This window comes from Magnolia sinica, chromosome 2 (genome assembly GCF_029962835.1).
Source record: "Magnolia sinica isolate HGM2019 chromosome 2, MsV1, whole genome shotgun sequence".
Lineage (NCBI taxonomy): Eukaryota > Viridiplantae > Streptophyta > Magnoliopsida > Magnoliales > Magnoliaceae > Magnolia > Magnolia sinica.
Genome location: NC_080574.1, coordinates 21,759,426 through 21,831,514, shown reverse-complemented (window position 1 = coordinate 21,831,514; position 72,089 = coordinate 21,759,426). Strand labels below are relative to the sequence as shown.

General features: G+C 41.6%; 2 protein-coding genes and 2 long non-coding RNA genes across 7 annotated transcripts; 3 read left to right on the top strand and 1 right to left on the bottom strand.

The window, feature by feature from the left end:
• The first annotated feature begins 13,919 nt into the window (after positions 1-13,919).
• LOC131236601 (uncharacterized) lies at positions 13,920-25,668 on the top strand. 4 transcript variants are annotated; one of them, XR_009166799.1, is made up of 5 exons: positions 13,920-14,552; positions 23,280-23,359; positions 24,381-24,488; positions 24,607-24,908; positions 25,027-25,668. It is a non-coding gene; the product is annotated as an uncharacterized LOC131236601 (long non-coding RNA). The 4 variants fall into 4 exon arrangements; XR_009166800.1 differs by lacking the exon at positions 13,920-14,552 and having other exon boundaries at positions 23,222-23,359; XR_009166801.1 differs by lacking the exons at positions 13,920-14,552; positions 23,280-23,359 and having other exon boundaries at positions 23,798-24,488; positions 24,607-24,935.
• A 1,673-nt stretch (positions 25,669-27,341) lies between these two features.
• LOC131236602 (uncharacterized) lies at positions 27,342-27,891 on the top strand. The gene is made up of 3 exons (XR_009166802.1): positions 27,342-27,488; positions 27,577-27,651; positions 27,782-27,891. It is a non-coding gene; the product is annotated as an uncharacterized LOC131236602 (long non-coding RNA).
• Positions 27,892-36,317: 8,426 nt separating this feature from the next.
• LOC131224278 (amino acid permease 2-like) lies at positions 36,318-38,327 on the bottom strand. Its single transcript, XM_058219806.1, has 6 exons — positions 38,255-38,327; positions 37,820-38,029; positions 37,639-37,732; positions 37,339-37,553; positions 37,076-37,215; positions 36,318-36,986 (listed from the first exon to the last, which is right to left on the bottom strand). The coding sequence occupies exons 1-6, from the start codon at positions 38,325-38,327 to the stop codon at positions 36,318-36,320; spliced, it is 1,401 nt and encodes a 466-aa protein (XP_058075789.1).
• A 103-nt stretch (positions 38,328-38,430) lies between these two features.
• Positions 38,431-51,112, top strand: LOC131224267 (uncharacterized). Its single transcript, XM_058219802.1, has 3 exons — positions 38,431-38,450; positions 49,489-49,644; positions 50,347-51,112. The coding sequence occupies exons 1-3, from the start codon at positions 38,431-38,433 to the stop codon at positions 51,110-51,112; spliced, it is 942 nt and encodes a 313-aa protein (XP_058075785.1).
• Positions 51,113-72,089: the final 20,977 nt, after the last annotated feature.

Below are 72,089 nucleotides of genomic sequence, written 5' to 3'. Positions count from 1 at the left end.
TTGTCTATTAATCCCAGACGTTTCTAGTCATTAGATCTGTAGATCTGACCGTTGGATCATCTTGGCCCGTCCGTTTTCGAACCGTTTTGGCTTTTAAGGTAGCTGTCCGTTTATAGAAACGGCTGGACGTTACGGATTTAAGATCCGACTGTTCTCAGTCACCTATAACACTTAGGCTCATTTCTAACTTTTCAGATCCACACCGCCCTAAGGCTCTGACCAGACCCATCGCACCGAGGTCGCACCGTCTCGCGCCGGTTTGCGTAAAGTCGCGAGAGAGCGACCACTCTGCGACACATGCGAAGTGCAAAGTGCACCATCTAGCGCCACTACAGCCACACTGCTTTACTGCCCACGCCCTCGCCCGTGCCCGTACCCGTGTCTCAGCTTGAGCCTGAGCCCGAGCGCGAGCTCGAGCGCGCGCGTGTGCGTGCGTGTGTTCCAGTGTGAAACCCGTGTTTCATCTCCTCCAAAAAGCTCCAAGTAAGAATACCCTTCTCAACATCTCATATAAATTACAAAACTATTCTTTGCATTTCTGATGTGGGACAAAGCACACACCACACTTTTTAATTCAAAAAATTCAAAAAGTATTTTAGCGGGAAAATTTCTAAATTTTGAAAAAATTTGAATTTTCATTTTTATTATTTTTAAAACTACTGATTTTCAACAATCCACCACTGGTTTTTAAAACAATGAAAACTCTGCTAGAATAATAACAGTTATTATACATAAAGAAAGATATCTTACGATTTGAATCTTTCCTTAGTGTAAGCATTTTAAAGTTATTTCGAAATTTCTGGTTGCCACAGCATTGAACCAGTTATTCCTTTATGATATAACTGAAAATACCACACACATAATAGCTCATGTGTTGGGTGTTCCTTTATAATCTCGCTTAGCACTTTTAATGGTTATGTGTTTATCTTGTTTCATGAATGATCCCAAGATAACTATAAGTCTCATGAGAAGCGACACCACTTCTACGTTCACATAGGTGAAATTCTTTCAGTATTTCTGTTAAAAACACTTGTCCTATTTGACTAGACTTCATTAAGAGTTTTAATACTCATCCCTCTTTTGTAACGGCCAGCATTATCATCTTGGATGAGGCTTTTTTATTTATTTAGTGCTGAAACTTTTCACTTATCAGTGAATTGTTGTTACCCATTAAACCCAATATTTAAAGATTTGCTAATTTAGGGTTGGGTTTCTTTCACTGGTAAAACTTTAAGTAAAGAGTTTTAACCTCATCCCTCTAGATGTTGTCCTTACTGCTTCTCTCGTTAGAGGTTTAGTAAAAGGATCAGCCAAGTTATTACTTGACTTTACATATGAGATCGCAATGATTCCATCTTGGATCAGTTGTCTTATACAGTCATGTTGCAAACTTATGTGTCTGGACTTCTCATTATAGGTACCGCTATAGGCTCTTGCTAGAGTGGCTTCACTATCACAATGAAGTGAAACAGCCGGTATAGGCTTCGTATAGAATGAGATTTCTAAAACAAGATCCCTTAAGCACTCAGTCTCTTTTCCTGTAGCAGCTAAAGCTATGAACTCAGATTCCATAGTTGAGTGCGTTATGCAAGTTTGTTTCTTGGATCCCTAAGATACAGTTGCACCTCCTAGGGTGAATATTCACCCTATAGTGGACATGTTGTCCCCTGCACTCGATATCCAACTTGCATCGGTATATCCTTCTAACATTGTTGAAAATTTTAAGTAAAATAGCCCTAGTTCTTTGCTTTTTTTAAGATAATCTAGAACTCTACTAATTGCTTTCCAGTGTTCAATACTTAGATTACTCGTAAACCTACTTAGTTTACTCACAGCGTATGCTATATCCGGTCTTATGCATTGCATTGCATACATAAGACTACCTATAGCACTAGCATACTCTAGTTGTGCAACTGCTCTTCCACTATTTTCTTTTAACTTGATACTTGGATCAAACGGAGTCTTTGCCTCTTTAATTTTCAAGTGATTAAACTTGTTTATTATTTTCTCAATATAATGAGACTGACATAATGCAAAACCCCCACTATGTTTTTTAACTTTGATACCTAATATGGTATCCACTTGTCCAAGATCCTTCATTTTGAAAACTGAAGAGAGAAACTTTTTGGTTTCAGTTACACCTTCCATTTTATTACTGATTATTAACATATCATCTACATACAAGCATATGATTATAACATAATCATTACATACTTTTGAATATATGCATTTATCAGCAATATTGTGTTCAAAACCATAAGACAGAACTTTAGAATCAAATTTATCATGCCACTGTTTTGGTGCTTGCTTTAATCCATACAAAGACTTAACAAGTCTACATACTTTTCTTTCATTTCCTGGTAGAACAAACCCTTCTGGTTGCTCCATGTAAACCTCCTCATCGAGATCACCATTCAGGAATGTTGTCTTCACGTCCATTTGATGGATATGAAGATGATGTATGGATGCAAGAGCGAATAAGATCCTAATCGATGTTATTCGAGCTACTGGTGAATAAGTGTCAAAATAATCAATTCCTTCTTTCTGTCGGAAACCCTTAGCAACTAATCTTGCCTTAAAGGTTTGAATTGTACCATCTGTGTGATATTTTTTCTTAAATACCCACTTACAACCTATTGGTTTAGAACCTGGAGGTAGATCTACTAATTCCCATGTTTGGTTAGACATTATGGAATCCATTTCATCATTAATGGCTTCTTTCCAAAAGGCGGAGTCTCTTGAAGACATAGCTTCACTAAAGGTTCTATGTTCATCTTCTATAGTCAAAACCATAGGTATTTTCTTAATCACCTTCTCTCTATCACCCTCAACTAGATGAAAAGAGAGTCGTTGAGAGTCTATTTGATCAGGATCAAGACTCTTTTCTACTCTTGCTCTTTGACTCCTACGAGGTTCACTAAGAGTTTTCTCTTCTATTTGTGCTTCTTTTATAGTTTCATTAGGAGATTGAATCTCAGCATTCTTTTTCTCCGTGAATACAGAATTCTCAAAGAACTCTACATCTCTAGACTCTATGATTACATTAGTATCTAAGTCTAGAAGTGTATAGGCCTTACTATATTGTGCATATCCTACAAGGACGCACTTGATAGCACTTGGTCCTAACTTAGTTCTTTTAGGTTCTGGAGTTCTGTAATATGTAAGACGCCTCCACACTTTAAGATAACATATGTTTGGTTTTCTTCCTTTCCATATTTCGTATGGAGAAGTCTTGATTTTCTTAGATGAAATTCAGTTTAAAACATGACATGCAGCTAACAGTGCTTCTCCCCATAGGTTTAATGGCAACTGTGCTTGTATTAGCATTGAGTTGACCATTTTTACTAACGTCCTATTTTTTCTCTTTGCTACACTATTTTGTTGTGGTGTATAAGGTGCTATGCACTGATGTATGATGCCATGTTCTTCACAATAGTTAGAAAATTCATTAGAGAAATATTCTCCTCCTCGGTCATTACGAAGGATTTTAATATTTTTATCTAATTGATTTTCTACTTCAACTTTATAGATCTTGAATGCATTAGATGCTTCTTTTTTCGAATTTAACAGATATATATATATATATATATATATATATATATATTTCGAACAATCATCTATAAACGTTATAAAGTACCTTTTACCTCCACGGGTAAGAACGCCATTTAGTTCACATATGTCAGTATGCACTAGGTCTAATATTTGAGATGATCTCTCAACGCTAGGGAATGATTTCTTGATTATTTTAAACCGTATGCATACTTCACATTTATCTTTGTCACTATCATTGTATGATATTAGGTCGTTCTTAGCCATGAGTTTTATGGTACTGTAGCCAATATGGGCTAGTCTACCATGCCATAGTGTTACAGACTCAATCATGTAAGCAGAAGAATTCTTTTCATTTAAAGAGAGTTTGATCATCCCATTACAAGCGTATCCCTTACCCACAAAGTTTCCATTCTTAGACAAGATCAACTTGCCTAATTCAAACACAACCCTAATCCCGGGCTTGCTTAAGAGATCTCTTGAGACAAGATTCCTTCTTATGTCTGGGGCATGCAGTACGTTGGTCAGGATTACCTTCTTTCCAGAGGTAAAAAGTAATTCCATGGTTTCTTTGCCTACAACTTTCGATCGTCCTTCATTTTCCATTTATACCTCCTGACCATTTGTCTCGTCTTCATAGGTTTTGAAGGCAGATCGATCATTGCATACATAGACTGTGGCACTTGTATCATACCACCAACTAGGGATTTTCTCTTGAACTAGGTTCACTTCTGTGATCATGGCTACGATTTCATCGTCTACTGCATTAGCCTCTTTCTTAGGCTTTTTTCGGTCCCTACAGACTCGGGCGAAATGCCCGGTCTTGCCGCAGACATAGCAAGCTCCCTTAGGTTTGCCGTTTTTCTTCTTTTAGGTTTTCCTGAATTTCCCTTGATCTTTGTTAAGTTTAAGGGAATCAACTTTCTCATAGGTATTATTTTGGGATGTCCTTTCTACTGCGTTCACTTTGGATGAGGATGCACCATTAGCGTCATCCTTTTTGTCTCGGTTACGAGATTCTTCTTCAATACGAAGATGCTTTTGGATTTGTTCAAGGGTGAACTCTTCGGATTTATGCAGTAGTTTCTTCCTGTAGTCTTTCCAGCTCGGAGGCAATTTTGCGATTATAGCTCCGACTTGAAAGGATTCAGGAAGATCAATTTTTATGGCTTTTATTTTATTTACAATAAGCTGTAATTCTTGGATTTGGGCAAGCAGCGGTAGATTGTCTACCATCGTGAAGTCGAAATACCTGGTAATCAGAAATTTTTGTGTACCTTCCTCTTCAGCCTTGTATTTGTATTCTAGTGCGCTTCAAATTTCTTTCGCTGATGTGGTCCCCATGTACAAATCGTACAACCGATCAGAGAGAGCATTGAGGATGTGGCCACGACACAACAATTCATCTTCTTGTCGCTTGATCCTAGCAGCAACCTGTTCTGGAGTGTCAGTGTCCTTTGCTTCAGGCAGAGGCTGGAGAGTCGGGTCCAGGATGTAGAAGATCTTCAGAGCGGTCAGTAGGAATTTCAGCTTGTCCTGCCATCTAGTGAAATTTGAACCATCGAATCGGTCCAATCGGATCAGATCCTGGTTCATCAGTTTGATTGATGCAACACTTTCGGTGTCCATGGAATCACGCTTTAAGCTTTTTAAGAAAAAATTTTATTGGATACACTGAAAATATAAAAAATAGAAAAATAAATTATCACTAGGCTGAATCACGTATAAAATACGCTGTCCTTAAAGCGTGATTCGCCCCCTTATCAACTGCTGATGGGTTACAGGCGAATTGCTCCCAGGATAAGACAAGCCTTATCTGGATCCAGCGTGCAGCAATCACGATAGGTCCACTATGGAACAGTTTTAACGCAATAGATTTCTTCTGGCAGACTTAGACGATGGAGATGATAACAGTATTCTAAAATGGAGCTATGGACTGTATCTGATTTGATGGGAGAGATGGTGTGTTGAGATGATGAAATCGGACTGGAATGGTCCAGTTTATATAGGCCTCAGGTTTAGACCCGTTGCTGTGTGGTATTCAATGGTCTAGAACGTTTGAAAAATATTTTTGGCCATTGTCTATTAATCCCAAACGTTTCTGGTCATTAGATCTATAGATCTGATCGTTGGATCATCTTAGTCTGTCCGTTTTTGGACCGTTGTGGCTTTTAAGGTAGCTATCCGTTTATAGAAACGGCTGGACGTCTCGGATTTAAGATCCGACCGTTCTTAGTCACCTATAAAACCCAGACTCATTTCCAACTTTTCAGATCCACACCACCCTAAGGCTCTGACTAGTCCCATCGCACCATCTCGCATCGGTTAGCGAGGGAGTGACCACTCTGCACACGATGCACACGTGCGAAGTGCGCCATCTAGCGCCACTACCGCCTCACTGCCCACGCCCACGCCCATGCTCACGCCTGTGCCCGAGCGCGCGTGCGTGTGTTCCAGTGCGAAACCCGTGTTTCATCTCCTTCAAAAAACTCCAAGTAAGAATACCCTTCTCAACATCTCATATAAACCACAAAACTATTCTTTGCATTTTCGATGTGGGACAAAGCACACACACCGCACTTTTTAATTCAAAAAATTCAAAAAGTATTTTGGCAGGAAAATCCCAAAATTTTGAAAAAATTTGAATTTTCATTTTTATTATTTTTAAAACCACTGATTTTCAACATATACAATATCTAAACCATTCATCAAATGGATCACAACGCAAATGGACATGGGCTAAATTATAAAATAGAACATGCAATTGGGCTGGATATTAAAAATACATCAAGGTGAGCCCCACGGCCAGGGATGCCACCTACTTTGGTGGTTCCGCTGATGCCCCGAAGCCGAGCCCAGCTGATTACCAGGAAACCGAAAACTGAAATCGGATTCCCTATTGAGTTACACGGTATGTTTCGATCGCACTGAGTAAACTTTATTTACCACACCGTGAATGTATTTGGTTTATCTAGTCCAGCCTTCGTATCATTTTAGTGGTTAAGCCTAAAATTGAAGCATATAAAAATCTCAAGTAGATCACATCATAGGAAACAATGGGAATAATGATTTCCACCGTTGAAACCTTCCTAAGGCCCAGTGGTGTTCATTTGCCATATAACTTATTCATAAGATCCACAGACACAGGTGAATGGGAAAAAAAATATATCAGATTGATCCAAAACTTCTGTGACTCCCGAGAAGTTTTCAATGGTGAAAGCTTAATTCACAATGTTTCCTGTGGTGTGGTCCACTTGAGCTTTGGTTATTCTTTAATTTTGGGCTCAAACCATAAAATTATCTAATAAAATAGATGGACGGAGGGGATAGAATACATAGATCACAATAAGACTCACAAAGTTTTCTTGGCATGTTAGGGCCTTTTTGATTTTTCAAAGCCAGGGTATTGAAATAGGTTATTATTACTTGAAAATTCATATGTGTTTATGCCATTGAAACTAGCTCAAAAGAGATAATTTTAATTTTTGAATTATACGGTGATATATATGATATATTCGTTCTGTCTATGTATTTTATTACAATATTTTGAAGCATGAGACAAAAAATGAAGTAGATACAACACTCAGGTGGCCCACACCAAAAGAAATAGTAGCCCCACAAAGTTTTTAGCAGTAAATATTCGATTCCTTTTTCATATGGTGTGGTCCACTTGAGTTTTGGATATACCTCATTTTTTTGCTCGTATTATAAATTCAAATGACATAATAGATGAATGGTGTGGATAAGTGAAATGCATCATAGTGGGACCCATATATATTTTGTAATGTTTTGGGTTTCTTATCAAAAAAAAGTAAAAGTGTAAGTAGTCAAATCAGGCATGGTGTAAATACACGAGAAATAATTATTACTCTTTTACCTGATATAAACCAAACAGGCTAGCGTAAAATCTGCTTATGAGGAATCCACGCATGGTCGGTTAAAAAGAGGGAAGCTGATTGCGAGGCAGGGCACTGGGGTTTTATCTAGCCGTTCATCTATTTTTCAATGTCATTTTAAGGTAAGATCTCCAAAATGAGGCCAAGGCTCAAGTGGTCAATACAACGGTGATTAAACGCTTACCTTTAAAACCTAGAAGTTTTTGGATGAAAATGGAATTTGTGTTTTCCATTTATCTAGGTTTGTGTGACCTTAGATGGGAAATAAAGGCCTCTGTTTCACCAATGGTCATTATTATCAGTCCGGCATCATGTGGTCCACTTGATTCTTGGATCCGCCTCATTTTTTAGCTCATGTTATAAAATAATCTGAAAATTTTGATGAACGGCATAGATAAAGTCCATACATCACGGTAGACCCGACGGAATCGCAGGACGCAATCCACTTCCTATGAAAAGCACTCACGACCGTCCCTTTTTACCGTCTAATAAGAGCGTAGGATAAATTGTTCCATGTTTCCCAAGACTTTGAAGTATGAACGTTCTTTCTCTTCATTAATTAATAAATAGATAATGCTCTCAAGCCATTGATTAGACTCAAGAGAATATACACGTGGCTAAACCAGCAACCGTTCGATGTCCACCACTTCCTTACCCTCCTTACCACGCATCCTTAGGTATTAATCTCTCAACACCTACTTGGTTTTCTCAGTTACAATATGCTTATCAATAATGAGTAAGTATTATTTACACATGTAAGTACAACCCAACCGCCTTCAAGTGACATGACAACTATGCCGGTTGAAAGCATCTGACGTTAAAATCCAGGGAAGAAGATACCATTTTGGTAAAATCTATTGGACCACCTTTATATATGTGTCTGATTCAAACCATTTCTCCGTTTTTATATACTCATTTTTACCGTGAGCTCAAAATTGAGGTACAAAGTATAAGGAGGATTGAATGTCTATCGTTGAAAACTTTTGGGGGACCAGAGAACTTTTGGATTAAGCTGATATTTGTATAATCCCTTCCTCCACGTTGCATGACCTTATAAGCAAGTTGGATGACGGATACACATCCCCATGGGCTCTAAGAAGGTTTTTGTTTTGAATAGTGGATGCCATTATCCCACACTTTCCCTATATTGTAGTCCACTTAAGCTTACAACCTGCCTTGTTTTTTTGGCTAAAAATTGAGATAGTAAAACTGATGGGCAGTGTGGATTGGACACAACACATATAACACGAAGGGACACAGAGATTTACGGATATGCAATCCCTGTCAGATTTAAAGGCACAATTAAGGTGATAAGTAATGATGTGTAGTCATTTACCAGCGATAAAATTGATGTAGAGAGGGTCGCGGATAGTTACATGCCCAAGATGGATTAGAAAAGACCTGGTCGACAACAGAAGTGATCTGGACCGTCGGACCTTAAATCAGGCGTATCTTGCAATCCAGAATGAGTTATCAGATGTAAAATATATGATTTTGGGGTAGAACGAGCTACTTTAGCCAACCAACCTTGCTATGACAGGTTACCCGAGCCGGATTTACAAAATACCGCCAGATCGACGGTTATTTCCCTATTTTAATTTCGTTTTTACTATAAATAGTAAGTTTTAGTTTGCTTATAACTCTTCATCCGTTGGGCTTTAGGAGTTGCGTCCAACGTGAAAAGAGCTTAGAAAAATTAGGAGAACAACTTGGTGAAGCCAAATAGGACACTTACTATTTTTGGCCGAAAACCTTGCGCACTAGTAGACATTACGACTGTCTATACATAGTAAGTTTACTATTTATAGTAAGTTGCGAATTCTAGGAGTTTTAGTTGTAGTTTAATTGTGATTTCTTTTCCATTGCTTGGTACCCCTATTTAAAGGGTTGTGAACTCGTTTTATTCATTCATCAATTAATTTCGAATTTTATAGAATTTATTTTTTATTTTGTTTGCTTTCTTTCTCGTGGATTTAAGAAGTCTTTGTGAAGAGTCCAGAGAAGTTCCGTGGATTCAGAAAAGTTATTCCCTTGAGGAAGACGGTGCTCGACCTCACGTCCTCCCCTGTGTCAGTTTGGTATCAAAGTGAGGTTTTTCTTCGGATCGATGACCTTTAACGATGGGTCAGGCAACAATCCCATGGACGGTGTTACATGGAATGATCTTTTAACAGCTTTCGAAGCAGCGCAGTGAGAGAATCGACAAGTTATGCAAGGGCTGAAGGCTTCCATCGATCACATGGCAGATCGCTTGGCAGATCGCATAGTGGAGGCCTTAGGGCAGCTTCGTATTTGTGATAGTAATCCTCCACCACCAATTGTTGAGACTCGTAATCGCCTTAATCGCAGGATAGTATCAGCAGTGCATCCAAGGGTCATTCTTGAGGAATGAGGATCCAGCGAGGAGGAGATCGACGACATAATCTTCCAACACCCCAGATAAGGCGACGATCGAGTAGAACGAACAGATTGAAAATTTAAGATGCGGGTTGATATTCCTAGCTTCAATGGCCAACTACACATTGAACATTTCCTCGATTGGCTTTCTGAAGTTGAGCGATTTTTCAATTATATGGACATTTAGAGCTGTACACGAGCAGCAAAAGCTTGGTAACTCACTCGACTTGGCTCGAAAAAGCTCGACTCGACTCGGAACTCTCTCGACTCGAGCCGAGTTCGAGTTGATTTTTGGAGCTTGAAACCAGTTCGAGCTTGCCCCTACTCGACTCGACTCGACTCGAATACTGCTCGAACTCGACTCAACTCGGTAACTCGGTACATGGTATGTGTACGCTTCTAAAATTAAAACCCTAGTCCTATTCCCAGCCCAGGCGCTCGTTCGGTCGTTTCCCTTCAAAAAAAAAAAACCCCCCTCTCTCTCTCAAAAAAAAAAAACCCTGTTTAATTGTTTGCTCAGAGAAGAAACCCACTTCTTTTTCACCATCACAACCTTCATCATCTCCACAGTTCGATCTTTTTAAGAATCTAATCTCCGGACATCTTGATTTTCTAAGGTATAACCTTCTCTAACCTCTACCTTTAATTTCAGTTCTTTCTCTCTGTTTCTCGATTTTGGTTTTCATCTTTTTCTCTGATGTGGGTTTCTACTATTATGGATGCTTCCCTAATAATCTCTACTTCGGATTTTTTTTTCACCATTGAAAACAAATCAATCTCGCAAGAAGGAAATAAAGAAAACCCACTTCTCTTCTACATTTGATTTTCTTTCTTTTGTGGGTATTTTTCCTATTCTTTTGAGAGTTTTATAACTATAAAGATCTCGAAATCGGCTCGAAATCTGCTTGAACTCAGCCGAGCCGAGCACGAGCTGGTGCTTCAAGCTCGAAGCCCGAGCCGAACCGAGCACGAGCCAAGTATGAGCCGGGACTCGAGCAAACCGAGTCGAGCACGAGTTGGGCAAAGCTCAGTTCGGCTCGACTTGTATACACTTCTATGGACATCCCTGAAGTAAAGAAGGTCAAGCTTGTGACATACAAGTTAAAGGGCGGAGCTTCAGGTTGTTGGGAACAACTGCAACTCGCATGAACTTGGCAGATGAAAGCACCAATCCACACATGGCACCGGATGAAGCAATTATTACGTGACCGATTCCTTCTTAGCGACTACGATCAGGTATTATTTCAACAATACCAAAATTGTCGATAGGGTAATCGGTCGGTGAAAGAATACGCAGAAGAATTTTACCTCCTAGTAGCGCGTAACAATTTGGTCGAGATTGAATCGCAGCAAGTCACCCGATTCGACGGTGGATTGCATATGGCGATCTAGGATCGGGTCCAGATGCAGTTCATCTGGATGATGAATGATATAATCAAGTTGGCCACCCGGAAGCGCAACTTGAACGTCCTAACACATGGATCTATCTTACCGCAAGGGTTGCTGCGGCAGGTCCACCCCAGGGAGCTTACAACCCAAGGGGAAGGAGCCTGTAAGAGCACGCACTCAACCTCCTACACCCATGAACTGGAATTAAGGAAGCGAGCAAATTAGGCTCCAAAGGGGCGTATCGACTGCCGCTGGCCCAAGCAAGATCCCGAAAACCAATGCTCGGCTAAGGGGAGACCATTGCTTTCGTTGTGGCTAACTGAATCACTTGTCAAATACTTGTCCCTAGCAACAAGTGGCAAATCTCGCCATAAATGATGGTAGTGTTGAAAACGCCGACGATGATCTAGGTATCAAGGAACCAGAGCACGCCACAGAAGACAAGGCGAATGAGTTAGGTTGGGTTCAACGGGATCATGGCGAATCACTTGTTATGAGGCAACTATTGTATGCGCCAAGGAAAGAAGTACACCCACAACAACATAAAATATTCCGAACTAGGTGTACGGTGAATCGAAAAGTCTGTGATGTGATCATTGACAGCGTAAGCAGTGAGAATATCGTCTCCAAGGTGATGGTAGAAAAATTTCAATTGAAAATGGAGCATCATCCCTCTCTATATACAATCAGTTGGATCAAGAAGGTCAGTGAAACAAAGGTAATTGAAGGTGCATCATATCCTTTTCAATTGACAAACATTATAAAAATGAAGTAGTATGCAATGTGTTTGACATAGAAGCATGTCACATATTACTTGGCTGACTCTAGCAATCTGACCGTGACACTACTCATAAAGGGCGAGAAAATTACAAAAAAGTAGGCCTTTAGCCTCGGTTGAAAAAATGGAGGCTAAATTTGTTTTTTTAGCCTCGATTATTAAGGAACTGAGGTTAAAATTTCATTTTTCACCTCAGTTGCTAAAGAACTGAGGCTAAAGTCTACTTTTTAACCTCAGTTGCATAGTAACCAAGGCGAATGGTTTACTTTTTAGCCTCAGTTGCATATGAATCGAGGTGAAAAGTCTACTTTTTAGCCTCAATTACATAGGAACCGAGGCCAAAAGTCTACTTTTTAGCCTCAGTTACATAGGAACCGAGGCAAAAAGTCTACATTTTAGCCTCAATTGCATAAGAACTGAGGCGAAAGGTCTACATTTTAACCTCAGTTGCATAAGAACCAAGGTGACAGGTCTACTTTTTAGCCTCTATTGCATAGGAACTAAGACGAAATGTCTACTTTTTAACCTCCGTTACACAGGAACCGAGGCCAAAAGTTTACATTTTAACCTCAGTTGCATAGGAACCGAGGCGAAAGGTCTACTTTTTAGCTACAGTTGCATAGAACCGAGGCGAAAGGTCTACCTTTTAGCCTTAGTTGCATAGGAACCGAGGCGAAAAGTTTATTTTTTAGCCTCAGTTACATAGGAACTGAGGCGAAAAGTTTACTTTTTAGCCTCAGTTGCATAGGAACTGAGGTGAAAAGTTTACATTTTATCCTCAGTTGCATAGGGCAAAAGGTCTACTTTTTAGCCTCAGTTGCCTAGGAACTGAGGCAAAAAGTCTACTTTTTAGGAAGAACTGAGGCTAAAAGTCTACATTTTAACCTCAGTTGTGTAGGAACCAAGGCGAAAGGTCTACTTTTAAGCCTCAGTTGCATGGGAACGGAGGCGAAAGGCCTACTTTTTAGCCCCTAGTGCATAGGAACCGAGGCTAGAAAGTCTCGGGAACCGAGGTTAAAAGTTTACTATTTATTCATTAATGTGGACTTTCTCTTTTGTTTTGCAAATGTCTTCTAAAGCATAACAAGATATGAAATATTAGTATTATTGTTGTAGGGCCCATTGCTTAGTGATCAACTGTGTTGATTTGATGAGACTTGATTTTTGGGCTAAATTGATTTTTGGGCCCCCCCTGATAGAACATCCTTAAGCTCGTTCAGATACATTGGTGCAATGCATGCCATGATTTTCTGGTTAAACATTTTTTAGAATCGAAATTACTACATTTGGGCTATTAAGTTTCTGGCCCACCATGAAGATGTCAGTCTTAGTTATGCCTATATTTTGAGTTGGACCAGCGGCCATTCATTCGTCTCGATGGTGTGGGCCACTAATGACTTTTACCGTCTACACTTTATCTTTGATTTTTTCTTTTTGAAGGGGCATCCCCAATCTAATTTTAATGGTCGATGTTCATTCAACACTTTTTCCTATAATGTGGTCCACTTGAGATTGAGATATACCTAATTTTTGGTCTCATGCCATAAAATGATCTATAAAAATAGATGGACGGCATGGATGAAACACATATATCATGGTGGGGCCCACAGAGAACTGACCACCAGAAATTGGCAGGTGGCAGGGGACACGGATTAGCTACGACAGGTTGAGTAGCAAGAGTTACTACAGAAGTGATGTCACCAAGTTCTGTGGGCCCCACCATAATGCTCTAAAATGATCTCTCGAAATGGATGGACGGTGTGGATATAATAAGTACATCACGGTGAGGCCCACAAAAGTTGGTGACGTCGCCACTCGACCTATCAGTAGCTAATCCGCGGCTACCCCACCCTATAAATTTGAAATCTCTAATATCATTTCTTAGCTTCGATCGAATTCAACAGCTCTCTCTCTCTCTCTCTCTCTCTCTCTCTCTCACTTCGTGAAACTCCATTTCTGCTAGCTTTTCTCACTCGACCTCAATTCATCCCCACCGAATCGTCTCTCTTCCTAAGATCTTTACCTTCCGTTCGGAACATCTCTCTCGATCGAGGTAAGTATCATTAAAATCGGTGATCCGACGCTCCGAATCGAGGATATGGAGAAATCGGAGGCCGAATTGCGGATCTGTGTTGAGAAGCTGCGGCAGAACGTTGAGGAGCGGGATGAGATGATCCGGTTCATGTCAGGAAGGTGGATGATGAGGAGGATGTGAAGGAAGCAGAGATCCGTGGGCACGAATCGAAGAGCAGGGCCACGGTTGGCAGGAATGTGGAAGAAGGCGGCGATTTAGGGGAGTATTGCATGGATTTTTCGAGGATTGGGAGAATTAGGGTTTCGCTGGGGTCTAAGCACACCTTCCTCGCCTTCTCTCCCAGTTCCTGAAAGGAATTTAGTAGATCCGTCCAGCGGGCTGTCTAAGCTGGATCAGCCAAAAAAGCTACTGGGATCACTATCTGGATCGGATCAACTGAAAAGGTCACCAGCATCATTGCCCGGGTTGGATCCACCAAAAAAGCCACCTGAATTGCCAAACACGGTAGGTGGGCAGAAGAGTCCGCTTCCTATTGGACGTAAGCCAGTGGGGCCCACTTGTGAGCAATCACTAGTGGGTACGTCCCATGTTTTCTCCGGTCTCTTCCTTTGAATTAAATTTCAAATTCAAATATGAATTTGATTTTTAATTGAAGATAGGGATTTGATCGGATTATTTGGCCTTATCCCAATCCTACCCAAACTCTCCTTCCTCTGTTATAAAAAGGAATGCGCTTCTCTCGTGTAAAGCATTGAATCATACGATAAATCGAGAGTATATAGAGAGATACAGTGTGCACTATAGTCTATTCATTTTAGCTTGTCTTTGGGATGATCTGATCCATAGATCGCAATCCAGGGCCACTTATACCTTAAGATCAGAGGTGTGAATAGATCCATCTGCTCCAGTAGTAGATAGGCGGGCCATTGGATCGTCAATCTTCTGCTTTGTAAAGGTTCCAAACATCGTGTAGACTGTCAAATCTTAAGGGCTCACCTTCCGCGCTTCCCTACAGTGGTATCAGAGCATTCAACAGTGGATCTCCGATTATTTTCATCTAAAAAGGTAAGTGGCCTAACCTTTTTTTTGGATTGGAATCCATGTTTTTCGAATGGTATCGAATCAGCATGTGTACGGTGGATTAATTTTTTGTATTCATGTATGCCATATGTATATAAGCCCGATTATGTTTCCATACACATTATACATACCATTTTGTTGGTTTATGGATTGGTCCACGTAATGTACCCCATGAGTATACATCATAGATATAGTTTTCGTACACGTGGAGGGTCATATTGGCTAGTGTACATCATGCCATATCTGATTCACATGGGGGGATCGGTTTGGCTGATGTTGTTGTATTAAAACTCATCTCACGTTATGAGAGTTGTTGTACATCCCACAAAATATCCACTGAAACTTGCATGATGCTCATCACACCAGTTATAATGACGTCAGCCACACGTGGGTTTGATATCATGGTATAAGTTGTATCCAAACCGTCCACTTTGTTGGCTAGGCATAGTGTGGCCCACTACATGAACTTTTTGGATTAAAGAACCGTGATATCTAAACCATCTTTTCAGAAAAGATGGTTTTGATATCCCAATGGACTACACGTATATATAGCTTCTGTACACCTGATGTGCATTATACCAACATTAGTTGTTGTATTAAAATACAACACTGCCAGCAATAGAGGCGGATGAGGTATGAACTAGAGTAGTTGTATTGAAATACCAACATTTTTGTGTTGTACAATGGCATAAGTTGTATCCAAACCGTCCATCATGACCAATGGATACAATGGTATAAGTAGTATCAAAACTGTCAAAAGGTACGCATGTTGGCTATACACGCAATGGCTACTGTACATATGTTATTCTATACACGTGTTGTTTTGTACACACGGTACACATGTTGGCTGTACATGCATGGCTAATCTATACACGTGTTGGCTAATCTGCAAGTACATGTGTTAGCTACTGTACACGTGTTGACTGATGTACACGTGTTGTACATATGTTGACTGATGTACACGTACAGTACACGTGTTGGCTGATATGCAACATACAAGCTTTTGGTGGGCCGAACAAACTATACATGAGGGATCCACCATCTAAACCATACAAGCTTCAATATTGTTGGCTATACACATGTTGTTCTGTGCAAAACATCAACCGCACATGTGGGCATAGATGACGTATTGTACTATAACACATGTGGGTATATACATCAGCTACACATGTGGATCTGATCCATGTATAACACAGATCTCATAACAAGATATGTGTTGAATCCGAACCGTCCATCCATCTGATGAGCTTGGATTTATGCACTTGGTCAATGTGCAAGTGTATACGTGTGTTCACATGTCGACTAATGTACACGTATATATCACATGTGTTAGTAGTGCCTCTCAAATTCAAATACCTAGTTGCTGTGTGAAACAGATGGGTTGATGTATATCACACGTGTTTAGCAAAAGTTACCATGGCTTCTGTACACATGGCTTTAGTACACATGTTGTTTTGAACTCATGTTTGGCTTCTGTACACATGGCTTTTGTACACATGTTAGCACGTATACACATATCAGCCAATCCGCAGCAACTATTTTTTAGTTTTTCTAATTCCTCATGTGTAGATCTCTTGAACGATGAGAGCACATATCTTAACCATTCATATGTTTTGGATCTGTTGCAAAACAAGTACACATATCTGTTGAATTCATGCTTAATCTACATAACAATGGTATGACCCACATTCAAATATGTTGCAACCTGAATGTGTTATCCATTTTTTTTTTTTGGATTTGCTCATATATATTTCTTATGAGATGATGGACACATATCAAGAATGTTGTTTCCTTTATAATATCTTCTTCACCGTTGATCTAAAGCTCATTAGTGATCGAAACGATCATCAACTATGATGATCAATGTTGATGAAAGGATCCATCATCAACAATGATCATTATAGGTAATGATCGGATCCATCACTAATGGTCATGATCACAGGTGAAGATAGAACTCTCTTGATATCTTAGCATTTTATTTTTCTTTCTGATGATGATGTTTATATATGGGATATAATTAGGCTTGATGTGCTTAGATCTAAGCCCCCTTATTTTTTATTGAAAAATATAGAAAAACTTAGTGCTTAGATACTCCCTATACACATAAAAATAGATTGTGCATAACCTGAGTGGGAGTTTATTCTCCTCCACCAAATGATGTATGTAACTAAGTAATGGTAGGTTACACATTATATAAATTTATTCTTATAAAAGCATTAAATCTCATCTTAAAAGGAGAACTTGATTGTTCTACACCGCCCATTCGGGTATGTGGACTTTCAGATCTCATTAAGATGTGTTTACTACTTTTATACTTTGAAAATTTGTATAACACATAGAAATGCTGATGATTAGTATCAATACCTTAGATCATAGCTAAGTAGTGATACCCATGCAATGTAGTGATGGCCACCAAAGCGTTAATCGCTGAACAACTGAAAAGACAATATTTCGACGGCAACAACTACGAAGACTGGTCCCGCACGGTGCGATGTCTTTTGGACGAGGACGACATATCTCACACACTTGATGTAGTTTAAGAGGAACCCATCCTGGCTGAAAACGAAAATTTACAAGAACATAGGGTTGCGATGACTCGCTATAATAAGTGGCGAAAACAAAATCGTTCAGCCCATAATGTCCTTCTTAGCACTATGCACAAAGAACTCATACCTGCGTATGAAGTGCATAAAACCGCTAAGGGAATCTGGGAAGCACTGACAGATGCCTACGCGCAGAAGTCAGATGCGAGAGTTGGGGCAATGGAATTGAAATTTCAGGAGTACAGGATGCCTATCGGCTGCCCCATCAAAGATCATATTCATAAGATGGAGCAAATGATAGGTGCCCTTAGGAATGTTGGGTTTAAATTGACTGAAAATCAGAAGATTATAGCCATGCACCGTTCCTTGCCTGGATCTTGAGCCCAAATCAAAAGAATTCTGAACCATACTGATTCTATCACTACGTTCAGAGACTTTTGTCGCCACTTGGTACGTGAGGTTGAAATGAATGCAATTCAGCCAGGTTCGGCCATGGCCTTTGTAGCAGAGAAACATTATAGAAGAGACCCATAAGCGGAAAGCTAATAATAAACGGTTCAAAGCTCGCAAGAAGGCGAAGAAGAATAATCAAGAACAGAAGACCACAACACTTCCTCCAAATCTCAAGAAGGGGAATGGAAAGAAGAAGCAGAAAAAGATAAATATAATCTGCTTTGTCTGTAGAAATTTAGGCCATTATGCTCGGCAGTGTGCCCACAAAAAGACGGTAATTTCTCAGTTACAAGATACTTTGTATGTAGGTGTTTGTTCTGAAATCCTTTCCGTTGATACTATAATTAACGAGTGAATTTTGGATTCAGGCGCAACAAAACACGTGACACAGAGTCGTCGAGGACTCGAGGAATTTCACTGTAGCCAAATGACTATACATGAGCAATAACGTGTTAAAGACGCGTCAGGATTGGGGTTCTCCATCTTTGTACGCGCATAGGGCAAACAATAATCCTTCGTGATACTCTTCTTGCACCGGAGACGCGTCGAAATTTAATTTCTGTTTCTAGGTTATTATTTGATGGTTTTGATATTCAATTTTTCGGGACAAGAGTTTCTTTGAGACTAAATAACCTCATCTTTGCATGGAGAAATTTAATTTCAAATTTATTTATTCTAGACGTAGATTGTGATAATGCCCCTCTTGCTTTATCTGCTATGTCGAATAAAAATGTAGTATCTGAATTTTAAAAATGGCACGCGAGATTAGGTCACATGGAAAAGGATCGTATGATAAGACTAGTATGTTCTGGTCTGTTAGACTTCTTATCCAAAGTTAATTTACCATTTTGTGAACATTGTGTGTCCAGGAAGACTTCGAAGAAACCATTTCCCAAAGTGGCTAGGTCCAAGGGTACATTAGAGATAATCCATTTAGATGTCCGTGGACCCTTTAATGTACATGCCAGAAACGGATGTCAATATTTTGTCACTTTCATTGACGATTACTCGCGCTATGGATATGTGTATCTCATCTCACACAAATTTGAGGCTTTTGATTATTTTCTTAAGTATAAAGCTGAAGTGGAAAATCAGCTTGAGAAAAGATTAAAATCCTTCGATCTGATAGAGGTGGCGAGTATACATCTGAAATGTATAAGTCATATTGTGAAAACGTTGGAATAGTTCGGCAGTACACAATGGCTTACAGTCTACAACAAAATGGTGTTGCAGAGAGAAGGAATAGGACACTATTGGACATGGTTAGATCAATGATGGCACAAGCCAATCGCTCTACCACATTCTGGGGAGACGCACTGTTAACAACCGTCTACGTCCTTAATAGAGTCCCAACCAAATCCATTCCTAAGACTCCAAATGAGATGTGGTCTGGGAGGATTCCTTCTCTGGCCAACCTACACCCTTGGGGATCTTTAGAATACGTTTTGCTACCTACTCCGCGTAGAGGTAAACTTGATAGTAAAACCATTGAATGCGTGTTCATAAGGTACCCTATGCATTCAAAGAGATACGTTCTACTTTATGAGGATCATGGACGATGGATTGAGATAGAATCCTGAGACATGACCTTTATTGAAGATAGATACCCAAGCCGAATGAAGCAAAAGGTTCCCTTAGAATTTTTTAAAATACCCGATGTATCTCAGGAGAGTGGGAGTTCTGCTTCTCACGATGATGATGCTCCTATCGTTCGTAAGGACGGTGGAAGGACATCTCAGCAGGCTCCTGAGTTACGTCGAAGCGAAAGAGGATTAATTTTTCGAAGATACTTCGATATTGAGGGGCAAACATTATCTTGCGTTGCAGTTGATAATGATGAACCTGATTCGTATCAGGATGCATTATTATCTTCTAACTCAACCGATTGGGTGAATGCTATGGATGAAGAGATCGCTTCTATGAAGAAGAATAAAATCTAGGAACTTGTTGATCTGCCTTTCAATCGCAAAGCGATAAGTAATAAATGGGTACTTAAGATCAAAAGAAAGGCAGATGGTACAGTGGACAAGTATAAAGCACGATTAGTAGCTAAAAGTTTTACACAACAAGAAGGCATTGATTACAAGGAGACCTTTTCACCTGTTGCAAAGTTCTCCTCAATCTGCATGATCTTGTCTATTGTCGTAAGTTTAAACTTAGAGTTATATCAGATAGATGTAAAGACCGCATTTTTAAATGGTGACTTGAATGAAGAGATATACATGCAACAACCCATAGGTTATGTGGACAAAAAGCATCCAAAGAAAGTCTGCAAGTTGTTGAAATCTATTTATGGGCTGAAGCAATCTTCAAGACAGTGGTACATAAGGTTCCACTTGGCCATCACCACTTTTGGATTCACGATGAGTGAAGAAGATCATTGTGTATATATGAAACAGTCTGGAAGATCTTTTTGATACTATTTCTATATGTAGACGATATCTTGTTAGCTGGTAATAATATGCAATTGTTGATATCGACTAAAGATTGGCTATTCTCGAACTTTGAGATGAAAGACCTCAGTGAAGCCAACTTTATTTTTGGGGTAAAAATTATTAGGGATCGTCCTAAGAAATTTTTAGACTTGTCTTAAGCAACCTATATACAAAAGATCTTAGATTGGTTCAGGATGAAAAATTCAAAAGCTGTTGAAACCCCTATGGATAAAGCTATCAAGTTAGACAGAAAATCATGTCCCCAGACTGGAGACGAGAAATTGGCTATGTCCTCAGTATCTTATACAATCGCAGTAGGGAGCTTAATGTATGTTATGCTTTGCACCAGACCGGATATTAGCTATACAATTGGCATAGTCAGCCGTTATCAGAGCAACCTCAGACAGTCTCATTGGAAAGCCGTCAAACGTATATTTTGCTATCTCAGAGGAATAAAAGACTTAATGCTATGTTATAAAGGCACAAGCCTCTAGCTCAAATGATATTCTGATGTTGCTTGAGGTAATGACGCCAACGAGGGAAAATCTACTTCAGGATATGTATTCTTACTCGGAGAAAGAGTTATCTCATGGTCGAGTAAGAAACAAACATCCACAGCTTTTTCATCTATGGAGGCTGAGTACATTGCATGTTGTGCTGCAGTTCAGAGTGTGTATGGGTTCGTAGATTTCTATTAAGTCTGGGTGTTGTACCGAGTATTCGTCAGCCTATATCGCTGAAGATAGACAATACTTCTGCCATTGACTTGGCAAAGGACCCTAAACACCACCAGAAATCTAAGCACATTGAGATCAAGCATCATTACGTCTGTGAACAAGTGAGAGATAAGAAGGTCGGCCTCAGCTACATTCCTACTAAGGAGATGATGGCTGATCCCATGACGAAACCTATAGCTAAAGATCTATATCAGGTTCACGTCAGGCAGATGGGATTGAGGAAAGCTTGACTGATGTACTTGTTTTGTAGTACCTTTGATCTTTCATTAATGAATATTATATTCCTTTTATTCAGTATTGAATACTAATATAACTAGGTATGAAGATCATCAGCATTTACCTTGAAATCATGTACGATTTCTATTGTTGTCGGCAGGTCGGTCACCCACTCGCACAGGTTGACCAACCTTGAATGTACAAGAGAGGTACATTTGGAGCTATGTTTATACATTGAGGTATGAACTTTCCTTTATTGTGAATAATAAAAAGGATGAGGATATGAGTGAGTCGTATCCGCCTACAATCTTATAAAGATTGAAGATGAGACTGATAAAGTCGAATAACATAATCGCACTATTTCGTTACATGCGATCAATGTTATGGCCTGAAATTAAAGCCAAGTTATGAGGTTATGAGATGAGTCGTATCTCATGTAGAATGATCTGCGTATTGTAGACCCGACATTCACCTTATGTTGTCTACTTTACGACGTGGATTGTAGCCATGTGCTGGGACCTATTACCTACAGATTGCTTTGATTTGATCTAATCATTGCAATGTGCGAGTAGCCAGTCCCGTAGGTAACTCTTTGTGTCCTTAGCTACCATCCTCTTGTGTATATGAGGATGAGATTGAGTGTCGCTACTTTAGTGTACTATGATGAAAGGTCCTTGATTAACCAGACTCAGTTACGCTAGGAAAGCGGCTTGATTAATTCCAAATTACACATCTGCGTGGGGAAGATCCCGTGACAGCTACACCAAGTTTCTAGAACTATAAATACACACTTGAAGACTTATCCGCCGGCAGTATCAAGTTATTTTTATTAGACTTTTGCAAACAATATTTTTCTTAAAAAGCATATGTATATATATATAAGTATTGTTTTAAATTGGTTTTAATCGAAGTTTGTGAAAAATCAAGTTTTCAGAATAACTCGATAAGTTGGATAAGTGCGTATGTTGGCCGAGTACTCCAAGTCGGGAGTCAACTCCATTCGGTGTGGTCATGTGGACTAGGATAGGCATTACAAAGCTTGGGTTATTGAGTACTAGTCAGGTGGTCACTTAGTACTTAAGCACCTGTGAGGAGATTATGGTGATCCAGCTGGTCCCACGCCTCTGATTCTTTTGATCGCGATGTTTGGTTCTTTTATTGTTATTAGGCAAGTTAGATGAACAAATTTATGTGCCTATCCCACATTGTGATTGAGTGGGAGATGTTGGACGTATGCCAGTGGCGCCCACTTGTGGGCAATCACTAGTGGGTACGTCCCATGTTTTCTCCGGTCTCTTCCTTTGAATTAAATTTCAAATTCAAATATGAATTTGATTTTTAATTGAAGATAGGGATTTGATCGGATTATTTAGCCTTATCCTAATCCCACCCAAACTCTCCTTCCTCTGTTATAAAAAGGAATGCGCTTCTCTCGTGTAAAGCATTGGGTCATACAATAAACTGAGAGTATATAGAGAGATACAGTGTGCACTATAGTCTGTTCATTTTACCTTGTCCTTGGGACGATCTGATCCACAGATCACAATCCGGGACCACTTATACCGTAGGATCAGAGGTGTGAATAGATCCATCTGTTCCAATAGTAGATAGGTGGGCCATTGGATCGTCAATTTTCTGCTTTGTAAAGGTTCCAAATATCGTGTAGACCGTCAGATCTTGAGGGCTTACCTTCCGCGCTTCTCTACACTTCCTACCTATGAAATTCCTGAGAAGTTTGAGGATCTGATAAAGAAGGACAATGTACCTGCAGTTCTGAGGAAGCCGCTATCTCCATTAACTTACAAGGACTATTTTGCTGCTTTGCTCTATTCTGAGGACTACCACCTTGAGGTAAGAAAAAGAGAGATTTGGCTGCTGATTTTTCTGCATGTAATTGTATCTTCTTCCGTTAGACAAGTTAAGAGAAAAGAATCGTTAAGGAAGCTTTCTTCAATAGTCCCAACCTCTAAATTTCTAGTATGTTGACGGACCAATCTAATTAACGCCTTTATCAATTTGAAGGGTGATCATTGACTTTGACACTTCAAAAAGTTCCAGGCTATCTCTGTTTTCTATCATTTCTATTCAATGTCTGTGGGATTATGCACTTTGTGCTGTAGTTAAAAGGCAGAAATATCCAAGTTTTGGTAATTTTCTGACATGAGTTGAGAATTTGTGACTTGTAAATAGTTCTAACTCTATTTATTATGGCAAGTCTTTAGTGGATTGTCATTCTCTGTGTAGTCTCTTTTAAAATCAATCACTCAGTTAGATGTTGTTCGCTTCTTTTCTTTTTTCGAGAATTAGAAATATAGATAATTAAAAATAAATAAAAAAGCAAGAACAATGTATCATCCTCCAGTAATCTCTACATGTTGTAATTATGTCATTATTTCATATCTCTATGATTTGGCCTTTGTGCAGAGAAATGCCTTTCGGGTTCTATAGCACACAATTCTAAAACATAGCATTTTGACTTGATGAAAGAGTTGCAGCTACTAATCTTAGATGCATGATCCTTCTATGAAGGTGCTGGTCCCGCTTCGAATCAGGCTTCATACTCACACTCCTCCCACTTGCTAGCTGTTTCATACTTGCTAACAGTTTAAAAGGGACACTTCCTCTCTCTTGTACCAGAATCTGTTGCCACTTTGCTCCATGCTTTATGCAACTATAATACTAATATTCTTTTAGAAATTGAGTAATTTATTTCTTGTTAAATCATGCACAATGGGAGTTGGTGTTAGGGGAAAGGGTTTGCTTGAAGCCTTTTTTTTTTCCTTTTCAAGATTCTTCATTTTTTGGGTTGAGAATATGATATATTTTCCTTGGTTTTCATTCATGGAGACTAATAATGCATCATTTATGACAGTGGTATGCCAGAGTGTAAGCTTGAACTGAATGACAGAGTGCTTTTGGAGGCTCAAGGTCGAATAACAAAGGGAAAAGCCATTGATCTGGATGATATCAAGTTTCATCAGTATGTTGCGAACTCGTTTTAGTTTGATTCTTTCTGATTGTTCATCGACCATAGCAATGAGAGACTACTTGTTGTGTTCTGTGGCAACTTGCATTCTGACTGCTCAGTTTTGGTCTAGGTGTGTGCGTTTGGCCCGTTTTGAAAATGACAGGACAATATCCTTCATTTCGTCCGATGGATCCTTTGATTTGATGACCTACAGACCCAGTACTCAGGTTTATGTTTTGCTTCTGCAATGTATATTGGTTAATGCTGCTACTACCGCCAACCCAGTTTCAGAACTTACAATGTTTATTGAGGCTAATTCCATCTTCGGTTTCAGGTCAAACCTTTGACCTAGGTGGAAGCTCAAGTTGAAAGGCATTCGAGAAGTCGTATAGAGATCATGGTAAAGGCGAGGAGTAAGTTCAAGGAGCGCAGGTGCATTTATATTGTCACTGGCCAAAGGTTTTTTGCTGCTGGACACTGTTTCTTCTTAGTGTTAATAGGGGAAATTTGATTTGTTACTCTCCTGATTTTGCTCTGCTTCATCATACAGCACAGCTACAAATGTGGAGATTGAGCTGCCTGTACCTGCAGATGCAACAACCCCCAATATAAGGACTTCCATGGGTTTTGCAGCATACGCACCTGAAAATGATGTGTTGCACTGGAAAATAAAATCTTTTCCTGGTGGCAAGGTTTAATGCTAAACTCCCCTTTTTCCAACTGCTGGCTGTTAGTGTTTAAGGTTGGTCTCTTGACATGTTTTAAACTGATCAATTAGGAATATATGCTAAGAGCAGAATTTAGTCTTCCCAGTATACCTTTTTACATCATGGGATAAGACAGAGCATCACTTCACTTTTCTCACATTTTGTCAAAGGTGTGAAGGAGCTTGAGGCAAAATGGATTGGATGGGCTGGTCTCTGTGTTCTGGATGAAATTGGGCAGTGATCACTTACCAAAGCACTAGCAGAAAAGGTTAGTGAGATGTAATTTTCATTATTAACTTGTCTTTGGCCTTGAATTTATAAATATATTGGCTGTTTCGCTTTTGATCTAGCATTAAGAGTTTGATACCTTAGTTTTATGGGTTGACATAGATTTTCCTCTGTGAAGAGTCAATGTTAACATTTCTGGTCTTGGATTGCCTTATGAAGTGTGTTTCACTCATTGCAAACAGAAATGCGTTCCAATCTTCCTTGGTAAGGAGACAGTTAATCTGTACTACGACGGCTATTGTAACCATATCTTGTGGCGTCTTTTCAATTACCTTGGGCTTCCACATGAAGATTGTAGGCCTGCAACAACCCACAGTCTCCAGCCTCAGTTTGATTCATATAAAAAGGCGAACCAAATGTTTGCTAATATGGTGGCCAGGCATTATGAAGATGGGGATGTTATTTGGTGCCATGATTGCCATCTCATGTTTCTTCCAAAATTTCTGAAGGAATATAACAGCAAAATGAAAGTTGGATGGTTCCTCCACACGCCCTTTCCATCTTCTGAGGTCCACAGGATGCTGTCGTCTCGGTCAGAGTTGGTTCTTGCAGCTGATTTGGGAATGGTGGATTGGGTGAAGAGGCTTGCGAAAAATCCCTGTGATCCTGGTTTCAGGATGGCAACGGAACAACCTAGGTGGGGGGTGCATAGAATTGCAGGGCACTGGGCACGGGTGCTTCTAGCCCGAGCGGTGTTACTGCAAAGAAGGCATGTCTGTTTGAGTGCTGAGGGGTCTCTTTTGCAGGTATGTTGTGGTTTCTTTGAGATTATTGTGAGTTCTTCTCTACCTTATTTTTCCATATATTTTCTGTAGTTTTCTTGTTTTTCCCTTCTGTATTTTACATATTCCAGTAGTTGTGTTCAAAGACTACTCGTTGTTTTCACCTCTCTCTCTCTCTCTCTCTCTCTCTCTCTCCTCAGGAACCAGCATGTCTCGTCACTCACTGGGGTCCACATCCTGAGATGATTGGATGATTTGAACTGTCCATATTCCCATTACTACATTGTCCCTTGATCACCCTTCAATGATGATCTTAACATTTGGTTTTTGGAGTCGAATAAAATCCATAAGGTCCACAACATGGACGTTTCAAATCATGGGACCAGTTAGCATGTGGGCCCCAGTGAGTCACAGCAGAGGCAAAAGGAACTCTTTACAATATTCAGGACTTCGGTTAAGCTCAGAAACTATTTTCGTTCAGTCAGAGAGTTTTAACTCAACTGATGAATGGAAAACTTGCTAATAGAGATTGGGCAAATCCATCTTGACCGTTCAATTCTTTTTTAACACCTGAGTTTTAATTGGAGGTGCAAAGCTTTTCAAATCTGAGTTGATTCAACCAAGTTCTGAATCAACAGCGAGTTCTTAAACACTGATATATGGTAGAAATAATACATTTGTAATGCATGCATATAGATGAATTTCTAACATTTCTTTCATTTTCCATTCCCGTTATTTTAGTAAACCAGAATGTATCAGTACTTAAATATAGCTGTTAAACTCAAATCAGGGTAAAGTCTCGGTGACTATCAATTGACAAATGGCAGATTGGATGTTTCATTGGATTTTCTTGTCATAATGGCAGTTGCCGAAATGTAATTCGAATGCATGTTGCCTAATGGATATTTTCTTACCTAAATTGGTAGGTTCGATGTCATACAACACAATTTAATTGTAGTTGGGTGTTCTGTTGGCATTCACCTAAATGTTATTTTCTATGATATTTCTATGTTTGTGCAAAATGCAGTTAGTTGATTGGTATGATCGCTACATATTTCTGTGCTTGATCTGTATGTTATTATTTATAGGTAGCAACGGCCTAGAAAAGATGAATTCATGATCTTTCTTGTACCAGAAGGGCAGGGACTGGCACTACTGCATATATGATCAGGCAAAACTGATAGAGAAAACCGCTACGTTAGGAAGGAAGATTTGTTAATATTTTCTCTTCAACATCATTTTAGCATGACTAAACAATTGTCTTGGAAGATTTGTTAATACTTCGAACACTGATTGTAAGTTTGGCACCTTTTTGGTTTGATTCTATTATGAATTTATATCGGAAACCTGAGAATTAAGCGGTGGTATTGGTGGTGAGTGTAGAAACGTGAGCCGCAATCAACTTCAGGGTGAATTGGGTGGCCAATTTGGTGGACAACTAACTGGTCTCTCGACATTGTGAGTTAGTTCTCTCTTCTCATTAAAATAGCAACAATTCTTAGCCGCTTTAGCATCATGGGAAAATGTTTTCTCATTATTCTATTGTTGACAATGAGTGAAATTGCTTTTGTTGAGTTTCCTTATTCAGATACACTGTAGAAGCCCTGGAGATGCTGTTGTTGCCCATGGCAAAAGATGGTACTGAGGCTCTTGGCTCAATGGGAAATGATGCTCCTTTGGCTGTGATGTCCAACATCCAAACTTTTTTTCTATTTTTCTTTTTAAAGGAAAACGGGGCGATGCCACAAATATCATTGATATAAGAAACTTACATTTGAGTATTTCAAGTAGATGTTTGCTCAAGTTACAAACCCACCGATTGATCCAATCGGAGAGAAAATAGTCACGTGGAAGGGGATCTTACTGAAACAGTTCATGTGGAAGGCAATGCGGCAGTTTGTTTGTTTTGAAAACTTTAAATAGACCATTAATTGTTTTGTTGATTGTTGTCTTGATGGATGTTAAATGAAAACTTTAAATAGACCATTAATTGTTTTGTTGATTGTTGTCTTGATGGATGTTAAATGGGTGAAACATGCACAAGTTCAATCATTGGTTGATTATAATATTGTTAGCTTTTGTTGATAGAAACTAGATTTAGCCTCGATTTTTGATAAATGATGTTAAAATTTGAATTTAGCCTCAGTTGATGCCAACAAAGGCTAAATCTATCTTTAGTCTTAGTTTTGCCTTAGTTACCTAAGCTGAGACTACAACTCCCGTGGCTAAAGGTTTTAGCTTCGGTTGTTGAGAACTGAGGTTAAAAATAGATTTAGCTTCGGTTGGAGGCAATTGAAGTTAAAATTTGGATTTAGTCTCAGTTGAAAACAATGAAAGCTAAAATTTTGATTTAGCCTCATTTTCAGAAAACTGAAGCTAAAAAGGTTCTTTTAGCTTCACTTGAAGAACCGAGGCTATAAAAGTTATTTTAACCTCGGTTGCTAAAATTGAGGCTAAAGCCTTTAGCCACGGGGGTTTCAACCTCGGTTTGGATAACTGAGGCAAAACTGAGGCTAAATGTTTGAAGCCTCAGTTTTTAACCTTTTTAGCCACAGTTTGGAATAGAGGCTAAAGCCCCCTTTTCTTGTAGTGGTAATTGGAATCCTAAGTTGTGTTTAATTGCCAGTAATTGAAATACATTAGAATCCAAATATCTATTTGCCAAATATTTTATTGCATTGTAATTTTATATTAAATTCATAGAAACTTAAATTTTTTTGGGTAAATCATACTAAATACCTCAAATTAATGTACATACGTTATAGTTGACGTAATATTATAATAAGCCTACTAAAATATACAATTTGATTAAAATTAGAAAAAATAATTAAAAATAAAAAATAAAAAATCTAAGAGTCAGGTGGCCAAAACAATGTGCCTACTAATTTTGGAATTGAAAAGCAATACTCCCCTACCATCCAATTGCCTTGGGACGGTGAAAGAAAAAAATGCTAAGCAATCCATATCCAGCCGGCAAGATTATCTGCTTAGTGGATTTGCAGGCTATGTTGTTCCATTCACAATGTCGTCCATGATTTGGACGGTCTAGATTGATGTAAATGTAAACCATATTTAGAGTAGAGGAATCATTGCCACAATTTAGAAAAAAGGCCGCAAATATGCCCTGTGCTAGGCTATTTACGTAAAGATACCGTTCAAGCACTCTTCCCATTCCTTCTTGCGAAATTGTACACGTGGCGTAAGATTACTAGATCAAACCGTCCAAATTATGGGTCTAATTTACATGGTCGGTAAACTGAAAATTACACCTATCGACGGCCAAAATAGAAAGCAGTCAACGGTCAGATGTCAACAAATCTTTGGATGATGACCTTACTACAATAGTGGCTCCCACAAGCTGAATGGTGTAACTAGAGTTGATGTGTCTCTAGAAGACGTGAACCTCCCTAATCAAAACTTGAATAACCAAACAAAACTCAATTACCCGCCAAACGTACCAAAAATCCACGTCCAGAATCAAACGAAAATCAAAATCAAAATTTCCGAATTCAAAACAAGCAAGAAAATCCACCTCCCTGGAATGCAGATACTCGCAGATAGAGAGGTTTAGGGCGGTTCGTGTGAGACTTGGCGCATGCTTTAGGGATGGGAGTCGTTAATCAGATCGATTCATACGTGATCATACCATCGTCCGAGTTTCAGGGGGGCTTATTCGTCGGATTAGTAGCATATGCACGACCAAAATGGACGTCGCGTATGCAATGGGCTCGTTTAGGGTCGTTTGGCACCATGGATTTGGGAAGATTTGATGGGATTTCTAATCTACTGGTTGTTTGGCACCATAAAGTAACTGGGGGTTTCAAATCCATATAAGATCCTTCCAATAGTTGCATGTGTAACATGTATGTCATTGGACTATTATTCTAATGGGCACATGACCCGCTAATGATTCCTAAAATGATTAAATTATCAATTGCATCACTCTAATTACTTTAATATGATGATTAGCACCGTCCAAACATTGTCCATGTAAATCAATGGTTAAAAGTCGTTAGTTAGTCACTCTGGATATGATTTTGTGCTTGTGGCCCATTCAAGACTTGAAATTTTATCATTTTCGGACAAAGTATATATTTCAACAAGCTTATTACAACCATTATACCAAACATTACGTCCCTTCACTAATTAAAGACGTTAAAGTTGATTTAATTAATAATTAAATTCAAGCCTGGAAAATGTATCATGCATAGCTAATTTTGAATTAAAGTTGATTCCCAATCCAAAGCCAAACATAATATGAAGATTTCAAATCCAAGGGTTCTAAATCCATGCTTTGAAATGGGCCCTTAGTCTCTCTAATTTATTTTTTTTGCCATGGTATTTTGACGGTGGGAGACAACTAATGAATGTCCCAAATCTTACAACTTATGCAACATCGTTGGTAGGGTTGTACACAAACCGAGCTAGCTTGGTTAGCTCACTCGACTTGGCTCAAAAAAGCTCGAATCGTCTTGGTTCAAAGTTGAGTTCGATCTGAGTTGAGCCAATTTTTACAGCTTGAAAATGAGTTCAAGCCAAGTTCGAGCTGGCCTCAGTTCGACTTGACTCGGTTCGATATGTAGCTTGAACCCAGCTCGACTCGGTTAGCTAGGTGTGAAAAGTTTAAAAAAACCCTAGTATCTACCCCCTTTCCATTTCCCTCTTTTATTTGAAAAAACAATGCAACCAACTCCCTACCTCCCTCTCTCTCTGCTCGTTTAGTCGTCTCGCCCGACTAGCTCCCTGCTCTCCCTCCCTCTCTCTCCCTCTCTGCTTGTCCAGTCGTCCCGTCCGACCAGTTCCTTGTTGCCTCCTCTCTCTCTCCCTATCTCTTTTTGCTCGTCCAGTCATCCCGCCCGACCAACTCCCTGCCGCCTCCCTCTCTCTGCTCTTCTAGTTGTCCTGCTCGACCAGCTCCACTCCCTGCTACCTCTCTCTCTCTCTGCTCATCCAATCGTCTCGCCCGACTAGCTCCCTACTACCTCTCTCTTTGCTCGTCGAAAACGTGAACTCGGCTCGAAAGCTGGAGCATGAACTCGGCTCAAAAGATCGAGCTTGAACTCGACTCAAACTGGTCCAATCTGCTGACCGAGCCGCTTGATCACTGAGCCAAGCTAAGTTCGACCCGGGTCTGCCTGGTGACCAAGTCGAGTCGAGCTGCCGGTTCGGCTGGGTTACACCCCTAATTCGTTGGCAAGGAAACTTCATCTCGAGTTCGTTTGTCATCAGTCGCAACATAGGATCCAGTGTGTGTCGCATTTCACCATGGCCCACATGTTGAAATGGTCCGATCATTTGAACGGTATATATTCTATTTTCTACTACATATAGCCGATTCACCAATAATAACGCTTCTTTAATGATCCTAACCTTCGATCTTTAGAGTTGAACGTGAGTGATTGAAAATGTTTATTTCAATTGTTCTAAATTCATCTACAGATAGAGATGGCTAAAATCATCCATTCACGATAAATTTCATATGGTGGTCGTTATAACAGATATTACACAACACAAACGGTTCTGATCATCTGACCATTCATCATGTGAGCTCCAGTTGCAGCGAAGTCATACGCTGAAACCTGAATCGCGATAGAGGCAAGAAATCACTCCTACGTATCATTGCAGGCGGTTGGCCGAAACTGAAAGGCCAGCCAACGACCGACTGCGCGGGAAGATGCGGAGTTTTTTATACTCTGATAGATTTGCTGGATCATGCTCATGCACTCAAAGATTAACCATGTGCCATATCTCTAACTTATCTCAAGGCATTCAAAATGTGGTGCACGCTGTGTATAGGTGATAAATCCAAAATAGGATTTAATTATATTATTATAATTTCTTAGTAGACGTTTGTTAAATTCAAAGCTCTAAATGATTTTCACTTCAACTGTCCACAAGTGCCCAAGAGTGGGCCATTTAGGACAGGAAATCCGTGTGATTTTTGGTTTATATAGACCATCTATTATTGGGCCAATATTTGGACGGATGGATTTGAGTTACACGCATTCTATGCATACAACTTCCGGGTGCAGAGGTATGGTCCATTGGCACAGCTAAAAGCTTTTCTCCGGAGATACAGGAAGTGTCTGTCCGAATACTCGCTTTATCTTACAGTTAAAAGCTTCTGGACCACTTGCCTTTTCCTTTCGGTGTATAGTAAAAGGCCACTCGTTTTTTCCTTTGAGTGCACAGGTAAAAAGCTTACCGAAGACGAGACAGGAAATGTCTGGCCAAATGCTCCCTTTTTCTTTTTCGGTGCATGAGTCTATCTATACCCCAACAAGTGATCCGAGGCTGGCCCACCAAGAGGGTTGCTTCGTGCAAAAATGATCTCGATTTATCAATAAGCTATTTTCCATATGTTGTCTAAGTGGGAAAAATAGTTTCATGGTAGACTTTTTAGGAATGAAATTAAGTTTATTGTTTATATATATATATATAAACAATAAGCTATATATATGGAAAATGTTCTATGCGGTCGGGTTCATGGGAACTTCCCATGACTTCGAACTGTGTGGGCCCCACTATGATGTGTGTCAAACATCAACACTGTGCATTTGATGAGACCCCTTTAAATTATGGGATATCTCAAAAACCAGCTGTATACTGAACTCAGGTGGGCCATACCATCTAAAATCATGTGAAGACATGCTTAAAACATATAAAAGCACTTGGCAGGGCCCACCTGAAATTTGGATGCATTTGAAACTTGGACCGACCTCTCATCCAAGTGGGACACACATAATGGATGGGCTCGATTTGTGAACAACATCTCGGTGGGTAGGCCCAACAAGTGATTATGAATGTTTTAATGGAGGGTAGCCCCTCTCAACTTCCGTATGTGGTGTGGCCCACACAAGTCACGGATTGACTTGATTTTTAAGCCCTAGGCACACCATGGAATGGTGCATTTGATTGATGGGGTAGATGTTCGATATGCATCACGGTGGGACCCACACAGCTCGACCTCATGGGAAGTTCCCATGAGCTCGACCCCAAACCACACACATATTCTCACATTTATCGTGGGCCCTAGTATAGTTTTACAGTATGATTCATAAGTCTAACCCCACAATAGATAGTATGGCTTTTTAAATACTCATTGGTTCCTTTTTTAGTTTTTAAAATTCTATTGAACAACTTCATCAGCCAATGACTCAGCATCTCTTGTATATACACTTAAAATTAATGGTATGCCATTTACTTTAATAATAGCTTTTGTTGTTTTGATTTTTTCCAAAACTTATTTCATTTCATATATCTTATTTTTATGAAATTATCAATAACTTTTGATGTCATTTGAATTTATGATTTCTTCTATACCTAAGCATTTAAATTGGTTGTGATTTAATAATATTAAAAAAAAAAAATCACCTTCCATTAGTTTCATTATCTTTTAATGGTTCTTTTAAAGCTTATTTGGAAACTTATAATTGGAGATAAAATCCAATTCATAATTATATTCAAACAAAGTGTAATTGGAACCCTTAATTGTATTGAGTAGGCTATAATTGAAATACATCGGAATTGTGTTATATTCATAGGACTTGAATTTCATTAAATCATATTGAATACCTCAAATTAGTACATATCTTATAATAGCAATAATAATTGTGATAAACCCACTAAATTAAATAAAAAATTTCATCTGTACAATTTTTATGTCCCGTAGCACCAACCATCTCAAGATATGGTACTGTCAAAGTCACGCTGGTAGAGCTAGATGACTCAAACATCCAACGAATGAATTAAAGCTTTTACTCATTAAAATTAATTAAGTGCCCATTTGAGTACCATCTCATAAGTAACAATTTTCTACCTGAAAAAAAATATTTTTTAAGTTTAATTTTGTAACTATCATTTTAAAGGTAACTTATCATCTTAAAGTTGTTTATAGGTATCAGGAAAAAAAAAAAAAAATCTTGTTTTTTTGACTTTTTACTCTTGTTTTCTCTCTTTTATTTATGCTCATAAAATGAGCAATTCATATCAAAAGTGCCCTTGTATGATGGACAACCCACATGAGTGTGGCCTACATAATGGACGGGAAGGTGAGCACCACATGATGAGCAATGGACATTAAAGGTGAACTACACATGATGAAAAATTAACATTGATAAGTCCATATGATGAATGTTCCATATCGAGTTGGGCCCTATAAAATAGGTGGTTGACCCCTAATGATGAATGACTCACATCGAAGGTGAGCCCAACATAATAAAAAAAACTCACATTGAAGGTGGGGACAATCCACATCAATGGTGGGCTCCACAAAATGGATAGTAGACATTGAAGGTGGGCCCTACATGATGGATGACCCCCATCAAGGTAGGCCCCACGTAATGGATGGTCTATATTAAAGGTCGGCCCCTAATGATAAATGGTCAATCGACATCCAAAGTGGGCCTCACGTGATGGACAATAACATTGATGATGACTCCACATTATGAATGATTCATATTATAGTGGGCCTCACATGAAGACAGTTTAAATCAAAGGTCGGCCCCTAATGATGAATGACTCACATCCAAAGCCGGCCTTACATAATAGACAACCCACTTCAAAGCATGTAATTAATCTCCCATCAACAACTACTAATCACTTATATTAAGTAACTCAAAATTAATTAAGTAGGTAAACCTACTCAATTAAGTAGAAACATAATATTTAGTTTCCATAATGCTGATGGAAGCGGATTGCCTGGTGTGCCACACACCACACAAACCGCCCTCGGTGTTGTGTTGATATCACCAAGTTTTACCGGTGTGTCAATGATGTATGTGTTCAGACTGTCCATCCATCTTAAAGATAATTTTAGAGCATGGGCAAAAAATGAATTAGATCCAAAGCATAAGTGGACTACACAAAAGGTAGTGGGGATTGAATGCCTATCATCGAAAACTTCTCTAGGAGTACAGAGATGTTTTGGATAAGCTGATATTTGTATTCTCCTTTCATCTATATGACCTTATGAACATGTAGAATGACAAATAAACATCATGGTGGGACATAGGAAGGTTTCAGTGTGGGTGTCATGTCCCCACTACTTTCTATGTTGTTGTCCACTTCAGCTTTGGATTTGCCTCAATTTTGAGCCCATGCACTAAAGTGGATGGACAGTGTGGATATAACTATGCCACAAATGCTCCAGCAGGCGGTTGGTACTTGATCTAATCCATAAAGTGGATGGACAGTGTGGATATAACTATGCCACACATGCTCCAGCAGGCAGTTGGTACTTGATCTAATCCATTCAGTGGATGGGTACCACTGTGTAGATGCCCCCCTTAGTAATCAAGTTTGTTGGCTCATCAAGTGGACCACACTTTAAGGAACGGGTGAAAAATCTTGGGTGAAGCATTCTTACGTGGCCAACGCTTCTAGAATGAAGCAGATCCGAAGCTTAAGTGTTGAATGAATTCCCTACTTATTTTGACGCAAGAATATTTCTTGATGGCCTGCTTAGATACATTTCTAACATCCTGGTCCACATACTAAATAGACCGTACTTATTTTAAAGAAAGAATATTTAGATGGTCCACTTGGATGGACACCGATTGCATGCAGCCCCAGGGTCCTAAGCTTTATAGGACCACTGTGATTTATTTGTTTTATCCTTTATGTTCATCCGTTTTTACAGCTCAAATTTTGGATCCACTTGATATTTGAATTTTCCATTCATCCTGGTTTAAATCACTTTATAAATATGGATTGGATGGCAAATAAACAACATGGTGGCCCTAGGAACGTTTCAATGGTGTGCGTCATTATCCAACCGTTTCTTGAGGTGTGGCCCACTTGAGCTTTTGATCTGACTCATTTTTGGGCTCTAGGCCTAAAATGAGCTGGCAAAACGGATGTACAGCGTGGATAAAACATATACATGACGGTTGGCCCCACATAGTTAGACCACCGAATCAGTAGGCAACTCGGTCGTAAATTGTCGGGGCAGCTATCTCGTCGACGATGGAAAGGGTCAGACCTCTCTCCGCCGTCCACTTGAGAGGAGGATAACATAGAATCATGAACCATCGTGATTGTGGGCCATAATAGATGGTTGTCAATCTTGTACATGACCACTATATATTATCTACCGTTGGCTTTGAAGACCAGAAGTGGAATGGCTAGGCAAAGGGGTCGTAACGGATGATCTTGAACGGTGGATACGGCTTCAGATCAAAGACCATGCCAGCAATGGACCCCACCAAAGCGGCCACCGAGAAGATGAGGCAGGCCAAGCTGAGGATTTGGAGACACACCCACTCGACACTCCACTTGGGTATCTTCATCTGTACAATGTAAATCTCTACTGGGAAGTAGACGGTAAGTGGCCAAAACCCTAGCCCACCGACCATTCCAGCTACATCATTGGAGAATGGGAAGATCATGGAGATGACGGTAGTGGCCACGACGAAGATGGACCGCCACACCAGACGGAAGAGATTGAGTTTGTAGGTGCAGAAGCCGGGGATCGGGACTGGGATCTCCCTTGTGGTAAATTCACTGTTGGGCCATCTTTGAATGGCCCACTTCTCGACGAATGCAAACAAGGGCCGGCAGCAGAGCTGGTAGACGCTGGCGAGGTGGATGATGATTGCCATGTTGCCGAAGTCGAGCAGCCAGAAGGGGTTGTAGAAGCCAAAGCCGGCGAGGAGGGTGGTGGGAGTGCAGTCGCCGAACGTGGCATAGACAATGCAGAAGCAGAGAGTTTTGTAGGCTGTTGTGATGGTGAGGCTGAGGAGGGTGGCCTTCTTCATGGTTTTGGCCTCTGAAGGTGGGGATTTGATTGTGTTCTGTCAAGATTGGAACCCCATTTTGAGTGAATTGGCATTTGGGTTAGATTGCATTAGATGATTGGCATTTATGATGTTTCTATTATTACCTGTATCGTGTTGAGGATTGGCAGATGAGAGTAGGAGGCTGCAATGTCACCGACAGCTTGGAAGCTTCTCCAGATCTTTCGAGTTTGTGTGACTGTGCCGATGCTTATTCCAGTCAGGCTGCCTTTGAAGCTCCTCCTCGCTGAAAATAAAGCAAATTTGGAAATTGAATTGAATAAGATATTACAATTCTTTTTTATTGGAATTGTAATTCTGTTTGTTTCACTTCTAGTTTGCAGAATTCCAAAAGAGAATAGATCCAAACCTGCGACCTGGGCTACTCCGAGACATAGGCCGACAGATAAGTAGATAAAGGACATGATGGGTGTGATATAGCGGACCCAACGATTCTTCTCGAAATTGGGAATTTGAGAGAAGATGATCTCGGAGACGCCGAGCATGATCATGTAAAGATTGCTCGACATGTGGCACGGGTTCTTCTCTCCACTCTCGTGGAAGCAGTCGGACCGTTTGATTGCCCTGATGGGAAGGAACAGAATGTCAATGAAGGGACAAGAAAACTGAGAATTGGATAAATAGAGTGGGCCATGATTGGTGGACATACATCATGCTAATCGACGCTGTGATCATGGCAACAATGGCCATGCCAAGCGGATAGAGGAATTCAAACACACGACATATCTTAGCCTTGACTTCACCTGAAATATTCAACATTGGTCAGTTATTTTTCTCCCATTTTTTCTGTTTTCGATTGATAAATTCTGTTACGAAAGCAGTATCATTACCAAGGTTGGCCCGAACAGCATTATTGTAGCTTTGGTTCAACTGGTAGCAATCAGCGAGGAGGGTGGCAGTGTAGCAGAACACAAAGGAGAACAGGAACATGAGAGCCGGCCCTACTATCCATCCCAGCTGTGCAATGGCCCATGCCAGGAACGGCACTGCAGGACCAATCGAAACCCCGATTACCCTGGCACTTGTAGTCCAAACATCTCCTACAACCAAGGAAAATTTCAATTCTATCAATGCCATTTACCAAAACTATGGATAATGATTTTTATAAACTTGTAAACCGTTGTTGGTAGCAACCCAAATTGGAATTTGGGTAGCATGGAAAACAAGTCTCAGGTGCTAATTGTAAGTAGCACTAGTACTTGAAACAAACCAAAGACTAGTTCTGAGTAAAAGAGAATCACAGAAGTTGAATTGATGAAGACCACCTGTTCTTTCGATGTGGCCATTGTCTTTGGAGCATTGGGAAGGACGTTGTATCTGCACTTCATCCTCATCCATCTTAAGAAGCCACCAAACAGAGAAGAATACAAAACCATATGTGAGAAATGAGAGAGAGATACCAGCCAAACCTAATCCCTATTAGACATGATCCTATACCCAAATGGGGGTCACGACGTTCCGGTAAGCCCCACCAATAGGGAGTGGTCCGCGGTGGTAGCCCTAACCGCATCACCATGTTCATGTGACATCCTCTCTGTCCATCAGTTTCACCAGCTCATGTTAAGACATCAGTCCGAAAATGAGGTAAATCGGGAAACTCAAGTAGGTCATGTCACAAGAAACATTTTTGATTGAACACCCATATTGAAACCTTCCCTAGAACCTAACCCTATACTATTATTAGAAAAGCACAAATCAAACAGCAGTTGATCTCTTACCTTTTCTATTTTGAGTTCCATCTCTCCTTCCCTCACCATTTCTCCCAACCACAGTAGATTGTGACAGAGAAAGAGAGAGGTGCAAGGACTAGTGATGGGTGTGGATAGTCTTGTAATCCTCATCTCCTATGTATAGGCAGTGAATAGGTTCCCTCCGTAGCCCTAAAGCATTTGGTTTTTGTTTTTTTGTTTCCTTGAAAGATTGGAGTTATATATCTTTTTATGGGTTGTTGGCTAACTTAAATGCAGCCTGTCTCACGTGCCTGCTTGTTTTTATTATATCAGATATCACAACCTGTTGTAAGTTATCTTAGCGCAAGCAATCGGATTTCATGGAATGACCGGGATGCGGATTAGCTGCGATCCAGACAAGTGGGTTCGACATTGACCATGAGGCCCACCTCGATCTGCGTTCATGAAGTGACCAACGTTCAACGATGGCTGGTTAAGCCACGTGTACTATCCCTTCAACTTGATGGAGAATAAATCTATTATTAGTTAATGAAGAGAAAGCAATCGAAATTCCACTATACTAGGTCGGAAGCACTGAAGGAGTCGATCTTAAGGAATAGGACCTCATCTAAAGGTCGCGACGGAGAAACGCATGAAGGTGGATTGCTGACGACGCCGACCGCAGTTGGAAGCCATGTGGAACTCACCGTGATGTTTGTGAGAAATCCACTCCGTCAATCTGTTTTTATCAGATGATTTTAGGACGTGGCAGATCCAAAACTTAAGTGGGATACATAACAGGAAAAAGTGGGGATTGAACGTCCACCGTTCAAACATTCCTGGGGCCATCATCTGGATAATATTTTGTGTGTTTTTAGTTCATGCCAATGAGAATGGGCTTATGAACGGTTTGGATGGAATATAAACAAATGTGGTGGCGGGGAGTTGTAGGCAATCCACCTTCTTGCTTTTCTCACGGCAACAGTTGCATAAGATCTATTCCTAAGATCCTTCCAACCGCCGAGTATCTTCTTTAAAGTTAGGTTGTTTTCTCTTCATTTACTAATAATCGATAGCATTTTCCATCAGATGCAAAGATACTAATAATAGATAGCATTTTCCATCAGGTACAAGGAAATGTACACGTGGCTTGAATAGTTGTTCGTTGGTAATTCCATCAGCACTTATCGCTTGCGACACCTCAGTCCGGTTGTGTGCTAAGCTAACTTACTAACCCGTTGTGAGATTTGATTGCTCGTTAGTATAAAAACAATGGACGCGGATTTCCTGCAACACCCTTTTGCACGAAGTTCCTGTGCTGGAAACCTAGGTCAGGCCAAAGTTTGTTGGAAATGTACTCCATTCACCTGTTTTGTGAGCTCATTTTAAGATATGAGACATGAGAAGTATCCAAGACTCAAATGGGCTGCACTAAAGGAAAAGATAGGAAGGGAAATTTCTACACATGAAGCCTCCCTAGGTGGATAGTGATGTTTATGTGCCTTCCATACTATTGGTAATGTCATTCCTACTTAGATGAACTGAAAAAAAAAATTTATTAACCTTATTCAAAACTTCTGTGGCCTCATGAATATTTTCACTAGGGACACTCAATCCTTGGGCTTTTGGCACATTTGAGTATTGGATGCGGCTCATTTTTGGCCCACGACCTAAAATGATCCAAAAAATAAAGAGATGAATATGGTGGATTTCTCATAAAGTTCATGGTGGCCCCACCTAAGATAGCCTGCCACAACCTGCAAGTGGAATTTCCTGCGGTGTGGCCCACACCGATGTTTGTTAGGAATCCACCCACCCATCTAATTTGTCAGACCATGTCAAGGACATGTCCAAAATATGAGGTAGATAATTCAAGTTGCTGTATGATATATAGGAAATAGTGAAATTAAATATCCATCGTTAAAACATTTATGGGACCACAGATTTTTGGATCAAGGTAATACTTTTGTTTCATCGGTAGGAATAACTTTACCAATGGTATGAATGGAATATAAATAGAGGGTTAATTTTGGACAAACATCATAGTGAGCCCACCTAAGCTTCCTATCAGAAGCAATCCACGTCCACCAGAATCTTATTCTTGGGCACACGTGTTATGGTGCTAGTGGGGCACGTGTGCAGAGTCAAGATCTCGGCTACACCATAGCGTATATTTCAGCCCGAATATCAGGACCGTTCGTCCATTAGGTGGGCAAACGTGTAACAGAAAATACATGGTTGAAAATAATAGTGGATTGTCTGCATCCAAGTCTACAAATGTGTGCCACACCAGCTGATCTATTGGATCATGGCACCATGTGATTGGGACCATCTCATGAATGTCTAAGGTCTTTCATACGTGTGGAGTGCTGGCAACTGTGTCCCGCTCACTCGCAACCATTGCTTTTCTCCGGGACCTCGAAATTTGAATGTTCTCTCCTTCATGAATTAATAAATATATAATGCTCTCAAGACGAAAGTAAATGAATTTAAAAAGAGGTACGGTGGTGGTAAAATGGATTCGCATTACCACTCATGCTTTTTGCTTCTCTTGGCTATTGGCGTGATGCTATTAATTCTTTCATCAAATAGATACTGCTCTCAAGACATTGGTTAGACTCAAGCTAAAAAGTAAATGAATTTGAAAAGACGCTCGGCGTTGGTAAAATGGATTCGCATTACCACTCTTGCATTTTACTTCTCTCGGCTATTGGTGTGATTCTATTAATTCTTTCATCACCATGGGATATATTCTTCCGTTCTCTCCACGACTTCAAAATTTGAATGTTCTCTCTTTCATGAATTAATAAATAGATAATGCTCTCAAGACATTGGTTAGACTAAAGCCAAAAAGTAAATGAATATGAAAAGACGTACTATGTTGGTAAAATGGATTCGCATTACCACTCATGCATTTTGCTTCTCTCGGCTATTGGTGTGATTCTATTAATTATTTCATCACCATTGATTCCATGAATTATGTCAGCATAAAATTACACGGTGGGCTTGACTACAACAATTGGTGGGGCCCTCAAGGATGCTTAAGTGAAATCCATCCCCATCACGTGATGTGCCACCTCATTATGGTCATATCACCCAAAAATAAGCCTTGTCCGTGATTCTAGTGGGCCATACATAGGGAAATAAGTGGGAGGAAGACTCCCATTCTTTTTTTAGGGCCCACTATAATGATTATATGAAATTCACTCCAACCGTTGGATGCAAAGCTAAAATGGGACAGCAAGATAAAATAAAATAAAATCAGGCACACCTTTAATATAAGTGGGTCACATTAAAGGAAACAGTTTAGAGGGTGAGTGTTACTGCTTTCCTTCGTATGGCCCATCTGAATAAAAAAAGTGAGTTGATGTTTGGCCCGGTGGCTAAAATGAAGTGATATGCACCTGGTGTTGGGATGGATTTTAAGTAAACATCATTGTGGTCCATGTTTATGAATTTTTAAGGTATGAATGGGTTTAGTGAAAGAATGGATTTTACATTAACATCATTGTGGTCCATGTTTAACACAGGGGAGGACATGAGGTCGAGCACCGTCTTCCTCAGGAGGATAACTGTTCCGAATTTATGGAACTTCTTTGGACTCCTCACAGAGACTTCTCGAATCCATGAGAAAAGAAAACAAGAAAATAAAAATAAATTATAATAAATACGTAAATTAATTGATGTAAAAAATAAATGAGTTCACAACCCTTTAAATAAGGATACATACCAACCAATGGGAGGGAAATCAAAATCAAACTATAACTAAAACTCTTAGAATTCGCAAGTTACTATAAAATAATAAACTTACTATTTATAGATGGTCGTGATGTCTACTAGTGCGCAAGGTTCTCGGCCAAAAATAGTAAGTGTCCTATTTGGCTTCACCAAGCTGTTCTCCTAATTATTCTAAGCTCTTTTTGCGTTGGGCGCAACTCCTAAAGCCCAATGGATAAAGAGTTATAATCAAACTAAAACTTACTATTTATATTAAAAATGGAATTAAAATAGGAAAACGATCGTCGATCTGGTGGTATTTCACAAATCCGGCTTGCGTTATGTCGGGTTGGGTGGCTAAATTAGCTTGTTCTACTCCAAAATCATATATTTTACGTCTGATAACTTATTTCGGATTACGAAATACACCTGATTTAAGGTCCGACGGTCTGAATCACTTGTGCCTTCGATTGGACCTTTTTTGATCCGTCTTGGCCATGAAACTGTCCTCGACCCTCTCTACATCGATGTTTAGGAATTTTTAAGGCATGGGTGGGTTTAGTGAAAGGATGGATTTTACATAAACATCACTATAGTCCATGTTTAAGAATTTTTAAGGCATTGTTGAGTTTAGTGAAAGGAGAGTTTTGCATGAAAATGACAAAAAAATTGACATTATGAATTGGTGAGCCTTAGTGTGATGTTTAAGTGAAATCCACCCATATCAGCAGGTGCTTCATCTTATTTTAATTGTAGAACTCAAAAATAAGCCTCGTCCATGATTAAAGTTGGCCATGTGAATATAAATAGTTGGGAGAGGGATGCTCCTACATACTATTTTCAATCATATATTCTACTTGAATCACATACACTACACCAAAATTCCTATTAATGGTTTAAGAATGGTTTTCAACCGTGGCTAAATAGGGCATCGCAAATAATCAGGGAAGGTTGAAAACCATCGCAAAGTTTTAAAATTTACCATCTCCATATTTTAATTTAGTTACGGTTGAAACACAAATCATGGTAGGGCCCATAGAACATCAACCACCAGCCATTGGCTAATGGTAGGGGAAATAACCAATCCCTTTTCCCTATATGTGCCTTCCACCCATTTTTTAAGACTATTTTATAGTGTGAACCCAAGAATAAGGTAGATACAAATTTGATATGAACCACACTACAAGAGAGGGTGATTTAATAATATTCACCACTAAAAACTTGCTAGGAGCCACAAAAGTTTTATTTTGAGTTGATATTTGTGTTTTCTCTTCATTGAGGTATATATGACTTGGTTATATGACAAATAAACATTACAATGAGCCTTAGTAAGTTTTTAACAGTGGGCATTTAATCATCATTGTTATCTTATGATAGGTCAACCCGTACATTTAAATCCCCCTTGTTTTAGAAAAATAGGTAAACGTGTGTGAGAAAACACACACAACATATATATATATATATATATATATACATATATATATATATATATATATATATATATACAGTCCACGTCCAGTATTTTCCACCAGGTACAAAGGAATGTAAACGTGGCTTAACCAGCAATCGTTGCGGATCGCCTGCAGTACATCTCTGATGGACGCCAATTACATACGGACTAGGTCAGTCGCTACTGAAGTGACATCAACAAACTCTTTAGACCCACCATGATGCATGGGTTGTATTCATAGAGTCAAACCAGTTTTAGAGATAATTTTATGGAATGAGAAAAAGAACGAGATAGTTCTAAAGTTCAAGTGGACCCACTACAGAAAACCGTGGGATCAGTCACACCCTCCGTTGAAACATTTATAGGGCCCACCATGATATATTTTTTTGATCAATCCTATTCATAAGTTAACATAGAAATAAATGAAGTGAAAACAAAAATACCAGCTTCATCGGAAACTTCGGTAGCCCTTGAGAAGTTTGAATGGTGGATGTCACTGTTCCCACTGTTTTTTATTGCGGGGTTCACTTGAACTTTAGATGTATCTCATTTCTTTTCTCCTACTATAAAAAGATCTCTCCAAATGGATGAACGGTGTGGGTACAGCACATGCATCGTGGTGGGGTTCACAGAATCTGGTGACACCACTTCAGTAGCGATTTGGCTGCTGACCTTGTCAGTGTCTAAACCGCGCCCACCTCTGACCGGTTGCATGAGGCAGACGGAAGCGGATTGGCTGGTGGACCACACACCAGCAACATAGCTGGTGTATTGACGTTAGCAAGTTCCGTGGGTCTGATAATGAGTTATGTGTTATATCCAAACCATCCATCCATTTTGCGGGCTCGTCTTAAGTGGACTACACTTGAAGAAGCAGTGGGGATTGTACGTCTACCATTGAGACCCTTTTGGGGTCATAGAAATTTTGGATCAATATAATATTTGGTTTTCCTCTTCATCCAGGTCTTTGTAACTTTATGAATGGATCGGATGGAAGATAAACGTTATGGTGCGCCTACGAATGTTTTAACGGTGAATATCACTATTCTGCTGCTGTTTGTGGTGTGGTCCAATTGAGCTTCAGATATGATTCATTTTTTGTCTCATGCTCTAAAATGATCTTGGAAAATAAATGAACGGTGTAGATATGATAAATACATCATTGAGGGGCCCAGGTAACTTTGATATCCTTTGAACCGTTCGTACAAGTCGGAGCTCGAGGAGCGTTAGCGGTCGTCTTCGCTTGACACGTACCCACATCAGCTATATCGCTGGTGTGTGCTACACCAGCCAATCGGCTTCCGAGGTGGGTCATGCGTATTCTAAAAGCTAACTTTCAACCGGTCGTGGGTTCTGATTTCTATTTAGAATAAAAACAACTGCTAAAGGCTAGTGGGATAAGATCCTGCTCTTGGGCACACGTGTTCTAATGTTAGTGGGCCATGTGTGCAAGGTCAAAATCTGACCAATATGCATTTCAGACTGAAAATCAGGGCCGTTCGTCCATTAGGTGGGTAAACATGTAAAAGAAAATGCGTACTTGAAAATGACAGTGGATTGTCTGCGTCCAAGTCTACAAATGTGTGCCACACCAGCTGATCTGTTGGATCATGGCACCGTATGATTGGGCCCAACCCATGAACGTTTAAAGTCCTTCGTACGTGTGGAGTGCTGGCAACTGTGCCCCACTCACCCGCAACCGTTGTTTTTCTCTTTATACTGAAAAGGAATTCTATCTTTTCATATTTTGATTTCTCTTATACCAAAAAAATGAATTATGTCCTTAGTCGCAGCTGTTTATGAGGAAACCACACATAGGTAAAGAGCACTCATAATCGTCCCTTTCTCGTTAAAAGCAAATCCTTACCGTCTAACAAATAAAATGGGATATATTCTTCTATGCTTCTCATGGCTTTGAAGTTTGAATGTTCTCTCTTTTATTAATTAATAAATAGATAATACTATAAAGGCATTGATTAGAGTCAAGGCAAAATGTAAATGCGTAACGTACGGTTGTGGTAAAATGGATTCCAATTACCACATCACGCATTTTGCTTTAGGCGTGATTCTTTCGTTACCATTGATTCCCATGGATTACATTAGTATAGAATTGCAGGGTGATCTTGACTTCATCGATTGGTGGTCCTCACAGCAATGCCAAGTGAAATTCACCCAAATTATATGGTGCGCACCCCATTTTAACCTTATGGCTCAAAAATCAGTCATATCTGTGATTCAGGTGAGCCATCAAAGGTAAACAATAATGCTCACCCTCTAAACTACTTCCTTTCATGTAGCTCACCTGAATAAAGGATGGGCCTTTTTTTTTTCTTTCTTCTTTTTTTTTTTTCTTTTGGTCTCAATGCTTACATTTTAGCTTTCATTAATAGCTGGAGTGAATTTTATATAATCATCATAGTGGACGTAAAATATTAAGGGTGGGCATCTCTATTCCAAATGTTTTCCTTCATATGGCTAACCTGAATGATGGACTGAGCTGATTTTTGGGCCTTACTGTTAAAGTGAGGTGAAACACCTAGTGATCATGGTGGATTTAACATGAACATTGTGGTAAAGCACTTGGTAGGAAGACATTCCCGATCGATGTTGAATTCTGCCAAGGATGCTCGATTTATGCATGAAAACCTTTCGATGAGATTAGTGCTTCTTTATTTATGTCAGTGAAGGGACTAAAACACACACACACACACACACACACACACACACACATATATATATATATATATATATAGAAAAAGAAAGCTGGAGAAGCTTACTCATCATATTTCTCCTATCTCAAGTCTCTACGTCATAGGTTTTAATATTCATCTGAATAACCATGTATAGGGATGACCACGGTTTAGGCATATCGCCCCAAACCTATCTGTAATGATCACAACTGTAGTAGACGGCTCACAAAATCACTTAATGTGAATAATCCAAGAGTTAAATTAAGGCTGATGACCATGTGTGGCCCACTTAATAAAATTCTTATATGGGCAAATGACCAACGTTCAATGATTACGGGTTAAGCCGCGTGGGTATTCCCTTATACTAACAATATATCTATTGTTAGTTAATGATGCGAAAGCAATTGTACTTCCAAGATGCTATGGTGGATGTGTTGGCGGAATATATCTTGTGTAAAAGTTGGAAGCGAGAATTGCAAGAAGGCGGATCGCCTTCAGCCCCATCCACAAGTGGATGGCGCCCACCATGATGCTTGTAAGAACTCCCAACCGTCCATTGAATCTTACGCTTTAGCCCACTTTCATGCAAATATGTCCCGTCAATTAAAACCACGACTAGACCACCTACAAACCATACGGACCAGCTATCTAGCTATCAAATTAAGTCCTATGTTTACCTACACAATCCGTTTGAGATCTTTCCAATGAGACGCCCGATTGATGCAAAACTTTATACCATAGGAAAACTCGGTACCCCACACATTTTGAATGGTCGTCACAACCCGGGACCTGACCCGTTTTCACACTTTGTGTACCCTCAAAATCATGTCAGCCCATGCCCAAAATGCCCCCGGTGTTATAGCATTATAAGTTGACGCCAATCAGGTAGGGTTGTCAATGGGTCAAGCTTGGGTAAGTCTTGGCCAGAATTTTGAACTCTTGCCAGCTGACCTTATTCAAAATTTTGATTTTTCAGGCCCAAACCTGGCCCATTGACACCCCTACAATCAAGAGATTTTTAATTTTTAATTTGTATTTCTATTTGTTATTTTTAAATTTTGACATTATGACACGAAAGAAACTGAAATATAAGACTTACCTCTCTCACACTCTTTCTCTATAAAAGAACTTTTCATTAAGGAATACTACAGAAGAATGACAATTTACTCTCTGCACATGCTCTCCTTATTTAGATTACACAAATGGAGAGACTATAACAAGAAGCCTAGTGAAATTGAACTACATCATAGATACATATGAACATGCGTACACTTGAAGGGATGAGAGAGAGAAACGTCTTTTATCAAGAAACGTGTTAGTGGCATACAGTCACCTCCTTAACATTTTCCTATTTAAAGACTAATTTCTCTAATAGCTCAAAAACACTCCCAATAACAATTGTCCAAATGTCACTAATTATTAGGTATATAACAACAAGTCTAAAAGAAGTCCTACACCAAACAAACTCCTCCCTTATAATAGGCTTCATCATTTTATTTGTTACATTGTCATTGGTATGAATCTTCTGCAATAAGTTTGTCTATCTTCCATCACATCACAAATAAAGTGATATTGAATATTGATATTCTTAGTTTGAGCATGAAAAATCAAATTCTTAGCCAAGTGTAATGCGCTTTAATTGTCACAATAAATCACCACCAATTTTTACTTCATTTTTAATTTTTTTTCAACAATATCTTTCCTACAAAACATTCCTTGCATGCTTATGTAGCTGATATGTACTCTACTCTTATAATGGACAAGGCTACCACTAACTGCAATCTCAACATCCAACTAATCGTACCACTGGATCTTTTTTTTAATCAGAATCTCCAGTGTAATATACATCTATGAGCCCAACCAACTTTAAATTTTGTCCATTATAACACAATCATCTCAGAAATACCTTTCAAGTAATGAATGATCCACTTCACAACAATCTACTAAACTCTATTTGGCTTTGTCGAATATTTACTAACTACTCTTATTGCTTGCACAATACCTATTCTAGTATAGACCATGGCAAATGTTGGGGGAAAAAACTGATACGTCGATAAGTCAGCTTATGGAATGGATCAATTCTACTGACATGGCCCGGATCCCTTAGGCGTCAAGTCTAACCGAGGCCCATATGTCTAGCGAGCCTAAAGGCGAGGCTTCCAAGGAGACCGATGCAACCTTAGGGACACTCAAAGAGCCCCTCAGTGGCCACATAATGCCGACCTAACCCATGGGTCGATTATAGATAAGATACGAACCGATCATACCTTGACCCAACCCTAGTTCGACCTACTTTCTAGGTCGGCCACAAGGTAGTCTTTGGTTAATAAATAGGTCGATTACAGATCGACCGTACCTCAGCCGATTAAGGGTCGGCCACCATCGGTCGACCATAATATGGCAAGCACACGAATAGGCTGGCATGAGCTTTCTAAATATAGCTGACGCTACAGAAACAATCGACGGTCGAGTGAGGTGAATCCTGATTTGTCGAACCGAGCAACGCCGGTCCCCAACTAGGCACTCACCACCGTGTCTGACTCAAAGCCGAGCCAAGGACTTGGCTCGATCTTAAAGATCCGTCTTCCAAGATCTTCGGAAGATAGCCTCCGATCCCGAAAATCTAGGAGATTTAAAATCTCGGGATCATCTTAGATAACGATCAATCCCCTCTAGGGAAGGATCCCGAAACCACAGGATCATATCTCCTCTATAAATAGGAGACGCCTAAAGGTGAAAGGTATGCACACATTCTCACCCTTAAACCCTTACCAAACAGTTAGACCTAGATTCCAAGCCTGACTTTGGCATTGGAGGGTCTCCTGCATTAGCCAGGGTCTCCTTTGCCCTCTTCCTATGCAGTTGTTCGAGAGTAGCAAAGGGGGTGAGCCAGAAACTGCATCAACAATTTAGCGCCATCTGTGGGAATTGACATTGCAAGTCATTTTTCGCTCTATCAAAAATGCTAACAGAACCTGCCATGGTGAGGGGAAGAAAGAAAGCCCAAACTCCTTCAGAAGTGGTCTCGATCATGACCCTGCCGGCAACAAATCGCGCCCCATGGTCCATGGATCAACCGGAGTGACAAGAGAGCTGCCGGAGCTCCCCAGCCTGCCAGGCAACCTCTGGTTCGACCAGGCGTGCTCAACGGAATCGTGGGGGGAATAGGAGACAGAATACTCTGGAAAGAGAAGTTGGAGACCTTAGAACCGACCTGAACTACATGAGGCAGATGCTGGAGCAAATGCAGCCTCAGCAAGTGTAGGAGCCTGACCAAAGGGAAGGACAGTCGAGTAGCGCTCGCAGTTCACCAACCCTCAGCCTTCTGCCCCACGATCTGCTACTTAGCCAAGCTAGCATTAGGGCCTGGCTGAACCGGCACCGACTCATGTTTCGGGAACTATCCCACTACTAGCATTCAACCTACAACATGAAATAGATCGAAGGAGACGTAACCGGCCTCTGGCTGAAGAAACTACAGACAGCAAGGAGCCGAGGAAGACCGAAATTCAAAACCTGCAGAGGCAGATCGCGGATATAAAGTAAAATCATTCAGTCAACCCTTCTGGAATGGAGGAGACTAAATCCCGATTCATGGTTGATATAATGCGGGCTTGACTACCAGACAGGTTTTGCCTGCCTTAGATCATGCCTTACACTGGAAAGGCCAACCCAACAGAACATATGGAGTCCTTTTGGACCTATATGGAATTGCACAATGCCTCAGACGCGATAATGTGCTGAGCCTTCTCACTTACCCTAGTCGATGCTACCCGACTTTGGTTCAAACAATTGAAGCCGAGATCCATCAGTTCATTCTCCGTACTCAGCGAGGCGTTCGTTACGAACTTCATCGGGGGAAAGAAGAGGCTTAAAGCATCAACTCATCTGAACAACATAGTTCAAAAGGTTGGAGAACTCCTCAAGGATTACATCAAATGCTTCAACCTTGAAGCCATACAGGTTCCGAAACACTCGGACAAGACGACACTAAATGCTATTATGCAAGGGTTCAGAGATAAGCCCTTTCTCTTTTCCCTAGACAGGAACCCTCCATCCACGTTGGTCGAGTTCATGAACCAGTCGCAGAAATATATCAATGCCGATGAATCCAGGATTTTTCAAGAAGCAGCCCAAAACAAGAATGCCTCGATAAAGGAATCAACAAAAAAGGAGGCCGACTCGACTAATGCCAATAAGAAGTGGAAGGACGATTGCCCTCAGGACCAGCGCAAGTCGAGCAAACGACCCGACAGTAAATTCACCACTTACACCCCGCTCAATAAACCTCAGGAGCAAGTCCATATGGAAATAAAAGGTGAACGCTTCGTCAATTGGCCGAACAAGTTGCGAGGCAATCCTAACCGACGAAGTAGGAACAAGTATTGTCATTTCCATCATGATCATAAACATAATACGAGTGACTGCTACAATCTGAAGCGAAAAATTGAAAGACTCATTCGCAAAGGTCATCTTGGCGAGCACATGGACCAAGGAGCCGATAGAACCGTGACTGTAGAAAAATGCCTGAGTAATAACCGACCGACAGAAGAAATCCAAACTATCGTTGCGGGCCACAAAGGCGGAGGTGACTAGAACAATGCTCGAAAAACTCATGCAAGGAGCATTAGTCGCTTTGAATCCGAGATCATGGTCTTAGCTCGACCTTCAAAGGAAAGGAAACTGGAAAAATATAGTGTGACATTCATAGAAGAAGACGCACGAGGCATCCATCATCCACATGACGATGCCTTGGTAATCTCCGTCACCGTAGCAAACCGTAAGGTTTTCAAAGTCCTTGTCGTCACAGGATCGTCTGCAGATGTGTTGTTCACTCAGGCATTCGACAAAATGAGCATCGAACAGTCCACATTGTGGCCCGCATGAACTCCCCTGATCGGATTTTCAGGCGAATAGATCCTCCCTGAAGGAATCATTCAACTCCCCCTCACTGCCGAGGACACGTCAAACTAAGCGACGATGATGGTCGACTTTTTGGTAGTCCAACATATCATCTGTCCATAAAATTTTCGACCAAGTCATGAGTCGGAATCATCAAAGGAGATTAGCACGACACTCGACAATGCTATGCTACAGCGCTGAAAGTTCCATTTGAAGTAGTGATGATCAAGTCCCCAGATCCTCGCGACAAATCTCTTGAATGAGGCCAGCCTGTAGAAGACCTCGTCCAGATACCACTAGATGAATCTGACATTTCTAAAACCATTCAGGTTGGCTCGTCCTTAACGCCACCATTAAGGGACAAGCTAGTAGCTCTACTGCAACGATATGCCGACATTTTTTGTGTGGTCTTATGAAGACATGTCAGGGACTGACCCTTCAGTCATGACCCACAGTCTTAACATCAACCAACCTACAAACCGATCCGATAAAAGTAACATGCCCTCGGCCGTAAAAGGTACGCCATAATCGAGGAAGAGGTCAGCAAGCTCCTCAAGGCCAAGTTCGTCGAAGAGGTGTACTACCCTGATTGGGTGTGTCACACCCCAAACTCGAAAATCGAGCTCACAAAATTTTTGATCGCAGAATCTGGTGTCGACAACCTTTATAGTACCCCATTCTCGGCTCCGAACGCCTATATATCAGGTTCCGATCCTGAGATCCTATAAGGAGGATTTTCAGTGTAATTTTTTTTTGTAAAGAAGCATAACCACAAGTGTACCCAAATCACAAAGGCAACATCATCATCACATGTCCACTAATATAAACATTAGATTACAGTGCTGAAAGGAAAATACATATATGAAATAACTCCAAAGCTTTAGCATGTGCTACTGCCTTAACGCTGCTGCGACCTAACGTCACCTGCACGCAACGGTCGTGCATAAGCTTACTACGAAGCTTAGAGGGTGGTGTACATGTGTGTGTAATGCATGTGCCAAGTATATAATACAAGTCCATTAATCATATAATAACAAAGTAAGTGGAAATACTGGCAAGTTCATGAATCATACAATATCAGATTAAGCGAAAATGCTAGCAAGTCAATAAATACCATCAACCTTATCTAGATAATACAATGCAAATCGACTGTAATAAACTAGATACCATATGCTGAGGATGTAATACAATATGCAAATCCTGACGAGTCCACCATATCATCAGCCTTATCCAGGCTATGCAATAAACCAGATACCATATACTGAGAATGCAATGCAATATGCAGTGCAAGAAAATGACCAAGCTGGAGTGTGGAGTCGAGATGATAGTACGTTGTGTTGCAAGCAGTGGGGTCCATCATAAGGGACTTCTATCCAAACCAGTCTCATACCTAAATTTGGATAGCTAAACTCAATGTGGTAAACTCCTAATCTCAGGTTGGTCGTGTACCCAACCGAAATCATGGCCATTGCGAGTGTACCCATAATGGTTTAATTGCGCACTACCGGCCCGAGTGGATAGTGAATGAATAAATGAATGAGTCAAATGCAAACTCTTACTCAGTAAGTCCACGTATCAGTACTGTACATCTATGGGATATCACAGGGGTCTAGTACACTCCACAATGACTACCCTTCCCCCAGGCATGCAGCCAAGTGAACGTAAGAGACCTCACCACCCACCTGACTAGTAGTCGGCCAATATCTACCCGGCTCATCAGTAGCAGACCTATTTTTGAGCTAGTCAAACTTAGCCTAGTTTTGCCCCCCTACGCTTCGGGCGGGTAAGGCCACACCCCCTTCCAACTGACCATGATCAGTGGGAGACATCGCCTATTGGTATTCGACACTTGGGCGCCCATGTATTCAACCCAGTCTCGATGTTGGAGCATCCCCTGGCTATAGGGGTTTAGGGACTTTCACCCATAGACATCGAACGTGCCCATATGATAGAACCAAACATTTTTGGTGTTCCATCTGGCCATCCACGATATGCCTATGGAGGCCACAGCCCTGATGTCAATAGGGCGCAAGGTGATCATGTCACATAAATTTGAGATGCATGACTCATACTATCCAGTCATGCATCGAACTTGCGCGTACCACATGCTCTGTTCATAACCCCAAGTGTAGGGTTGTGATGTAGTAATAATCTCGGTAAGACTGAGGTCGAATCCACATGGACTGAACCTTGTATGTATTCTGAAAGTAACTAGAAGTAGAACTAGAAGAATATGTAACTAAATCAGAAGAATTTAAGAGAATAATGATGAATTATTAAACTAAAACTTGTAAAATTCAAAGGTGGGAAACTAGGGTTTCTGAGGATCCACTTGTAGAGACCAGGGAGATCTATGCTTAATTCACGAACATAACTGAATTTAGAGTCCCATCTTCATCCAGTTGGAAGATATATCATTAAAAACCAAATCTTAACTTTCTTTGATATAGTTTTTAATAGATGAGAGGTAAGAGAATTGGAATTGATTCCATCACAAAACCATGCCCATGAAACAACGCAAAGAATAGAATTTAACCAATCCACAGCCAATCTAAGAGATGTATGAACATTAGGAAAGATTCCATCATCCAACCATGCCCATGAGACAATGGTGAACCACAGGGCTTCCTAATTTCACAATCCCTATAATGAAAAGAACATACTCAAAGCTATCACAGATCCATTGTAATTTAAACCACAATAAACCATTAAAAACTAAAAGCATTCCTTATAATCAAAATGAAATCAAAATCAGTTCAACTTAACATGAATCAAAACCATAAAACACCTCATCCTGCTACAAGCTTCACCTCTTAGCCCTAGCTAAGAGGTTTAGCTGATCATAGGCATGATCAAACTAAAAACTCTTAAAAACAATAAAGGAAGAAAAACTAAGAAGAAGAAGAAAGAAAAACACTGTGAAACTGGCTCTCTCTCTCTCTCTCTACCTCAAGTCCTCACCTCCACGACCGCCTGAATAATCTCTCCATGTCTTTCTCTCTCCTCTTTATAGCCATAGGGAGTCGGTGGAGTGGAGAAGTCGGTGGAAGAGGCGGTGCAGAAGCTTTATGCAGCAACAACCTTTCGCAATGAAAGAAAAATGCAAACAAGTTTTGTATGGATTGAGTTTTTGGGATGGTGGTCATCCCATCCGCTGTTTGGCCTTCATGGTGATGGTTGTGGCCTCCTTTTTGAACTTCTAGATGGTCCAGATATTGCATCCGATCATGGCCAAGATCGCATAATGGTCCATGGAGGCCGGACGTGCATTGCGCACGTACCTGCGCATGGAATTGAGCTAAGATGTTTGGTGGGCCCCACAGTAATATTTTTAGTGAAATCCACCCCGTCCATTGAATTCCTAGGAGAAAACCAGTCGAGTGGGGGTGGTTTTGGTCGGGTTTGGTGCGACCCATTGTATCAAATCTTTCCGCCGTTCATCTTGCGTTTGAGCTTGATTTTCGTGTGTGCACGTGCATGGGAGCCAAAGGTCAGCATGGTTAGGATCGTGGCCACCCTCTGGAGCGAATGGACTATTAAGATCGTCCAATGGGACGATCATGGAGGCCCACTGATCACACCCGATGAGACAGCGTCCGCTCGTTGGATGTTCGCGCGAGAGGAGTCGAGTCAACCCAACTTTGACTGAGCTGGCTGGTCCAGTGTGGTGTAGGAGTGCATCGCCTGTGCACTCGCACATCCCCCTATGTGGTCCACTGTAATGTTTATGAGAAATCCACTCCATCCCTCTGTTTTGTTATCCCATTTAAGGGGTTGAGACCAAAATTGAAGTATATCCAGATATCAGGTGGCCCCCAGATCAGTGTTTTATGGGATGATCTATCTGTTGAGCCACTTCCACAAGGATCCAATGGCTGAAATTTAACGTGTATCGTTAATTTAGGGTCCTCAGGCCAGATATAAAGTTTCGAGCCAAACGTATGGTGGGAATCCTGTGATCTTGCATTTAGGACGATTTTCAGGCCTCTTCATCTTCAATTACTTGATTTTCTCGGATCTTTGGCGTGTGAATTCTTTAATCTCGGTCTTCTAAGATCGTCCCTTACTTTGGTGATTCTTGAGAGTTAAATCCATGCTTTTAATACCCTTTTCAGTCCAAGCTCTTAAATTCACCTTGCAACAAAAACATGATTAAAATAGGACGTTAAGCATTATCATGTTCGTAAAATCAAGTAATAACTGGGGTCTAATATGCAATATTTGACCCTCAACACTCTCATGTCTATCTCACAGGGAGTCCCATAAATAACCAACCCAATGACATATGCTATGATCAATCACTCCTCATAACAAGTATACAAATGATGCGTATGGGCATGTATCATAATGCCATACTAAGCATGTTCTCAGATAAGGCAGACAACAATAAACCACAATCAGCCTCCACCGGTATGTCACATACCAAGAGTATAAACCAAACAACATGCTCCCTCTACAACTATAGGAGTCCATGCGGCATGTCTAACATTAGACTAACATTAGTCTCCCAAGGTACCAATATATCATATAATCCAAGACGGGGTCCACTAGAAGGACGGGCAATGATTTGGGTTAGCCCAATGATTTGAGTTAGCCCAATAAGGGTAGGGTGAGATGGGCATAACAATGGGCCCTCAAGAGGTTTACAACGTGGACATTTAACCACCATTGGTCCTAATGTGCAGCCCATTTAGGGATTGGAATCTAGCTCATAATGGGGGCCCACGGCCCTATTACTATCTAGAAGGTGGATGGACAACATATGCACATCACTCACACATGGTGGGCCTCATAAGGCAACCCCTAACATGGGCGTATAACATATACATCACTGTGGGCCTCTCAAGGCGGCCCATGGCCTAGGGAAATGTATGAATAGGATACATATAACACATTCATCGTGGTGGGCTTCATGGGGCAGCCCATGGCCCAAAAAATGGATGGACAGCTCGTACGTACATCATAGTGGGCCTCATAAGGCAGCCCATGGCTGGCATAAAACACATAAATCAAGGTGTGCTTCTCATGACAAAGGGGCCAATGGCCCTGAAACAGGCCACGTGTGCAACACATACAACATGGTGGGTCTGCATAAGGCGGTCTATGGTCTGTTTAAGTGAATGGATAGTGCGCATATAACACATGCATCATGGTAGGCTTCACACATCTCAATTGGGCCTCACACATTATAATGGGCCTCACCCCAATGGGCCTCACACATCAAAATGGGCCCATACATCACAATGGAACACATACATCTCAATGTGCCTCACATACATCACAATGGACCATATACATATCAATGGGCCTCACATACATCTCACTAGGCCACATAAATCTCAATGGGCCTCACATACATCATAATGTACCACATATGTCACGCCTCAAACTCGAAAACCGATCTCACAAAATTTCTGATCGCCGAATCCGGCACCTACAACCTCCGTACTACCCCATTCTCGGCTCCCGGCACCTATATACCCGATCCCGGTATATAGGTGCCGAGAACCGAGAATGGGGTACTATGAAGGCTATCGGCGCCGGATTCGGTGATCAAAAATTTTGTGAGCTCAGTTTTCAAGTTTGGGGTATGACAGAAGCTGGTATCAGAGCAAAACTTGGGAATACCTAAGTATAACATCACATATCTGCTAATAGCTACCCTTCACTCTATAATTGTTGAGGACTTAGAATAATTAAGTCCCTAAGTTCTAATAACTTAGAAACTTTCTGATATAGCTCCCTACCGTTAGGATTATGAGGCTGCATAGTGTTCCAGTCTCGATCGTTTCTGACCAAGATCCGAGAATCAGTGGGGTTATCATAGCGTAGATGAGGTATCTTGGAAGCGCGAGGCTGATATTCGCGAGCGCTATCCCCATCTTTTCGATGTTTGATTGTATTTAGTGTTTCTGATTATACATATATAGTGATGTGGTTTCTTTTCCTTTGTGAACTCTCTCTAGTTGCATTATAGTATAAATTTTGAGGATAAAATTCTTATTAGGAGAGGAGAGCTATAAGGCCTGTATCCTAAACCGTACCGTTTCATAGAATCCCGCGATCCTTCCTGTAGAATTTTGACGACGTGCGATCTGTAATCGACATTTGCGCGCAACCCTGAGTCACACCGTGTCAACCCGAGTCAACTCACCTGAGACTTATATCCTTATAACCACGCCGTCGTTGCGGTTCCGACGCCGCGTCTCGCATGCCGATGCGATACCTAGGCCACAAGATGTGGGCCCGTGTTTATTTCAAGGAAGATGTCATGCGTGACAAAACCCAAGAGAATCTCTATCAAATCAATCAATCAATCAATCAAGTATAACCCATCACTCACCCATACCTCTCTCTTCCCCAAAGTCAACACAACCCATACCCCTCATGTCAAGTACACCCATCACACCTATCCCTCTCCCTTACAACCTCTCTCTCTTCCCTACCCATTTTCCAAGCAACCCATGAGGAGAGATCGTCCAAGCTCCCCAAGAGAGAAAGAGCTAAGTCTAGCCCACCTTCTTACCCCCAAATCCCATCATCCAAACTTCATCTCAACCGTTGAATCTTGTTCCCTTGGAGCTCTAGAACACATTAGTGGAAGAAGGAAGAAAAGATCTAAGGTGGGTGTTTTGTAGGGTTAGATTACAATTTTTTGATGAACTAAGTGGGGCCTACCGATTAATAGTATGAATCCTATTTGGGACCCATCTTGATATATGTATTGTAATCCTAAGAGGGCCCATAGTAGCGGAGTCCCTCCATCGCACATTTCTCCCTCTCTCTCTCTCTCTCTCTCTCTCTCTCTTTTCGTGTGTGATGGCCCACCTTGATGTATGATCCACACTATCCATCCAGTGGGACCACAAACTGTCCAAACAGTGGGGTGCCCACTATCCAACGACTGGACTGTCTTGCTGCCCAAACAGGAGGGAAACACAAATATTAGATTAAATCCAAAATTTTGGTGGGCCACACTGATCTGGACCCCACCTAATATATGCATTTCATCCATGTTGTCCACCGTGCAGTAATGGACGGTGGAGTTGCATGATGAATGTGTTTTATACCCACTGCCTACATATGACGTACGTGTCTTATCCACATCACCCCAACAGACAGTGAGCCCTACCCAGATGTATGTGTCTTATATCCAACTGTCCATCCGTGGCAACCACACATGAGGCAAGTGTTTCAATTAGGCCGTTTGTCCATGGACCCCTTACATGTGTGGCATCCACACTGTCTAGCAAGGACGGTGGGATCCACCGTGATGTAAGTGTTATCTTCTCCGTCCGCCCTGTGTGGACCCCACGTGATGTATGGGATTTATCCTAATCGTCCATCTGTGTGGACCCCACGTGAAGCATGTGTTATATCTCAACCGTTCATCCATCTTGTTGTCCAGATGGTGGAGCTCACTGTGATGTTTACGTGTCATCCTCACAGTCCAGTTGCTGGACGGTGGGACGCACCGTGATGTATCTGATTATCCATGCTGCCGGTCCATTTTTATACGTGGCCCACCCCACACATGTGGCACGTGTGGGCAGGTGGCACCCACCTTGATGTATCTGTTCTATATCCACACCCATCCATTTGGACGGGTGGTGTGGGGTGCTCTGAGATGTATGTGTCTATATTCACACCATCCATTTGGACAATGCTATTTGGAGTTGGCCGTGATGTATGTGGCTTACATCCATGTTGTCCATCCGTTTTAGGCTATGTGGACCCCTACCTTGATGATGTGTCGTATATCACGCCGTCCATTTGCATGTGGGGCCGCTGCGACATGTGTGTTTTATCCATCCCGTCCATCCATGGACCCCAAACGATGTATCTGTTCTATCTAAGCCATGAGCTGGATGTCCAGCTGGCCATCATGATGTGTGCATGTTTGATCCAAGCCATCCGTCCATATGTGAGGCCTAAAATGATATGTATGAGGCCCAATATGATGTATTTATGGCCCATTGATGGGCCATTGTAATGTATTTGAAGCCCATTGCGATGTATTTGAGGCTCATGGGTTGTGACCCATTGTGATGTATATAGGCCCATGTGACGCGGCTCATTGTGATAAATATGCTGCCCATGTTTGAGGCCCAATGTGATGAATATGTGGCCTAGATATGAGGCCCATTGTGATGTATATTAGGCCCATGTGAGAGGCCCATTGTGATGTGTATTAAGCCCATGAGATGCGGCTCATTGTGATAAATATACGGCCCGTGTTTGAGGCCCAATGTGATGAATATGCGGCCCAAATATAAGGCCCATTGTGATGTATATTGGGCCCGTGTGAGCGGTCCATTGTGATGTGTATTAGGCCCATGAGATGCGGCCCATTGCAATGTGTGAGGCTTATGTGATGAGGCCCGATGTGATGTATATGTGGCTCATGCGATGCGGCCCACTTGATGTATATGAGGCCTATGTGATATGGCCCATTGTAATATGTGAGGCCCATTGCGATGTATATTAGGCCTTTGTGTGAGGCCATGGGCCCACTATATGTTTAACTCTATGTGGGCCACTCTTTGAGAGCAATATTGGTTAAATGTCCACATTGATGGGCAATGATGGTTAAATGTCCTCATTGTGACCTTCCCTTAAGCCCTGTTAAGCCCATTCTCATCATTCCCTAAGTGGGTTGACCCTAATCATTGGGCGCCATAGGGAAGTCCAGTTTATTACGCGCTAGAAAGGGTAAGGAAGCCCACTTATTGTACTTAGACTCGGCTCTGCCCTCGGTGGGGGATATTATGACGCTCCATCACTGTTGCACAGGTGGGCGGACATTGAGTGGGTGGGGCATGAGGGCCTGAGCGAGCTACTAGTGATTGGCAAGCTACTGTGCTAGCAGACTACTGTGCATATAATGAGGACAGAACTTTGTCCCACATCGAAAGCATCGTCCGATATTGTGGTGGCTATAAGATGGATTCCTTCCTTAACTGTCGTGACACGTTTTAAATCAGTAAGCTTCGGTAAAGCAGTTTATATCACTCATTGCCGTGGATGGAAGGATATGTAGTAGCAGGTTTGGTGTATTCACTGTTTAAAGCCTATCTTGATATTAGGACTAGATCCACCGTCCTTCTGTGGACCACATCATTCGTATGCATGTTGTGAGCAATGATTGATTAAAGCATATGCCATTGGGCTGAGATGTTTATGAGACTCCTTGTGAGACGGAGTTGCCCCCATATGATCGCACAATGTGCACAGGTTTGATGCATGGCCTAGATTCGGCTGATGGTATTCATGGCTCTTCAGAATTGCATAATATATCGCATCCTCGGCATCTGATTTTGGCTTACTATGTCTCTGCATTGCATAGCTGATCTACATTGCTTCCTCAGCATATGATATTGGCTTATTATGTTTTTGCATTGCATAGCCTGGATAAGGCTGATGGTATTTATGGACTTACTAGTATGTTTTTGTATTGCTCTGATATTGCATACTTGGCACTTACCTTGCGCACACACTTTCACTACCCTCTAAACTTTCTATAAGCTTATGTAAGATAAATGCGTGCAGGTGACGTTAGGTTGCAACGACATTGAGTTTAGAGCGTGCAACTGTCTTTTGGAGCTTCGATTTTCGATATATGTATTTTCCTTTTAGCACTGTATTCAACTGTTTATATTAGTGGATATATGATAATGATGCTGCCATTGTGATTTGGGTAAACTTGTGGTTATGCTTCTTATAAGATACATGTATGTTAAAAAATCCTCCTTGTAGGATCTTAGGATCGAAATCTGGCGTATGGGTGCTGGGAGCCTAAAATGGGGTACTACGAAGGCTGTCGGCACTGGATTCGGTGATCAAAAATTTTGTGAGCCCGGTTCCCGAGTTTGGGGCGTGACAACATACATCTTAATGGGCCTCACATACATCTCAATGGGCCACATACATCTCAATGGGCCTCACATACATCTTAATGGGCTACATACGTCTCAATGGGCCTCACATACATCTCAATGGGCCTCACATGTAGCAGGTGGGCTAACTAGACAGTCCACCAATGGACGGCCTGAATAAAAATGCATACACATGGTGGGCCTACCAGCGGTCCAGCCAATGGACAGCTTGGATGAAATACATACCACATGGTGGGCCTACACCTGTCAACTGGGCCCCACTAGATAGACAGCAGGGATATACAACGCATACATCATGGTGGGTCCCACGGACGCTGGACGGCGTGGATAAAATATTCATCAGGTGAGTCCCACGGACTCTGGATGGCGTGGATAAAATATTCATCAGGTGGGTCCCACCATCCTACACTGGACGGTGCTGGATACAATACATACATCAGGTGGTTCCCACTGTCCCACGCTGGATGGTGGAGATATAACACATACATTAAGTGGGTCCCACCATCCCACACTGGACGGTGGAGATACAACACGTACATCAAGTGGGTCCCACCATCCCACGCTGGACGGTGGAGATACAACACGTACATCAAGTGGGTCCCACCGTCCCATGCTGGACAGTGTAGAATGAATACATACATCATGTGGTCCCACCGTCCCACGCTAGACGATGATGGACAGTGTAGATAAAATACTTACATCAGGGTGGGGTCCACGTGGGTGGCCCACCAGCTAGGAATCCAGCTGATAGTTGTGTTTCCCTTCGTCCAGGCCGGCTTGAAAACGGGCAGCAGGGTGGGCCGGCTAGACGTGGCAGCGAGGTGGGTCATGGTTCACTGGACGGACGGTGGCTGCAATGTGGGTCCTGTTTGGGCAGCAAGGGCGTCTTGCAATGGGATAGCATAGGTAAATTGCATACATCATCAAGGTGGACCATCAACAGGGAAAGAGGGAAGAGAGAGAGAGAGAGGGAGAATCGAATGGTGAACAAAGCTCCACCGCTATGAGCTCCCTTTATAAGGTACAATGCATACATCAAATGGGTCCCACCACATGTGGGCCTTCAAATCACAATAACTAATGGTGGAAATCCCCTTCCCACCACCAAATGCAAGGTCTAGATAACCTTCTTATAATGAAAATTAAAATAAACATCATGAAATGAACATATGCATCTTTGTGGGCCATTCGCCACACCTAGGGCCCAAAATGAGATCTCTACCATTAACTGATAGGCCTCATTGTCTCATAAACAAAATCATCATCTAAACCTAAGATTCACCCACCTATGGATCTTCTTCTTGGTCTCTTAGCTTCCTTAGCTCCTAGGCTTCCTCTTTGATGGTGGGAGATGAAGATTGAAGGGTTGGATTGAGAGATATGGGGTAGGAAGTGGGCCACACACTTGACTCTCCTTAGAGCTCCTTCTCCTTGGGCATTCTCTCTCTTTGGGTTGCTTGGGGAATGGGTAGAGAATGAGAGAGATGATGGGTTACTGTGTAAGGGAGATTGGATGGAGTGATGGTACGGTATGGGTTGTGTAAGAAAGGTGACATGAGAAGCATGGGCTATGTTTACTTTTTGGGGGGGTGGTTGCTTGTCTTAGGGAGAAAGAAAGCATAGCTAGTGATGATGGTTGTACTTGACTGGTGATGTGAAAGGTTGGGTAGAGATTCTCTGGAATCTCTCGGAATTCGCATGGCGTTTTCCTCGAGATATACGCTGGCCCACAACTCCTGGCCTGGGCATCGCATCGGTGTGCAAGACGCGGCGTTGGAACCACGGTGACGACACGGTCGTTAGGGTATAAGTCTCCAGTCGAGTCGACTTAGATCTACGGGATACGACTTAGGGTCACGCACAAATATTGTCTACAGGTCACGGGTTGCTAGACTTCGACGAGGAGGATCGTGGGATTCTAAGGAACGATACGGATTAGTATACGGGCCTTACGGGATGGCCAACATCATACTGGTCAAAAAAGCCAACGGGAAGTGGCGAGTCTGCGTAGACTATACCAACCTTAATAAAGCCTGCCCCAAGGATAGTTTTTCACTTCCTAGGATCGACCAGCTGGTCGACAGCACCGCTGGGCATGAATTACTTAGTTTTATGGATGCTTACTCAGGGTATAACCAAATTGTAATGCACTCGTCTGATAAATAAAAAACTACCTTTGTCACTGGCAAAGGTCTTTATTGTTACCGAATGATGTCATTTCGTTTAAAGAATGCCGAGGCGACCTATCAGAGGTTGGTCAACAAAATGTTTGCCTGCCAGATTGGGTGAAAGATGGAAGTGTATATCGATGATATGCTCGTCAAGCGTGAGACCCGTATCCTAGACCGTATCGTTCCGTAGGCTTTTAGGGTCCTCACAGTCGAATTTCGGCAACCCTCGACCTGTATCCAACATTTGCGTACAATCCTAAGCCGAGTCCTACATATCGAAATCGGCTCGACCTGAAACTGTTATCTTAGCGACCGCGCCGTCGTTGTTGTTCCAACGCAGCGACTCGCACACCGAACCGATACCCGAGCTAGGAGATATGGGCCCACGTTCATTTCGAGGAAAACGCCGCGTGTTACAAATTTCGAGGGAATCTCTAAACATGTCCCATCAATCATTCAATCAATCAAGTTAAGTACATCACATTACCTCCATGCCACCTTACCCTACAACAAGTACAAATGACCACTCCCTCTTTTCCCACATGTCAATACTTTCTCTCCCCTAACCATTCCTCTTTTACAAAATTTAAACATAGCCATACCTCCCCATCCCCTTCCATACAAAACCCATCCCTTTAATATATTATTTCTCTTTTTCTCTCATTTTTCAAAAACTCACTCCCAAGCAACAAACAAGTTTCAACGTCCAAGCCTTCCCAAGCTCTCCCCAAATCAACAAGTGTGGCCCACTTTCCCACTCTCTCATCTCCTATCTAAACCCTTCATTCTTTAACAATCTCCATCAAAAGACAAGCCAAGGAGCATAGGAGTTTAAGGAGGTAAGGAGGAGGCCGATAGGTGGGTGATCTATCGTCGATTTGCATTTAAGGGTCCACTTATAGGTTGGACCCATTTTGATCTATGTGATGTAATCATATGAGGGGCCCATATTGGGGGGTCCCTCCACTACACTGATCTCTCTCTTTCTCATTTTCTTTTGGTGATGTTAATGACGAGTGTGTGGCCCACCATGAAGTAAGTATCTTATCCATGCTATCCACCTTTGTGGGCCCACCTGATGGATGTGTTGATCTACACCGTTCAGCCCGTTACCGGGCCTGGACGGAAAAGAAAACAACAATCATTAGAACGATTCAAATCAGGTGGGCCACATCTGTGTGAGACCCACCATGATGCCTGTGCTATATCCATGCGTCCAGCGTCCCTGGATGCTGGATGTGATGGCAGTAGGGTGTGGCTAACATGGAGTGTGTGTACTGACATGGGTGTGTATAAACAAGCTACCCAAAAAAAAAAAGTCCAGGCCATTCATCCATGTGGGACCCCACGTGATGTTTATGTCATCCAAACCATCCAGACACTAGGTCTGGATGGAGGGAAAACACGAATATCCTCTTGATCTAAAATCATGGTGGCTCACCCACGTGGCACCACCATGATGCATGTGATTTACCCTCACCGTCCATATGTTAAGGATGGTGGGCCCTTATGCCTTGGTCCTACATCCAGTCGTCCGTCCAGGACGCTGGATGTCTGATGTGCAATATTAAAAATAATAATAATAAATTTCTTTTGGTGGGCCACGCTCGTGGACCCCACCTTAATGTTTGTGTTTCATATCAACCGTTCATCCAATAATAGCTGGGACAGGCAGGAGCTTTGAGTAGCCACTGTGATGTATGTATACATCCAACCGTCCATTCATCAGGTCATCCTGGATGTTGTCACTGCCACCCTCCCACATCACACGTGTGTACATATATATATATATATATATATATATATATATATAATATTTTATATTAATAATGCTACGGTGGGCCACTCCTATGTGAGGACCCACCATGATTCATGCACTAATCAGCACCGTCCAGAACATCTGGAGGAGTCTGGACGGTGGCTTTTTTTTTATAATTCATGTATATATGTTATATTATAATATAATATATTATATGATATGATATCATATTATATTATATAATTAGCAGGTTTGGATGAATGGTGTAGTTGTTGTGACCCATTGAGATGTATTTTTAGCCCACTGGTAAGGCCCAATGAAATGTATTTCCGACCCATATGGCATGGCCATTGTGATGTTTTTGTAGCCCATTTAATGAGGCCCATTATGATGTGCATTAGGCCCATGGGTTGTGGCCCGTATGATATATCTGAGGCCCATATGCAGGGCCCACCTATTGTGTATATTAGGCCCATTACTGCGGCCCATTGATGCAGCCCAATTGATGTATATAAAGCCCATTTGTGCGGCCCGTGGACGCGATCCACTTGATATATATGAGGCCCACTGGTGCAGCCCATGTGATATAGTCCACTTGATATATATGAGGCCCACTGGTGTGGCCCATGTGATATGGTCCACTTGATGTATATAAGGCCCAATGGTGTGGCCATGCTATGCGGCCCACTTAATGTATTTGTGGCCCATTTGTGCGAGGCCCGTTGGTGCGGCCCATATATGCGGCCCACTTGATGTATATGAGGCCCATGTTTAAGGCCCAATATGATGTATACCCGGCCCATGAGTTGGGGCCCGATGTGATGTATTTATGGCCCATGTGCCGAGGCCCATTGTGATGTATATGCAGTCTATGAGTGTGGCCTATAGTGATGTGTATTAGGTCCTTGTGTGAGGCAATGGGCCCACTTTGCATTTGGCTCTATGTGGGCAACTGCTTGGGAGCAAAGTCGGTTGAATGTCTACATTGATGGGCAATGATGGTTGGATGTCCATATTGTGACATTCCCTTAGGCCTTATTAGGCCCATTCTCATCGATTTCAATTTTGATTCCGATTGTCGATGACGATTCCGATTATCAATCGATTTCGATTGTTGTGGCTGATTGCCGATTAGCGATCGAGGCTGATTATCGTGACCGATTGTCGATTCCGATTGTCATGGCCGATTACCAATTAGCGATCGAGGCTGATTATCATGACCGATTGCCGATTCCGATTGTCATGGCCAATTGCCGATTAGCGATCGAGGCTGATTATCGTGACCGATTGTCAATTCCAATTATCGAGGCTGATTATTGATCTATTCCGATTGTTGTGGCCGAATGTCGATTCCAATCATCGATGGCCGATTATTGATCGATTCCGATTGCTGTGTCCGGTTGCCGATAATTGCCCAATATGATGTATATGCGGCCCATATTTGAGACCCATTGTGATGTACATTCGGCCTGTGTTTGAGGCCCAATGTGATATATATGCGGCCCGTATTTGAGGCCCGTTGTGATGTGTATTCAGCCCGTGTTTAAGGTCTAATGTGATGTATATAAGGCCTATGTGATGAGGCTCATTGTGATGCATTGAGGGCCAGGCGATGGAGCCCATTGTAGTGTATGTTAGGTCCATGTGAAAGGCCCATCATGATGTGTATTAAGCTCTTGAGTGAGGCCCATGGTGTTGTATAGTTGGCTAAATGGCCACATTCTCGAGGTCGATTGTCTCACATGAGCGCACGGTATGCGCAGGATTGATACATGACTAGATTGTATGACTCATGCATCTTACATTGTGTGTTGTGATTATTGTATGCCCTAACAATATTAGGGTCGTAGCCTCCACAGGTATATCGTGGATGGCCAAATGGGACATCGAAAATCTGTTCTAGCATCGGGCTATCATAGATGGCCCTTGGTAAAAATTTCTAAACCTCTGAGGCCAGGAACGCCCCAACGTCGAGACCGAGTAGATACATGGGCGCCCGAGTGCCGAATATCAGGAGGCCTCGTCTCCCACTGTGTAGTGGTCGATTGGGAAGGGGTGTGACCTTACCCGCCTAAGGGAGTAGGCATAGCTAGGCTGAGTCTAACCAGCTCCTAAATGGGTCCGCTATCGACGAGCTGGGTAGGCATTGGTATACTGCTAGCAGGTGGGTAGTGAGGTCTTTTTCACTCACTGGGTTACACGGCCTGTAGGGGCGGTGGCCAGTTTGGAGTGTACTAGATGCCGATGATGATCACAGAGATGTACAGTACTGATATGTGGACTTATTGAGCAGGAGTTACATACTCATTCATTCATTCCTTCACTATCCACTTAGGCTGGTAGTGCGCAACTATTTATTCAGTGTACCTTCGCAATGGCCAGGATTTCGGTTGGGGCGCCTGACTAACCTGAGATCAGGAGTTTACCACATTAAGTCTGACTATTCAAATTTAGGTATGGGACCAGTTTGGATAGAAGTCTCTTGTGGTGGACCCCGTAGCCTCCGATACTACGTACTATCCTCCCGACCTCACACTCCAGCTTGGTCATTTCATTCGCATCGCATATTACATTACATCCGTAGGCATATGGCATTTTGGGATGCTATGTTTCTGCACTTACATGGCCTAGACAGACTTAGCAGGATTTACATATTGCATTGTATCCTTGGTATCTGATATTTGACTCTCTATGACTCCTCATTGGCATAGCTGATCTGTATTGCGTACTCTGATATTGTATGATTTATAGACTTGCAGTATTTTCGCTTACTCTGATATCGTATGATTCATGATCTTGCCAGTAATTCCGATATTGTATGATTAAGGCATTGTATTGAATACTTGACACTTATCTTGGGCACACACTTACACCACCCTCTAAGTTTTTTATAAGCTTATACAAGATAGATGTATACTGGTGGCATTAGGTTGAAGCAGCATCGAGTTTGGAGCGTGCAGCTAACTTCTAGAGCTTTGATTTTCGATATATGTATTTCCCTTTCAGTATTGTATTCAAATGATTATATTAGTGGATATGTGATGATGATGTTGCCTTTGTGATTTGGGTAAACTCATGGTTATGTTTCTTATGAGACAAATGTACGTTGGAAAATCCTCCTTGTAGGATCCCAGGATTGGAATCTGGCGTATACGCGCTGGGAGCTGAGAATGGGGTACTATGGAGGCTGTCGGCACCGGATTTGGCGATCGAAAATTTTGTGAGCCCAGTTTCCGAGTTTGGGGCATGACATCAAGAGCATCGAAGCTACAGATCACGTAGCCGACCTTGAGGAAATGTTCCTCATCCTTCGAAAATATCAGATGAAACTGAACCCGAGCAAGTGCACATTCGGTGTAAGCTTGGGCAAGTTTGTCAGTTTTCTGGTTAGCCAGTGAGGGATCGAGGCAAACCCTGAGAAGATCCAGGCCTTACTCGAGATGGACTCGCCAAAGATGATCAAGGACATCCAGAGGCTGACTGGAAGAGTCTCTACGCTCAATCACTTTGTGTCCTAAGCCACGAATAAATGCCCTTTTTCAAGCAGCCGAAGGGTCGGCAGATGGTAGACTGGACGGAGGAATGCGAGGTAGCCTTCCAGCAGCTTAAGGTGTACTTAGGATCGCCGCCCTTACTCTCCAAACCCGAGCCGGGCAAAACGTTATTGATCTACCTGGCACTATCCAACGTAGCTGTAAGATTGGCCCTAATTCGCGAACACTAAGGAAAGCAGTTCTCGATCTACTACATCAGCAAAGCACTTTTCTCGGTAGAAATGAGGTATCCAATCTTGAAAAAAGTGGCCCTAGCACTGGTCATCTCTTCCCAACGCTTGCGGCCATACTTCCAAGCTCATTCGATTATCGTTCTGACCGATCAACCGTTATGGCAAATAGTCCAAAAGTCGAAAGCCTTAGGATGTCTCACTAAGTGGGCGATAGAACTGAGTGAGTTCGAAATCCAATACAAGCCTAGGGTCGCGATCAAAGGTCAAGCCATGGCCGACTTCTTTGTTAAAGTCACAAAGCAATCCGAGCCAACCGCGGCCGACCTAACCAAACTGACTCGCCTGAAGGGTCAGCCACTCAGTAAAATCAGAAACAGTCTGAACATACCCATTGGCGACTTTATGTTGATAGCTCATCCAATTCTAAGGCAAGTGGGGCAAGGGTCATCCTGGAAACTCCCGATCACAGGTATATGCAGCATGCCATGAGATTTTGATTTCAAGCCTCCAACAACACAGCAAAATATGAAGTCTCACTCCTCAGACTTCGTTTGGCGGCTAGTTTAGGGGCCACTCATCTTGATGTATATAGTGACTCGCAATTGGTCGTAAACCAGATAGCCGACATCTATCAGACAAGAAAAGAGCGACTGAAAGCCTTTTTGCGAAAAGCTAAAGAGTTGATCGATGGTTTTCAACATTGAACCGTCGTCCAAATCCCGCGAGCTGAAAACTAGAAAGTCAATCTATTAGCAAAGCTCGCCATAGCTGACGAAGATGAAATTCCTAGGTCCATCCCGATCGAGTTCGTAGCCAAGCTGAGCGTTGATGAGACCGATGCCCAGACTATGCTCTTGATTGACTCGGGACCCACTTGGGCCGACCCAATCATCCATTACATCGAGATAAGCAGGCTGCCCGAAGATTGAGTGGAGGCGCGACGACTGAAAATCCGAGCCACTCGTTACACTATGTTCAACGAGATACTATACAAGAAAGGATTTTTTTCTTCCTCTTCTAAGATGCCTGCAACCATACGAGGCTGATTATGTCCTAAGAGAGATTCAAGAAGGCATCTGTGGAAATCACTCTGGAGGACGATCCTTAGCTCATAAGGTTGTACGACAGGGCTATTAATGGTCAACCATCTAGTATGATCCACAGAAGCTCGTCCAAAGTTGTGATAAATGTCAAAGGTTCGCGACCATTCCTCGACAGCCACCAGAGGAGCTCACCCCCATGTCCGGGCCATGGCCCATCACTCAGTGGGGGATCGACATCGTTGGACCTTTCCCTACAGGAAAGGGTTAGACCAAGTTCGCCGTCGTAGCAGTAGATTACTTCACCAAGTGAGCAAAGGCCGAGCCATTGGTCAAGATAACTGAATAAAAAATCACAGATTTTGTTTGGAAGAATAGTATCTGCCGCTTTGGAGTGCCTATCGTCTCCAACAATAGGAATCAATTCGATAATAAGCAGTACCAGGAGATGTGTAAAAATCTCGGGATAAGAAGCGTATACTCGTCCCTATGCCATCCACGGGCAAATGGACAAGTCGAGGCCATCAATAAGATTATCAAGCAATATCTCCAAACCAAACTCGATAGAGCTAAGGGAGCTTGGGCTGAGGAACTTCCTAAAGTCTTATGGGCCTATCAAACCATAGCCCGGACCGCTATAGGAGAAACCCTATTTTCCTTGGCATATGTGTCGGAAGCGGTTATCCCGTAAAGATTGGACTACCGACCATCCAAGTAAGCTCATTTAATGAACAAGACAACGAAGAACTTCTGATGCTCGGCCTCGACCCTCTGAAAGAGCAGAGAGAACAAGCTCGGCTTCGGACAATCGTCCGTCAGCAGTAAGTGTCTCAGTTCTATAATACTTGAGTCAGAGTAAGACGGTTCCGAGTGGAAGACTTAGTCCTCCGAAAGACATTCTAAAATACTAAGGAGGTCGGCACAGGTACTCTCAGGCCCAATTGGGAGGGACCCTACGTGGTTGCGAGTACCATCCGGCCCGACACATACTGATTGGAAAATCTTACCGGCCAACTACTGCCTCATCCTTGGAATGGTGAGCATGTCAAGATCTATTACTCATAAGTCGGCCAACAGACGATCATTACTGGACTTTCATCAATAGACATGCGAGAATTCATAACTATGTAAATCAAACAATTGAATACGAGAATTTTTATGGAAAAATGTCTTCATTGATCAAATTGAAAAGTTACATTGATATTATGTCAGGATATACATCGATGTTACATTGGCAATATATATACACACACACACACACACACACAATACAAAATGACACTCGCTTCATCTAAGGTTCTTGGGCTTGGGTGCTCGGAGTGCTTGAAATGCCTGAAGCTGAAAAAGGGAGCAGAAAGGAATTTTGCTATGCAAAATTAACTTCAAGGCTCGGCTGTCACATCAGGAGCAGCCGAAGAAGCTGCATTGGGAGCTGCCTCGGGAGTCGCCTCGATAGCCTCCTTGTCGCCTAGACCGTCGGATCCCAACTCACTCTCGTCAAAGTCAAAAAGGTCGAGCTCTGGAAAGCTCTCCTTCATCGCCTTCAAGCACTCAGCGTAACCCTGATGGAAGAGAGTATTTCTCTCGTCCTCGAGTGCTTGGGACGACTGATATTCCATCACAGTGTCCCTTCATGCGACGGCAAGAGCAGCTTGGGCCTCCACCTTAATATGATTGGCCGTGTTGCAAGTCTCGACAAGTTCCGCACGACATTTATCATATGCCACTTTGGCCTCTTGCAATCGCGAGGCCATCCTGGTTGTCTCGGCTGCAGACTCCTCAAGGGCAACCCTCATCGCCTCTAACTTGGCCTCCTCAGAGGCAGTTCAGCCTCAGCGGATGATAGCCGAGCCTCAGCCTCTTCAGCCTGCCTATTAGCCTTGGCAAGCTCGGCATGGGCCCTCAGCGCGCATGGCACGAACTACATAAGAAAAAGAAAAAAGATCGGCATTAAGAAAACAGAAGCCGAATGAACAAAAGATAGCCATGGTCACGCTCTTACCTCAAGGAACATTATCATCATCTTGGCGAGCATCTGCTCCATGGGGGATTCGAAGATGCCGACGAACTCTTCCTTG

Coding starts and splice junctions, on each gene's coding strand:
- LOC131224278 (XM_058219806.1), bottom strand. CDS start 38,327: ATGGATGAGGATGAAGTGCAGATACAACGTCCTTCCCAATGCTCCAAA. Junction 38,030..38,254: donor TGGCCACATCGAAAGAACAG/GTGGTCTTCATC, acceptor CCTTGGTTGTAG/GAGATGTTTGGACTACAAGT. Junction 37,733..37,819: donor TGCTGTTCGGGCCAACCTTG/GTAATGATACTG, acceptor TGAATATTTCAG/GTGAAGTCAAGGCTAAGATA.
- LOC131224267 (XM_058219802.1), top strand. CDS start 38,431: ATGGGGGTCACGACGTTCCG. Junction 38,451..49,488: donor ATGGGGGTCACGACGTTCCG/GTAAGCCCCACC, acceptor AAATGCTAACAG/AACCTGCCATGGTGAGGGGA. Junction 49,645..50,346: donor AGCCTGCCAGGCAACCTCTG/GTTCGACCAGGC, acceptor CTCCGTACTCAG/CGAGGCGTTCGTTACGAACT.